This window comes from Petaurus breviceps, unplaced genomic scaffold, assembly GCF_028583685.1.
Source record: "Petaurus breviceps papuanus isolate PSGF00001 unplaced genomic scaffold, PetGlider_PUasm1.0 214, whole genome shotgun sequence".
Classification (NCBI taxonomy): Eukaryota; Metazoa; Chordata; class Mammalia; order Diprotodontia; family Petauridae; genus Petaurus; species Petaurus breviceps.
The window spans coordinates 22026885-22098973 of NW_027185863.1; positions in this window are offsets into that span (position 1 = coordinate 22026885).

The following is a 72089-nucleotide window of genomic DNA, read 5'->3' on the forward strand; positions in this document are numbered from 1 at the left end:
GGGGGTGGCCAGGTAGCACAGCGAGTAAGAGCACCGGCTCCAGTGTTGAGAACACCTGGAGATCGAATCCCGGGCTCAGACACTTAGCACCCACCCAGAAACACCTGGCCGTGTAACCTTGAGCAAGTTACTTAACCCCAATTGCTTAGGGGCGGCCAGGTGGCTCAGCGAGTAAGAGCATCGGCTCCAGTGTCGGGATGACCTGGATCAAATCCGGGCTCAGATACTCAGCACCATACCCAGAAATAATAACTGGCTGTGTAACCTTGAGCAAGTTACTTAACCCCAATTGCTTTAAAAAAAAAAAAAAAAGACTAGCTCTCATTAGCTAGCTCTCATTGAGGTAGATACATAATAATGATCACATAAAATGGTGGATTTCTTTTCTACATAAAGAACTTCCTGACAATTAGAGTTGTCTTTAAAATACAATGGTATGCGTCATGAGATGAATTCTCTATTAGTGAAAGTCTTCTGTTACTGGTTAAATGGACTGTTTGCTGGGTTGTTGTAGATGGAATTCTTGCTTACCAATAGATTGGATTAAATTATATCTGAGGCCTCTTCCTAATCTAAAATTCTGTAATTCTATGAAAAGCTGGGTTATGGAATTAGGATAGCCATTGGAATGGCAAGGGGACTAGAAACCATGCCAGAAAACAATTAATTCAAAAATTCAGATATATTTAACTAATAAAAGAGTCAACTTAGAAAAGACTTGGTAATTTTCTTCAAGTTTTTGAAGGAATGCTAGATCTTTAACTTGTTTTGCCTGGAATGTGAGGATAAAACTATTAACAATACAGTTATATAATCAAAATTATGCATTTTGCATTTTACAACGCTCTCTAATTCTTGTTTGGTCATAAAGTCTCCTCCTCTCCACAGATCTGATAGGTAGACTATTCCTTGCTTTCTGAGATTGCTTAACAGTATCAACCTTTATACCTAGATTATGCACACATCTAGACTTGATTTTGGTATATGGACTTAGATAGTGCTCTATGGCCAGTTTCTGCCATACTGTATTCCACTTTTCCCAGCAGTTTTTGTCAAATAGTGAGTTCTTATCCCCAAAACTGGGGTGTTTGGGTTTATCAAACAATAAATTACTATAGTCATTGACTGCTGAATTTCATGTGCCCAATCTATTCCATTGATCCACTATTCTATTCCTCAACCAGTACCAAGCTGTTTTGATGACTGCTGCTTTATAATACAGATTAAAATCTGGTATAGCTAGTCCACCTTCCCTAGAAATTCTTTTCATTAATTCCCTTGATAGTCTGGACCATTTGTTCTTCCAAATGAAATTTGTTACTATTTTTTCTAACTCTATAAAGTAGTTTTTTGGTAAATTGATTGGTATGGCACTAAATATATAATTTAATTTAGGTAAAATTGTCATTTTATTATATTATCTTGACCTAGCCATAAAAAATGATATTTTTCCAATGAGTTAGATCTAACTTTATTTGTGTTTAACCAAGATTAAGGAAGAAGTGGGAAATTGGGAAAGGAAATTTACAACCTATTGTGATAGTAATGGAATATAAAGATCCCCCTATATTGGCTTGGTTTTTGGTTTGATTGTGTTAAAACCCAGAGTTTGTTAATCCCACTTGTGGGATGGACTTGTTGACTGAAAAGAGAGTCCTAAACTGGGAGGAGCTGGTGATGTAGATTTGGAGAGACACAAGAGAGAGGCAGAAGAACTTTTTGGAAGCAGCACCCTCTTGAAGGCAGAGAGAGACTGAAAGGATTGCTGAGGGCCACTTTGAATTGCCCTGGACTTTTGAGACCTCCCACCCAGAGCTGCCAAGGACTGAGGAGACATGGCTGTTTTGCCAGATTTGTCCACTGGTAAAAGACAGTCCTGTTGTTGAAGAAGTCCTGAAACCTGGCTGTTGGTTAAGAACTCCTGAGACTGTCCTGCAGACAGAGAGTGAATACTGTCCACTGGTGAAGGACAGTGCTGTTGTTGCAGGGGTCTGGGAACCTTTCTGTTGGTTCAGAGCTCCTGAGACTGTCCTGCAGACAGAGAGTGAATACTGTCCACTGGTGAAGGATAGTGCTGTTGTTACAGGGGTATGGGAACCTTTCTGTTGGTTCAGAAGCCCTGAAGAAGGATTTTCTTGTTGTATGTTTACAGAAATCCTGGGAGAGGGTTTTGCTAATGTTTTCAGGGGTCCTAGGACTGTTCTGCAGACAGAGGATGAATTAATGAAGAAACTGGCAATGTATCTTGTGGCCTTGCTAAGCTTTATCTCCCCAGGAACAAAGATTGCTGAGAACTTGCCTCTTGTCAAGATGAAGAAAAGACCTCCATTTGGGTATTAAGTGCTGTGCTTAAACTTGATGTAACTCTGGGGTAGATTCAATTGTGATCCAGGGGTGGGGAACTTTTGACATTTTTGTGTGCTATGGTTGAACAAATGAATGTACTTTACTTATGTTTGGAAACTAATCTCCATTTGAGAAGAGGGGTTTTGTGATGGACTAAATGAAGGTACAGCCTAGGGGTGGAGTAGTATTTAGAACAGGGACTTTGTAATTGATTAAATGAATTTAAGGTCCTGGGGTGGGGTAGTACTTGGAGATTATTTAATCACACTTAGTAAATGCTGTATTTTGAATGATGTCATATTTTGATCTTCTCTGTTCTTAATTTGTCACTGAATAAAATGGAGAGCACCTATGCTGGTATTCTGAACCTTGGGAATTTGCCTTTGCTTGGCATTACATTACACCTATGTCTCTGATAAAGGCCTCATTTCTAAAATATAGAGAGAATTGGGTCAAATCTATAAGAATACAAGTCATTCCCCAATTGATAGATGGTCAAAGGATATAAAAAGGCAGTTTTCAAAGGAAGAAATTATATATGCATATGAAAAAATGCTCTAAACCAGTATTGATTAGAGAAATGCAAATCAAAACTACTCTGAGGTACCAAATCTCACCAGTCATATTGGCTAAGATGACAAAACAGGAAAATGAAAAATGCTGGAGAGGATGTGGGGAAATTGGAATATGAATGCATTGCTGGTGGAGTTGTGAACTGATCCAACCTTTCTGGAGAGCAATCTGAAATTATGCCCAAAGGGTTATAAATAATTTCCTACCCTTTGACCCAGCAATACCACTTCTAGGGTTGTATCCCAAAGAGATCATAAAAGTGGGAGGAAGACTCATATGTACAAAATTATTTATAGCAGCTCTTTTTGTGGTGGCAAAGAATTGGAATTTAAGTGGGTGCCCATCAATTGGGAAATGGCTGAACAACTTGTGGTATATGGATGTAATGAACTATTATTGTGTTATAAGAAACAAGGAGCAGATGGACTTCATATTTACCTGGAGAGGCTTATAGGAACTGATGCTGAGTGAGAAGAGTAGAGCCAGGAGAAATTTGTACACAATTACAGACACAACATATGTTTGACGACCAACTTTGATAGACTGGGCTTTTCTCAGCAATGCAGTGATATAAGTCAGTCTCAAAAGACTCATGATGAAGAGAGATGTTTATATCCAGAAAATGAACTAGAAAGAACTGAGTTTGAATCCAGATTGAAGCAAAGTACCAGATCTTTTTCTTGTTTGGTTTTGTTTCCTCTTTCCCATTATTCATTCCATTTGATACAATTATAACCTGACTAATGTCTAATGTGAAAGTATTTGCAGATTTTATATTTGATTGTATGCTGTCATGAGGGGAGGAAGGGGAGGCAAGGGAGGGAGAGAAAATGTCAAACTCAAGGAATTGTGGAATTGAATCTTGTAAACTAAAATTAAACAAATTAACAAAGACAAGAAAAACCAATACATTTATATAGTTATAATTTTAAAAAGCATAAATGTTTTTCTTAACCTCAGAGCCATCGAATGGTAATTTGGGCTGACTTCTAGTTTCTTTGTTTTTCATTACTGTTTCTCTTAAAATAGAAACTAGATGGTCACTGATCAGGGATAAAGTAGTAGTAATTCTGACTCAAGAACATGTTGTAACAAACAACCTCCATGCCCCCATCTACCTCTGAGTTCTGAGTTCTACTTATGATCCCTAGTCCCACCCTGAAGCCCAAATCCTAACTATTCCATTATCTTGATGGCATCACAAATTTTTCATTGTATCCAAATTTTAAATATTATTTTCATCTCTTACTGATCCCTTTACTTCAACTCAAATTGTCAGTTACCAGATCTTGTCAATTATAACTCTCAAAATGTCTTTTGACCACTATCAGTACTAGAACATTAATTCAAAGAGGAAATGTAATAGCATTTTTCTGTGCTCCAGTCTTTCACACAATCAATCTATTCTATGCATTACTATTTTTCTTAATACTTCGCTTGATTCTGATCATGTCGTTTACCACCTGACACCTTCAGTTGTTCCTTCCAAATAATATAGTGATTGCTAAACAATATTAAAACAGCTAAAATTAAAGGTAGAACAAGTGTAACTTGAAGTGTCTTTGCTGTTTGATCTCCCACTTCTTCATGCTAAATTCTTTAAAAGTTAGAGTATTTGTTAATACTTAAAGAATCCCTGTTTTTGTTCCTTTTTCTCATGATATTCCTTCCATTTGCAGTCACTTCTATCACATTTCTTCTTGTTGGAATCTTAATGTAACTTTCAAGTACCTTGTCAAAATCATCTTTCTCATGAGGCCTTACCTTAGTACTTCATCTTGATGTTTTCATTCATTTATTGAACGTCTGAAGTACTTTGCACCTCTCTTGGGGCCATTAAAATATTTTGCCTTACTTTCCACTAGTTATTAACATACTTGTGTCATTGTTTTGCTATCATAAGCTCATTATGGCTAAGCACTATGACTTTTTCACATTTGTATAAACATGTCTAGGAAAGCTTAGTGTAAATCAATAAACATTTGTTGGCTTCAATTGAACCAAACTAAGTATGCAAAGATTTTTTTTTTATCACTCACATAGAATGATATAATTATTACAGGTAAAGAGGACCTTGGAAGATCATTTAGTATAGTAGTTTCAAAATCATATAGAAATAAAGGCCACTCTAAACAGTACATTAGGATTCCTACAAGGTCACATCTTGACTTAGAAAACTGCGCATTAACATTACCTATGTTCTATTACATTTTTATTAATTTTGCTAAATATTTCCTAATTATATCAATCTGGTTCAACTACTCTTGGGAGCAACCTTGGAAAGGTATTTGACATATTTAATCTAGTTCATCTCTCTTGGTTCTGATAGGTTCAGAACCAAATCTATTTTAATAGAAATTCCTATGTGATGAAATTTCAATTCTCTTACATAGAACACATGCTAGATTTATATTTCATCACATTTATGAATTTCTCCCAGAGAATATTTACATACTCAGTCATTATTGGGTGAACATAGTAATGAAGTATATATGAAGTGAACCTATAGTAATTCTTATTTAATTAAGGAGATGGTGATGACTATAGAAAAAGGTATACGGTACAAATACAAAAACTTAATCTTGGCCTTTGATATTCTTCCTGTCTGTTGTTTTTTCAACGCTGATTTGGTGTCTATGTTGCAAGAGTTATTATCTTGCCCTTATCAGGTTAAGATTTTAACCACTCCACTTTAGCAGGCTGAAACTGAGATAATACTGAAGCTGAGATGGTCTAGAATTAAGGAGATTTCAAGACACATCTATGAGCCCAAGAGAATAACTTGAAATGTAGAGATACTATTCTCTGCAAGAAGTACACTCATTAGAGATCTTGAATGTAATTTTTGAATAATAAATACTGAAATAATATGAACAGTGACATATTATGCTTCCCCCCACCCCAAACGCAATGTATCATTAATTGTAAAATCAAAGTTGAAGGGAAAACTTGAGTGGTTTAGAGGCAAAGTTATATAAGTCCCTATCTCATGGAGGGAAAAGGAGAGCCTAGTATATAGTTAAAAGTTAGTGGAGTTCTTGTTTTAATCAATAAATCATAAAGTGCCTATTTTGACCCAGGAACTGAGTTGCTGCTTAAGACACAAGTACATCGGATGAAACACCCCCTATAAGACTATAGGACTACACTGAATTGTTTCTGAGTCTTATTTATCTAATGTAGATCCACTGGTTTCTTTTTTTTCCCTCCTGTTTCTTTTATTTAATATGAGAGTGGTAGATCCAACCACGTCTTCTCAAATTTTCTTTATTTTCTTATTACTATTGAGATTCTTTACATTTTGTTGCTTCATATTAATGTTATTATTATTAGTTCTGTAAAATACTATCATAATTATTTAATTGGCATAGATTTACATTTGTTAATTAATATTACCATTTATATTAGTGCACTTCAACTATTAACAATGAATACTTTTCAAATTATTTGTCTTCTGTGACTGTAAAAATAATTTTATAGCAGTATTTATAAAATTTAAAATATCATAGAAATAAAAGTATATTTGCAGTCATTAAGGCAAGGCAATGTAATGGAAAGAGTGCTGAATTCAGAGTCACTAAGCCAGAGCTTGAATCATGCTTTAGCCAATTCCTTTATAATGTGACATTTAATGAGGCATATTAGTTAAACTCTTCAGACTTGTTTCATCACCTTTTCAATGAAGAGTCTAAAGAGACATCCTGTAATGTTTCTTCTTACTCTCTATATACAGTCCAGTTGTCCTAAGAACTGGAAGGTTAAATCACAGCTATTTTAGGCATTTTGAAGTATAAAGAATACAACTAAAGAATATAATTCAATTTGTTTTTCTATTTTCTATGGATAAGTTTTTCTATTATATGATTAACAACATATTTTATGGGTTTCATGTACATCTTGCTAATTTACTAAAATGAATAATTTCTATTTTTTCACTAAATCAGGTTTCTTTAACATTTTTGTATCCATTTTGCATATCTGTCTCTCAATTATTTTATGCTATTATTAAAACTAGCATTTCCATAATTATATCATATGGACATTTTTGCTTTAACATTTATCTATTGGGTAGAATTTTAGTGTTTTTTTTCCTTCATAAATAATGATAGTGTTTGCTTTTTAGATATGAACTATTCATCATATCAAGGAAAGCTATGTTTATGTGTATGATTTTAATGGTAGTTGCGGAAAAAGTAAAGCATTTTTTTCTGTCATATTGGAGATTTTTATTATTTTCTTATTCATTTGTTCACTTTTGTTATTCACTTTTTTAACATATTGTCATAGCCTCTTTATTGCTAGTTTAATATCATTAGTGATACTGATAATCATTAGTGATACTAATCTATGTTTTTCTCCTATCCTTTACAATTCTATAGTTTGAATATTAGGATAATAGGTATAGTATCAAATGAAAAGTAGTAGTCTGCCCTTTGTATATTTCTGTAAATAATTTCTGTTATATATTCACATGTATTTCTTTAAATATTAAAGTTAGATTGCAAGTCTATTGAAGCCAAATTACTATTTTACTTTTCCATGTACACTTACAACTTTTCAGTTTTATTTGTGAGAATGGAATATTTAAATTTTCTATTTCCTATATAGCTTATTTGGGGATTTTGTGTTTAAAATGTACATATTTTACTTACTTTGATTTCTATTTAGATATAATGGGGAACAATATTTCCTAATTTTCTTTAGTATTTCCTACTCACTTTATGAATTTACCTTTTTATTCTTTCATTTTGGTAATTGGTAATTAGCTGTCACTTAATCTATTTTATTTGGTTAAAATTCAACTTAACTTCTTTTATTAACTAATTAGGCCTTTTAATAGCTTCTTTAATTCTGAGAATTTCTACTTTTGTGTTCATTTTTAATTTTTTTGTTGATTTTTCTTGTGTTTTTATTTATATGAACTTCATTCATTGCTGTTTCTTTTTTCTCTTTTGTTCTTGAATTTAGAGATGTTAATTTTAGAGACAATTTTTGTTGTAAATAATATATATAGACATATATACAATACATTCCTCCATTATCTCATTGTTACAATTTGCTTTGATAAAATTATGTATTGTTCTTATGATTTATTTTTTTTAACTCACTCATTCTTGACGATAACATCTTTAGTCTTTATTTATGTAAATCCTTTTTTTAATTCACCCTATGAATGATAATTTTGGTTAATGTATAAATGATTTGTTTAATATATTTTTAAATTTTTTAACAATATTTTATACCCTAGTAGATGGTCAGTTTTTCTAAAGATTACATGCAAAATGAAAAAAAAATAGGTACATTTATTTAGTAATAATCAGACTTTATTATATCAAGTTTTCTAAAATTGTATACTGATTATTAATTTTCTCTTAACTAAAAAATATCTTTTCTAACTCAGAATAGGAACATTGACATCACCAAGAATTTTTTTTTATTTTTGTTGTTTTACTGTCTTCTTCTCACTAGACTTTGATGAACTGTTGAAGATGAGGAAAGTTATTAACAACTGTGATTGTCAAGTAGGACTTCGTATAGAAGTTTGTTGAGTTGGGCTTTAAAATACGGGCAGGGTTATAGTTGGGGTTGGTGGGAGTAGGACATCAAAAGCATGAATAATGGAATAACTAATGGAACTGAGGTGGAAAAGTGAGTAGTTCAGTTTGTCTAGAACATAAAAGGTGAGGACTGTGGTACAAACATGAAAAGATAAGTTATAACTATATTGCAAAATGTCCTTAACACAAGAATCAGAATATTAAATTTTATTTGATAGTTAATTGGGAACATCTGAGGAATATTGAGCAGAAGCGTGTATACACAAGTCTATCTATATTTATCTATACATACATATATACATACATACCTATATCTCTATCTCTGTATCTCTCTCTCTATCATCTATCTATCTATCTATCTATCTATCTATCTATCTATCTATCTATCTATCTATCTATCTATCTATCTATCTATCTACCTATCTCTGTCTTTCTGTACCTATAGATACAGACATCTTGTTAGCAACCAAGGCCTTAGGGCCAAGTACCCTTCCCCCTGTAGGAAGGCCACACCCCCGAGTACCATGCCACGTGAATCTGCTGACCACAGAGTGTTTCGGCAGCAGGTGTTCTAACCACAAAATGTTTCTTCATCAGTTGTTTACAAGAATCCCTCTCCCCACCCACTTCTTCAAAGAGTATATAAGCCTTGTTTACCAGCAATAAAGAGCTTTTTCTCTCTCATCATCAGACCTTAAAACAAACTGCTTGGTCTTGCTCTTTTTTTTCCCACCCATTCCTTTGCAGGCTGGGTCCTCCTCGGCCCCACGAATAACTTGGTCCCGCAGGACGGGAAAAGTGGCGCACAACATGGGGCCCGAGGCACAGACACTTGCCAGATGGACCAGTGCCTAGCACAACCCCTTCTTTTTCGGTGAGAAGCCCCCCCCCCGCCTGTGAGAAGCCCCCCCCCCCGTCTGTGAGAAGCGTTCCCCCCAGCTGTGAGAAGCCTCCATCCTCGGTAAGTTGAATTCGTCCGTCTCATACTCATGGGTCAGAAATTATCTAAGGAACAGGTCTTTATAAAGGACCTTAAATCATTACTCAGGGAAAGGGGAGTTAAAGTTAAGAAAAAAGATTTAGTTAAGTTTTTTTTATTTGTGGATGATGTTTGCCCTTGGTTCATTATAAATGGGCCAGAGATTCACCCTGGCAAGTGTCAGAAAGTTGGCAGGGATCTAAATAGAAAATTGCAAACAGAAGGTCCGGAGGCGGTCCCTGTGACTGTCTTCTCTTATTGGGGGCCTCATTAGAGATATCATAGAAGCAGCCCACAAGGACCCAAATAACCAACAATTACTATCAGTCGCGGAGTTCTGCCTCCGCCCCCTGTCCCGAGCAGCCTCCTCGGCCTCCTAGCCCCCCCGCCGGCAAAGAGCCCTTTCGGCCCCCCTCGGTGAGACATGCCTGTAGCCCCAAGACAACCCCTCTATCCCCCCCTTCCCAAGGAGGAGCCACCTACGGCTGACTCCCTTAACTTTCCAATATTTACAAAAAAATCCAGCAGTGATATTTTAGACCCTGGGGATGCGGCAACCTTGGAGGATGAGGCAGCTCGTTATAATGACCCTGATGGGCCCCTTGGACCTCTCCTCAACACAAGCCCCCACCAAATTTCTCCTCCTTATGTGGTTCAGACTTGTGCACCTGCCCTTCTTTCGCCTGGCTTATCCCCTGCCACCCTCATAGAAGCTAGAAATCAGCTTTCCACCCAGGTTAATGAACTTCGGGAGGTCCTTGACCTCCAGAAGCAGTTTGCTCAGCTCTCTACTGAGCTCTCCTCCTTACAGAAAATGCTGCATACTTCTGTTCTCCTCCCAGCTTCAGGCCCCTCAGTTGGTTCTCCCCCGCCTCCCCCACAATATTGAATCCGGAAGATGGGGTGCAGACCATTCCTACGGGTGTCTTTGGCCCTCCCCCACCGAATTCTTATTTCTTTATTATGGGCCGTGCATCCTCCACCCTTGCTGGCCTGATGATTCACCCCTCCCTGGTTGATAATGACTATACCGGGGAGATTCAGCTGCTTGCTACCGCCCCCTATGGCCCTGTCTCAATTGATAAGGGACAACGCTTGGCTCAGGCCTTGCCGCTCCCCCTGGATACTGCTTACCCTGCCCTTGTCAAAAGGCGCGGAGTATCCCGGCCCGGATCATCCAACCTGTACTGGGTCCAGGCCATCTCTCAGGAACGCCCTACTCTTAAACTCACAATACAGGGTAGGATTTTTGAAGGTATTCTAGATTCTGGGGCCGACTCTACCATTTTGTCATAAGAAGCCTGGCCCGCTGCTTGGCCCTTGCAGGCCTCCATAACCCACTTACAAGGCATTGGTCAGTCCAGGAACACCCTCCAAAGCTCCCAATGGTTACCCTGGAAGGATAATGAAGGAAATGCTGGTACTGTCCGGCCGTTTGTGGTCCCTGGACTGCCTGTTAATCTCTGGGGTAGGGACATCCTTTCTCAGATGGGAGTCATTATGTGCAGCCCCAATGCGATTGTGGCCCAGCAGATGCTCTCCCAGGGATTCCTTCCAGGACAAGGCCTTGGAAAAAACAAACAGGGACGTTTGACCCCCATATCGACTGCCCCTAAGATGGGTCGTGCAGGCTTGGGTTTCCACAACCATTTTTCATAAGGGCCACTGGTCTGTAATCCAAATGGTGCTTCAACAGGTGGCTGTATAGCACCTCTGGCTGGGAATAGTCACTCCCTTTTTGTCTCTGGTCCTTACTTCCCCATAGAAATCTAGAGCCTCTTGTGCCTTTAAAAACTTTCCTCGATGTAATAAATACGTACAGATCATTACACCAGTTCGTCCCTTTCCCGCTTTACAGTGAATTGCTGCAACATGATTGTCATCTTCACTTAGCCACTGGTCAAGGTCCTCACAAAAGGGTTTGATGAGCTCTAGCTGGGGTGGGTTGTGGTCTTCAAAAGGATACTGTGCAACTCTATAGTTAAATTTGGTGGCATCATAATGTCTTTCAGCACATAGATTGTATATCTTGTAATGATTTTTATGCTTTGAGTCCAAAAACCTGACTACATCATCGATGTTGTTCCTGTAAACGCCTTCAAGTCTTTCTGCAGGAAACCCCATAGCAATGATGTTTGGATAAATATAGGTCAGGTTCAAGTCGAATCCATCCTCCTGGTATCTCCTTTTGTTTCTGCTCACGATCTCCTTGATGATGGCTGTCATGTCTGGGGGCCGCGGGGGGCAGGAGGGGGCGAGCGGGGCGGACAGAGGCAGCTCGGGCGGTGGGGCCTGCTTACTACATGATCTTAGGGCAGTTAATAAAACCATGATCCCTATGGGAGCACTTCAACCGGGGCTCCTCTCCCCTGTAGCTATTCCGAAAGGATTTTCTAAGATCATTATTGATTTAAAGGATTGTTTCTTTTTTATAGCAAAGAGAAGCACAGGATTCAGTTTCTAGCTAAGTATGAAAGAGCAGGTCATGGAAAACAAATGTTTGTACCCTCCTAAATCTTTTCCATCCCCTTACATCCTGATGACTGCAAACGTTTTGCTTTTAGCTTCCCTATAGTTAATTGTGTGGGCCCTTCTCCCCGTTTCCAATGGAGGGTCCTCCCCCAAGTCATGGCCAACAGCCCTACTCTTGCCAGAAATTTGTGGCCCAGTCTATAGATCCATTCCGGTTGCGCCACCCAGAGATTTATATCATCCACTATATGGATGACATCCTCCTAGCAGGACCTGATGAGCCGCACCTGTCCATCCCATTTCTGAGATCTGAAGGGTTACACATGTATTCATCAATTTTCGGGGGGCCAGTTCTGATTCCACTCTTAACATTTTCCACTGGAGGTTCAGGAGCAGATCCGGGTTTTTCTGCTGCCCTAAAATCTTCATTATTAGTGGTGTGTTCTGATAAGTGTGTTGAGCGGTGATTTGCCACTCGAGATCCAGCATGACCATCATAAACAGCAGAGGATGACCAGTTTTCCAAGCCATGGGGAGTTCCTACAGCTGCTGTGTGGGCATCTTCCATTTCTGCTCTCCATCCTTGCATGCTGCTGAGGCCGTGACGCGGGCCATTCCCAGCACCGTGGGCATTGTGTTTCTCAGTTTTGGGCTTGTCCGGGGATGCACCCATGTTTGGCACTGGATCTGTGGCGGGAGGACGGAGAGGTCCCTCGGGTCTCGTTCCGGCCCCGCGCTGTCAATCACTTGTTGCGGCTCTACAGTCCCGCGGGTTCTTCATTTCCCCTGAAAAGATCCAAACCCAGCCTCCCCAGTTGTTTTTGGGTTTTGAGCTCCTAACTAATCATGTCTTCTCACAAAAACTCCAATTAAGGGTAGACTGCCTTCACACACTTAATGACTTCCAGAGGCTCCTTGGAGATATCAACTGGCTGAGACCTTATTTGAAACTCACTACAGGGGAGTTAAGGCCCCTGTTTGACATTTTGAAAGGGGATTCTGACCCATCCTCCCCCCGCCACCTTACTCCTGAGGCTTGCAAAGCTCTAATTACAGTTGAGCATGCCATTTGTGATCAGCACATAGGGTATTATGCACCCCTTCAACCCCTTTGTCTCCTCATATTTCCCACCCCCTTTGCACCCACGGGATTGCTTTGGCAACGAGAACCGCTTTTTTGGATCCATTTGCCCGCATCCCCCTCTAAGATTTTACCCACCTATCCCCATTTGGTTGCTACCCTCTTGCGCCTTGGCAGGGGGGCTGCCTTAAAACTTTTTGGTAAGGACCCCGATCATATTGTATCCCCCTATACTGCTGCACAAGTACAGTGGCTCGTTCAGAATGATGATGATTGGGCTATTAGTTCTATTTCCTTTCATGGCACTATTGATAATCATTTTCCTTTAGATAGACTGATTCATTTTCTGCAAAGGACGCCTGTGGTTTTCCCCAAAGGAACAAAAACAACACCAATTCAAGGAGCCCGCTTGGTTTTCACTGACGGCTCCTCCATGGGTGTTTCTGCATTTAGCATTGATGGTCAGGTATCCCGCTTTAATACCCATTTTTTATCTGCACAATTAGTTCAGCTTGTAGCCATTATTAAGGTCTTTGAGCTCTTGCAAGAGCCTTCTAATTTGTATACTGATAGTGCTTATATAGCACACTCTGTCCCCCTTCTGGAAACAGTTCCTTTCATTCACCCTTCGACTAATGCCTCTCCCTTATTTGCAGAACTTCAATGCCTTATTCTTGCCCGAATTGCCCCTTTTTTCATTGGTCATGTCCGGGCCCATTCAGGCCTGCCTGGTCCATTGGCAGAAGGAAATGATGAAGTCGATCAAGCCACTCAACTGGTGGCCGTTGCTCTCACTGACTCCCCTCTTTCCGCTGCACCAAAAGCCCATGCCTTGCACCACCTTAATGCACAAACCCTTAGGTTGCGATACTCCATCACTTGCGAACAAGCAGGACAAATAGTGCGTCAGTGCAAGTGCTGCCTGACCCTCCTACCTGAACCTCATTTGGGAGTAAATCCCCGGGGTTTAATGCCCGGGGGAATATGGCAAATGGATGTTACCCATTATCCACCTTTTGGTAAATTGAAATATGTTCATGTCTCCATTGACACCTTTAGCGGCTTCCTCTTTGCGTCCCTCCAAATGGGCGAAGCTTCTAAACATGTGATTTATCACATTCTTGCCTCCCTAGCGGTACTCCCACAACCCCAAACTATCAAAACTGATAATGGGCCTGGTTACACTAGCATTGCTTTCCGACAGTTCTGTGCCCAAATGGGGATTAAGCACATCACAGGCATCCCATATAACCCTCAAGGCCAAGGCATAGTTGAAAGAGCTCATCAAACATTAAAAAATATGATCTTAAAACTACAATCAGGGGGGGATATGTTATACCCCAGAGCAGGGAATTTTAAGACCCTCCTAAACCATGCAATGTTTGTTTTGAATTTCCTCACTTATGATGCTAATGGCAAAGCCGCTGCCGACCGCCTCTGGCATTCATCCACGGCAAACACTTATGCACAGGCCATGTGGAAAGATCCACTGTCCAATAAATGGCAGGGCCCCGACCCGGTCCTTATCTGGGGCAAAGGACATGCCTGCGTCTATGATACACAAGCACAAAACGCCAGGTGGCTCCCAGAGCACCTGATAAAACTTCATAACTCACCCAGGGATGTCCCTGAGAAGTCTTCTAACTGTGCTTTGTTTCAGGAGACGTCATGAACCAGACGAGCCTGCCAGACATCACAATGATCCTTTGCCTGTTTGTCATCTTCGGGGCCATCCGTGACACTTCGTACCAGCTTCTCAACCATACCCGGCTGGTAGTAAATGGAGTAGGTGATACAGTGTGGAGTGAGTTAAAAATAACATCTAAAGACTGGTGGCCTACCCTATACCCTGATCTTTGCAAATTAGCTTTAAGGGCACCAGCCAACTGGGATTTGGAAGGGTATAGCAACCAACAGCAAGCCCCCTTGTCTCCCTCCCCTCCTGGGAGATGTGGCCTTGACCCATGGGGGGGCTGTGGCTCAGTTAGCCAAAGGAGTATGTTAAGAGCACTTCCCTTTTATGTCTGTCCCGGTTATCATAGAAATCGCGCCCTGAACTACAAGTGCGGAGGCTTGGCAGATTACTATTGCCACAGTTGGGGCTGCGAAACCACTGGGGACACCTACTGGCATCCCTCCTCCTCCTGGGATTTTATTACGGTCAAAGCCAATTATACACATCAGGGCACCGGGACTCCGGGTTGGACAAACATACAGGAGTGCTCAGGGTGGTACCATCCCCTGCGCATCCAATAACAGAACCCGGTAAAAAATATACTAACTGGGACCGGGGTGTGTCTTGGGGACTTCGGCTTTACGAAGAACAATATGATGATGGTTTGACTTTTACCATCAAGCTCCGTAAGAGCATCCCTAACCAAAATAAGCCTGTGGTTGTTGGTCCCAATACTGAGCTTCACTCAGGAATTTCTCAGGGGCGCAGAATTAAGCCTAATCCCCTGCCCATTTCCCCTACACCTAGAGCACCAGTAAGTGAACCCTTTCGGCCCACACTTCCCAATGGACCCCCTTCCTCCGCTGAACTTATTCTTTCTTTGGTTAATGCCTCTGTATATGCAATTAGTAAGATGACTAACCATTCCTTAGAAGATTGTTGGGTTTGTTATTCCTCAGCTCCCCCCTTTTATGAAGGAGTTGCCCATTTTGGGCACCTTACCTTTACTAATGACACCTCTTCCCTGCGCTGGGGAACAAAGGATAAACATGGCCTTACCCTCAGTCGCATTTCTGGCCTCGGCCTGTGTCTCTTGGGACCGCTTATGCTCCCTCCCAGGCAACTTGAACAGGTTTGCAATCATTCCATTATAGTTAATGCCTCATTTCAATATATTGCAGCACCAAATAATTCCTCTCTTGCCTGTTCCTCTGGACTTACCACCTTTGTGATTATGACCTCCTTTTTGAAAAATAAAGATTACTGTGTGGAGGTTTCCCTTCTTCCTCACCTCACTGTCCACTACCCAGACGAATTCCTCCGGTTCTGGGAACAAGGCTCCAATTCACATAGTAGAACTAAAAGAGAATCCCTGACCACACTTACTTTGGCTGTCCTCATAGGTCTTGGGTCCATTCGTTCTGGAACTGGGATTGCCTCTTTGGTCAATGCAAATATGCAATATGCTCAGCTTAGTGCAACTATTGATAGGGACCTCCAGGAACTCCAAGCAGGCCTTGAAAATCTTAAAGACTCTGTGGCCTCCTTGGCCGAGGTGGTCTTACAAAATAGGCGAGGCCTAGATCTCCTTTTTCTACAGCAAGGTGGCCTTTGCGCTGCTTTAAAAGAAGAATGCTGTTTCTATACTAACAAGCTTGGCCTTGTAGAAAATAGTTTAAAATGGGTTAAAGAAAGTTTAGAAAAAAGGAAGAAGGAAAGAGATCAGAAAGAATCCTGGTATCAAAACTGGTTCTCTACATCCCCCTGGCTGACTACCTTGCTCCACACTCTTTTGGGACCCCTCGTGGGGATTCTGTTGCTCCTCTCCTTTGGGCCATGGGCCTTCAACAAACTAACCACTTTTGTTAAATCACAGATTGACTCGGCTCTTAGGAAACCCACTGCTGTTCACTATCATCGGCTTAACTCCGGTGGGTCTTGTGACGACCTTCCTTCTACGACCATCCTCAAAGGCCTTCAATTTTCTACTCTTGCTGGTGCAGATTCTGACCCGTGGTACTCGAGGGTGTGGAAATGTTTTCGTAGATCATAAGGTTTTGACCAACGCCGTGAAAGAGCCCATGACGGGAATACAGGGGCCCACGAGCCAGCAACATCAGACCTTGCTGCAGATGTACCCAAAGACGGGATTATTGTGGGTCCGTCTCTAGAATGTTCTGCTGCAGATGCACCCAATGACAGGATTATTGTGGGTCCGTCTCTGGAATGTTCTTTTAAGATGCCAGGGGCGGGGGCAACCTGCATAGCCTAAGACAGGGGGTCTGCCACTTAGATGCTAGAGACGGGGGCAACCCGCATAGCCTAAGACAGGGGATCTGCCATTATAGATCTTGGCCGTGGACATCAGCCCCATAGCCTAAGATGGGCCTTTCACTGGTCTTTTGTTTAAGTGTTTCCTACCTTTTTAAAAGAAAAAAGGGGGACATGTTAGCAACCAAGGCCTTAGGGCCAAGTACCCTTCCCCCTGTAGGAAGGCCACACCCCCGAGTACCATGCCACGTGAATCTGCTGACCACAGAGTGTTTCGGCAGCAGGTGTTCTAACCACAAAATGTTTCAACAGTTGTTTACAAGAATCCCTCTCCCCGCCCACTTCTTCAAAGAGTATATAAGCCTTGTTTACCAGCAATAAAGAGCTTTATCTCTCTCATCATCAGACCTTAAAACAAACTGCTTGGTCTTGCTCCTTTTTTTCCCACCCATTCCTTTGCAGGCTAGGTCCTCCTCGGCCCCACGAATAACTTGGTCCCGCAGAACGGGACATATCTCTATAGATCTACCGTGTTTCCCCGATAATAAGACACTGTCTTATTATTTTTTTTGGACAGAAAAACACCAGAGGGCTTATTTTCAGGGGAGGGCTTATTTTAATGAACATTGACAGCAATTTTAATAAACAGGTAAATGTGAACAAAAAAAATGTACCTTTATTCAATAATGATCATGTCATCTTCTTCAACAACATCGTCATAAGTGTCCATACCCTGAATTCCGTCCTGGATGTCTTGCGCCTCTATTTCCTTCAGAAGAAGTGGACCCAATCTGTCATGTCCAGCAATATAGCTCTCTTTAAATGAATATGTCTTGTCCAGGTAACCTGCTCGTAGTGCAGCTTGGAGCACGGCGTGCGTTTCACCCGTGTGGGGGGGACAGTGCATACAGAGGGTACCGTAATGTAGCATGTAGCGCAGGGGATCACCTTCACTACGGTAGCAATCTCAATAGGGCTTATTTTTGGGGAGGGCTTATTTTAGAGGAATCTTACACAGTAAGGGGAGGGCTTATTTTCGGGATAGGTCTTATTATCGGGGAAACAGGGTATATCCATCTATCCATTGATCCATCTATGCATCAGTGCATCCATCCATCCATCTATCTATCTATCTATCTATCTATCTATCTATCTATCTATCTCTGTCTTTCTACATCTATAGATATAGATATCTCTATAGATTCTATATCCATCCATCCATCCATCTCTCTCTCTCTCTTTTGCTCTCTCTCTCTCTATCCATCCATCCATACATATATGTACATATACTCCTCTTCTTTCTTTCCTTAAATTGAGGTAATTGCACTGCACTTATTCTCCTCCAAACTTTCCCGTTACAACTCTTTTGTCCCTTTGGTCAATACTTTACTTTATCCTATTATGTTTTTGTCACTCAATGGTTGGCTACTGATCCTTTATATACTCTTTTTTTTAGTTCTATTCACTCTCATGTCTTCAATGTTCATTCTCTATTTAGAAAAGTCTCATATCTGTATCTTTAACCCTTAGTTCTCTACTAAGTCTCCTACCTTTTTTTTGTCCGACTAACTACAAGACTAACTACAAGTATCCCTTGGCATTTTAGAATAAAGATTTTCAAAAAAATGTAATTGTCTTTAGCCAAAAAGCCAATCCTCATTCATACTCCATTATTTTGTCATGTGGTGCCTTCATTCACTCAATCCCACATGTTTATTTGTAACTAATTCTTATTCATCCCTACTCAAATTCAATTACCAAGCCATGTGAACTGTATAAATGATTTCTCTAATTTCTCCCATTATTTACTCTTATTCATTTTCACTTCTATCAATTTTCATAAACACTTGCCTTTCGGTGTGTGTGTGTATGTGTGTGTGTGTACAGAACTATTTCTATGATACAAACATAATTTTAATACCTAAAATGGGGAAAGTCAAAACAAAAATAAAAGCTATTGATCACTATCCTTAGTATGAAAGTATAAAGATTTTAAGTAAAATACTAACAAAAACTATACTAACAATTCACAATGGGACCATTCTGGGTTCATGATGACTCCTGAGGTAATCCGTTGTGAGAAAAATTACTAGAACAATAAAATCCTTATTCAAATTAATAGTGGAAGAAAAGCATTTGACAAGATACACATTCATTTTTAAACAAAATTATCATCATCCTGAATGTAGGAATAAAGGTGTTTTTCTTCATATTAATAGGTAAGATCCCTCCAAATTCCAAGCAATTTTTCTGGAGGAATAGACAGTAAAAAATTAAGGTGGATATAATTTTTCAGATTAAGGAAGTAGGGCTCCTAGCAATAACAGATTACAAGCTGCTCTACAAAGTAGCTGTCATCAAAATTATATTGTATTTTTTTAAGACATAGAGAAGTTCATCTTTTGACCTAATTTGATATTTAATCTACTGAATCAAATGGGCATTGTAGTTTGGTGTTTGATATATTCAAAGACCCCATCTATTAGATTAAGAACTCATTCTTAGAAAAAAAAAATTCTGTTAGGAAAACTTTCTAGCAGAAATAATATATAAAGAAACATATCACACCATGTTTAAAGATAAGGTCCATATGATACATAACCTAGAAAAAATGGGTGACATTATAAACAAAACTAAAGGAGCAAGAAAGAGACTTCTATTTATCTATGAATGTGGAAGAATTTATGACCAAATAAAAGATCTCCTGAAGAGATAAAATGAACAAGTTTGATTATATAAAATTTAAAAGATCTACATAAATAAAACTAATGCTGCTAAAATTAGAAAAGAAGGCAGGTAACATGGGACAGAGCCATCTTTGAATCATGATAAAGGAAATTGACTTAAATTTATTACAGCAAGACCTACTTTTTTCTAATTAATAAATGGCCAAAAGATATGAATGAGTAGTTTACAAAACAAGAAATAAAAGCTATCAATAATTATATGAAAAACTACTCCAAGTAACTAATATGAAAAGCAAATAAAATTAAAGCAAGAAAGGTTCCAATTTATACCCATTTTATTGGCAAACTTGATGAAAAAGGAAAAGGACAAATGTTGCAGAGGCTACAGAAAAACAGGTGCCTTCATATATGTTTGATGGATCTATGAATTGGTCTAGGCATTCTGGAAAATAATTTGTAATTTTCCCTTTAAAAATCACTAAGTTACATACATCTTTTGATCCAGTGATAACACTACTATGTCTATATACCAGACATATCAAAGAGAGCAAAATGACTTTTGTGTATAAAATATGTCAACGGAGTCTTATTATTCTTCATGTGGTGCCTTCTTTCGCCCAATCCCACATGTTTATTTGTAACTAATTCATATACTCCATTTTTCAAATTCAGTGACAAAGAACTGTACACTTAGGGGGTGCCCATAAACTGGAGTAAGGCTGAACAAATTGTGGTGTATGAATGCTATATAATAGTATCATGATGTAAGAAATGATGAAGGGGTTTCAGAGAAACCAGAGAAGACTTTTGTAAACTGATGTAGAATAAAGGGAACAGAAGTTGAAGAAGAACTTATACAAATCGATCAACATTGTAAAGACAAATAACTCTGAAAGACTTAAGGACTTCAATCAAGACAATGACCAACATTCATTCCAGAAGACTTTGGCTGAAACATGCTAACCATATCTGGATAGAGTAGTAACTCATGTAAGGTAAAGATATGCATGTGTGTGTGTTTATTTGTATATTGTCAAATACATATTTGTTTTCCTTGACTCCATATTTGTTACAAATGTTTTTTTTTAATAGGGGAGAGGGAAGAGAAGAAAGGAAGAGAAAACTAGATTTTTCTATAAAAAAATTATACATTGTAGTGCTTAAAGAGCAGTTTGGCATTACAAAAACATTATAAGGGTGTGGCAGTAGGTTTTTTAAATTTAGAATTATGGAGATTCAAGAATATCTGTTCAAAAATGGGAACAAGTACATAGAGATAATGCCATTGAACACGCATTTAATAGGTTCATATGTCAGCTTTTAAAAAAAACATTGCTTTTTCCTATTAGTCAGAGATATGTAGAATGAAATTGCAACTCATATTCTGCACTCATTACTAGCACTATTTTACTTAAAGAATGGCATTAAACATTACCTTTCATTTAAAATGTCCTTTCTTTATCCTTATGAGAGTTCTGCTTTAAAAAAAAAGTCTGTAATGACAATGAAAACATTGTTCTAACCCTCTACCAATTATACTATGATGTTGTAATGTGAAAGGGTTTATATTATTTTATCACATTGTTTTATCTTTATTATTATAAGCATTTGAACACATTAATGGAAATTAGTTTTTTAATTAAAAAAGACAATCTTATTCTGAAATTACTTTTACTTAGAAATGAAGAGAACTTTGTAAGGAGAAGTAATTTCCACATTTATAACTTCTCTTGCTTTTCAAATTAAACTTCAAATATTTCATCTAAAATATCTTTGGCAAGGATCTGAATGCTGTCAATCTAATTCACAGTGAAACATCTTCTTTATTATGATTCATATATATATATATATGCAATAAATGTTTCCCAAGATATTACTATATTGTATTTTGTTGATCTTCAGAGTTGGAAGACACTTAAAGTCAAATAAAGTACGTAAGCATTTAGTAAGCACTTAACTATGTGTCAGCCATCATGTTTAATTCTAAGAATACAAATAGAAGTAAAGAAAGACAAGCCTTGACTGCCATAAGCTTACATTTAAATGAGGGAAAGACAATATTTTAAAGGAAACTGGAAATCTCAGTGTGTGTGTGTTGCGGGGGGATGTTGTGTGTATGGGGGAGTGTTGTGTTTCTGTTGGAGATGGTATTTAAGAGCATGTATGGTAGACAAAGAAGTCTAGAGTGTCAAGAATAATGCTAGAGAGGAAGAAAGGAGTAAAAACATAGTAAAACAAGTTTCCAGTAGGAACAGACCAGTTAGAGAAAGGGGCAAATGGATAGAGGAGTCATCCATCATGTGAAGTCTACATTGACTGAAAAATCTTCCAGAGTGAGATGGCTACTGGGGCATGGTAGAGAAAGAAGCTTAAAGAATCAGGAGCAGGGCCCAGAAAGAAATGAGCTTTCGAGGCTATCCAGTTTAAACCAAGATTCATTCTGAGGACTTCCCAGTAAATAGTCATCAGGACTCTTTCTGAAGAACTCATGTAAATGTAAGTTCAACACTTGGAGGGTCTTTCTGTATCAATTATACCTTATCTCTAATTGTTAAGAATGATTTTCTTTGTTTTTGTTTCCTGACAAAAAATGGAGTTTCTTCTGTAATTTTTGTCCTCCAGAGGCCAAGCCAAACAAGTCTGGTCCTTCTTCCACATGACAACTTTTTAGATACTTAATCATCAAACCTCCACTTAGTCTTCTCCATTATAAACATTTTAAATTCCTCCAACTAACCTTTATGTGACATGATATTCAATCCTATCATTATCTTGATTACCCTCCTTCAGATACTTTCCAGAATACCCTGTTCTTGAACTTTATTGTCAAGATGCCATCTTCATGATGGAGTAGGAAAAAAACACTCATTCAGAATTCTGGCTGATACTTATTAGCTATGTGACTATATGACCATAGGCAGATCGTATAATCTCACTGAACTTTGGTTTCCACACATGTACATTGAGGGAATATTAGGCCAGAGGTGGGGAACATGTGCTCTCAAGGTCACATGTTGTCTTCTAGGTCCTTAGGTGTGGCCTTTTGACCAAGTCCAAGTTTCACAGAACAAATTCTTTTATTAAAGGGGTTTGTTCTGTCAGTTTGTATTCAGTTAAAGGGCTGCACTTGAGAACCTAAAGGGTCCCATGTGGCTTTGAGGCCACAGTTTCCCTACCCCTGTATATGGCCACTTCTCCAGGATACTTCAGTTCTCCACTACAATATTATTTCTACAAGAACCTTTTCCATGTCTACTTTGATGCTTTCCTTCTCTCAGTATTAATTCTAATTTACCCTGTATTTATCTCATATGTACATAGTACATTAGAATGTGAGCTATTTGAAAGAAGAGTATGATTTTGCCTTCCTTTGTTTCCACAGTGCTTAAGAAAATGCCTTCCCTGTGGAAAAGCTAAATAAATGCTGTTGACTAAGGCCTTTTCTAAGAGGTAGAATTCTATAATGTCTAGAGAGTGTGCCTTAGAATCATGGAAATGTGGTGGATTCAATCCTGCCTGTGATACATACTTCCATGTGATATTGGACAAGTCATTTAATTTCACAGTGTCTCAGACAACTCTTTAAAACTACAAATTATAGAGCAAGTAATAATCTACATTAATAGAGGGAATATAACCATGAGAAATGTTTAACAAAATTAATAAAAATATAATACAACCAAAATGATATTAATTTGTGGTTTTCTAACTCAATATAAGAGCAACTAGTTAGAATATTGTTAGATAATAATGTTCAACATATAGGCTTAGACTATTTGCAAAATCATACATAAATATATATATACATATATATATATTTGCATGTATATATATATAAATCTTTAGGATTGCTGGGAGGCTTAAATAAAATTATATAATTGTAGATATAAAGAAGATTGTATCTATCTATCTATCTGTCTGTCTGTCTATCTATCTGTCTATCTATAGAAATTTTTCTATTCTTATAAAACCACATTTAATCCTCCCAGCAATGCTAAAAGACTATTTTTATGATCATTTTAATTTTCAGTTTGTTGTTTAGAAGACAGGCTAAGAAAGCTTACATGGCTTGTCCATGTTTACATTGTCAGAATTAAGATACAAATCCAGGTCTTCCCGTATTCAAATGTGAAATGTAGAGTTCTCTCTTTCATCTAGGGTAGCAGTTAATCCATTATCATCATTTTACAATATTTCTCTTGTGTGGTTTGATCATCATTACTGGTTACAGATATTTGCCTATATTTAAAAGGCATCTTTTGGTCTGCTTAAAATTTTCTTTAATACACTGATAATCAGTTAGTATCATGGCTTTCAAATCAAATCTATTCAAGTTTCAAAGCAACAACAAAAGTACTCAACTACATTAACTCTCGCATAAAACTTTTAGGTTCATAGCTACTAGTTTACTTCCTTGTCAATATTCACTGAATTGATTCCTTCTTATATGAGATGATTACTAGACTCTTCCAAAAATTTTAACTCTGCATTTCAAACCCCATAACTGTGAATACATTTTTTCATATGGAAACTAACCTTTTTTGGCAAGTGTATTATTTCCAGAGTTCAATTTTTGTGAGATTGAGAATGAAGTACTGAGTTGCACTTTTCATCACTTAATTCAGGTTATTCTAAAGCTCCAAAAAAATCACTAATCAAAATGCATAAATGCTTAATAGTACAATCTGTCTCTATCATTTGTTTTCACACACATATAATATATATGCATATGTGTACATATATAATTTATTAAATGATCTCATTATATTCCTTTTAATGATAGATTAAAGATGGAAATTATTTGATATAACCTAATACAGTTGGAATGAAGATGATAGAAAACACAAAGGGCTAATTAAAAAAAAAAACTTTTTTTTAAAGCAATCGGGTTTAAGTAACTTGCTCAAGGTTACACGACCAGTTATTTCTGGGTGTGGTGCTATGTATCTGAGCCCAGATTTGATCCCCAGATCATCCCAACACTGGAGCCAGTGCTCTTACTCGCTGTGCTACCTGGCCACCCCCCAGGAAAAAAAAAAATTTATTTATTTATTTTCAATTTTCAACATTCATGTCCATAAATTTTAAAATTTTTCCCCCTACCTTCGAATCCCTCCCAAACATGGCATGCAATGTAATATGGACTCTACACATATATTTGTATTAAACGCATTTGCATATCCGTCATGTTGCATAGAAGAATTATAATGAATGGGAGAAACCATGAGAAGCAAAACAAAATAAAAGAGAAAAGAATCTGCTTCACTCTGCATTCTGACTCCATAGCTCTTTCCCTGGGAGTGGATGGCATTTTCCATCATGAGTCCTTTGGAACTGTTTTAGGTCCTTGCATTGCTGAGATGGCTAAGTTTATCAAAATCAATCCTCATTCACTGTGGCTGTTACTGAGTTCAATATTCTCCTGATTTTGCTCCCCTCACTCAGCATTGGTTCATTTAAGTCTCTCCAGGTTTTTCCAAAGTTCACCTGCTCATCATTTCTTATAGCACAATAATATTCCATTGCATTTATATATCACAATTTGTTTAGCTATTCCCCAATTGATGGGCATCCCCTTGATTTCCAGTTCTTGGCAACCACACAAAGAGGTGCTATAAATATTTTTGTAGATGTGGGTCCTTTTCCCATTTTTGTAATCTATTTGGGATACAGCCCTGGAAGGGTCAAAGGGTATGCACATTTTTGTAACCCTTTGGGCATAGTTCCAAATTGCTTTCTGAGATGATTGAATCAATTTTTATCATGTTAGCCAATCTGATAGGTATGATTTGCTACCTCAGAGTTGTTTAGAAATTTCATGTATGTATAAGAGACAATGGTGGTATGGTGAAAAAAATTTCCAAACTTGGGTAAAAATACATCTGAGTTTGAATCCTGACTGACATTTATCAATGACTTTTGTGACTTTTTTAAAGTCACTTAAGCTCTGTTATTTCCCTTTTTCTTTCTAAAAAATGAGTACAATATTTGTAGTAGTCATCTTACCTTAGAGGGTAGTTGTTAGGTTCAAATATGATAATTATATAAATTGCTTTGCAAACCTTAAGTTGCCATAGAAATGTTCACTACTATCATTTCAAGTGCTACTGTGGAATAGTTTCTAGAGAGTCATACTCAGAGTAGGAAAGACCTTGAATTCACATCCTGCCATTGCCACATATTTCTCTATGGCCTTGAAAAATCTACCATTTTTTTCAGAATCCCAGGAAACTTTTTGAGGATGTAACTTATACAGCAAGTGTGTATCACTATTAGTAGAGGCAATTTCCTCATCAGAAATGTTTTACATTAATGAAATATCTGATCTGAGCCCCTGTAACAAAAAAAAACAGTTTTCATGTTATTTCCCCTTATCTTATCAATTCTTTCAAAGCACTGTCCAAATATTTGCAGGTATTATCATGGAGTGTATTGCACAGAGTAGGCAATATGTGACTAATTGCTGTATTTTATTAAATTGGAAGGAGACAAGTATAACCACATCAACAATAATGTTAAAAGAAAAAAAAACAACCCCATGATTAATAGTGTCAGATTAATGGGATACCTACCTCTCATCAGGCATTAAAGCCTAAGGCACATAGAAAAGTCAGTAACATTTACCAGGTGGGGTTCATGGAGGTGGTGCCTTCTGGCTTCCTGCCCTCTCTGAGCTATCTGGAGATAGCTATGACAGTAATCCTGTCACCACCAATAGCAGCCTTTGACGGCAAGCCAACTTTGCAGCTCCAAAGTATATGATTGGTTTGCTAAATACTTTCTAGCCATCAGGGTCTTGAACCAGATTCTGACATGAACATACTAGGGAGGATGGATTTTAAAACAATTTATTTGCATATACACAAATGGTGTTTTCCCTAATTTTCTAATAATGGTAATATAATACAATTTTAGTGAATCTTGCAAGAATTCTTATGATGAAGTTTTATACTCATCTACATACTGGAAATCCAATATAACAATAATCATAGCTAGCATTTCTATAGTGCTTTTAGGTTTACAAAGCACTTTACAAAGATTATTTTATCCTCAGAACACTGGGAGGTAGGTGCTATGATTACGTCTACTTTAAAGGTGAGAAAATTAAGTTTTAAAAAAGTTGACCGGCTTGCCCAGAATCATACAGTAAGTGTTTTAATAAGGCTGATTTGAGTAGATGTCTTCCTTACTCCAAATCCATTCCTCTATACACCATTCCATTAACTACCAATAACCTTGAATGATTTAATTAGAGGATAGTTACCCAGCAAGAACAAATAAAGATCCTAAGGCACCATAGACAACACAGGTCCTTCACAATGTGACAGGAGAATGAAAACTTTCTATCAAGAAAAAAATTGTTTTGGTGGGAATGCAGTGTTCAAGGGGAGAAAGAGACAAATTGTTTTCTCACTTCTTATTTTTGAAGAAGTCAAATACTGATTATTCTATTTGGGATTAAATTATATCCTTAGATTTCTGCTTAGTGAAATGCAGTTAAAAGTGCAGGCAGATTCATAGACCACTCATGATTCCATTGAGACATTCTTGATGAAAATGTCTCCATAAAGTAAAATGTTAGGGACCACATGGCACCCTTCCCAAGAGTCATTCTGAACTGGAACACAATTTGGCAAAGCAGTAGCTGGATGAGTCACAGTGGTTAAGGTTCTTTTATGGAAGAATTTATATGGAGTTGGATGGAGGATTTTAGCAAGATCAGAGAATAAAATACTTTTAATATAGATTACATATTGGATAGTCTTATATTTATGTAAACAATGGATTCCTGAGACAACATTTTCAGTAATCTACATAGGCCTGAAGCTGCTTCTATATGATTCAACAATCAACACACTTCCACAAACATTTATTAATCAGTCAAAAAGAATTTATTATTAACCACTTTGTATGTGTCTCCCATCATCAAGTTCTGGGTTATAGAGATGTAGCATATGACTTTTACCCTCAGAAATATTACAGTGTAATAGAAGGGAGTGACAAAAACATAACTTCCATGATTTGGTCAATCTACTTGCATCCACAAATTAGTATGATACAAGGGAGAATGAAGGAAGTACAAGGGAAAGATCTTGGTATTGTGATATCTTAAATGTAAAGAGTATAAAGTCAGATTTAGTAGAAAGGAGGGTGTTATCCCCCATTCTATCCATCTCACTTAGAACACTTTCCTCTAGAATATATGGAAGTTTAATTTTATCCACATTTCATGGCCCAGAATCTGGTCCAGCTTCCCAATGGAACCATACCTAATATTTCTGATCCTTCTAAACCACGCTTTCTTTTTATTTTCCCTTATTTCTAAACTAGTATAATACTTAGTTTGGTTTTAAATTTAGAGCATAGTAGATGGATTTCAAGACTTGGAGTCAGGAAGAGCTGGGTTCAAATGCCATCTCAGATATTTGATAGTCACGGGGCAGGTAATTTAAGTATGCTGAACCTCCATTTCCTATCTGTAATATTAGGATTATGCTTATCTCATACTACCAAAATTATTGTGAGGATCAAATAATGAAATATATGTTAAGAACTTTGCAGCTATTAAAGTACAAATTATAATCATTAATTAATATTAATGCTTGATCGGGGCGGCCAGGTGGCTCAGCGAGTAAGAGCACCGGCTCCAGTGTCGTGATGACCTGGATCAAATCCGGGCTCAGAGGCTCAGCACCACACCCAGAAATAATAACTGGCCGTGTAACCTTGAGCAAGTTACTTAACCCCAATTGCTTTAAAAAAAAAATATTAATGCTTGATAGCTTAATTGTACTTTCCTGTTAGTTTATCTTGTATCTCTCATTGAAGTTAACACTTTTCGAAGGTAGGAAAAATCATTTTTCCTTCTGTTTTCCATCAAGTTCATGTCATAATGTTGAGTATATAGTAAATCAGTACATATTCCTATTTATTTTTATCTTTAAAACAAACCAAAATGAAATGAGTTAGCGATTTTTCCTACATTGAATTAAATTATTTGCTCTCCTTTATTTTAAGAAGTTTTAAACTTTGCCAAGCACAGATATCTGGAGCATTACACTGGTCATGATGGTCCCCAAGATAGTCAAATTGTTTCTTATCTGAAAGTGGTTCCATTGACTTATTGGCTCTTAAGAGCAACTACACATAAAGACAGCATAGAGACTACATTCTATTCAGTGTATCCAGTGATCGAGTATTTTTTCCCTCTTTGCTGGTTTAAGAGTCCTGGAGAGTGGGAAGATGACTACTCCCCTCACAGGAGAAAAAGCAAAATTTTCTGTGTAATCTGTCTCACTGAAAAATTCTCATAAAGAGATTTGGTTCTAGAGTCATGAGAAATGGGTTTGAGCCTTTGTAGAAGAAGATAATAGAAACTAGAATATTTTTTAGGCAAATGTGAATTAAATAGGAAATCTTAACATCAAGCTATTTGAAATATATATATATATATATATGTATATGTATATATACTTATAAAGCATATTTATACAAGCACACATATACACACATTCATGCATACAAATAAATATACATATGTATACGTTTGTGTGTGTGTGTGTGTATATATATACATATGAATTGAAAGGCAAATAGTTATAGTCATTAACCAATAATGTACCAGTTAGCGATAGTATGATGTGTATATGTTCTCTATTATGAAATCAGAACTGGAAGAAAGATTACGATGATATTAATCATTTGATTTGCCTCATTCATTTTTTGAGTTATCTTTCCATAAAATTAGATATTGTATTCTCAGCTTCTGGGAAGTAGAAAGAACTGTGTATGTATGAAGATTTTCCTTATTAATCGATGTTGGCAAGACCATTATAATTTTTAAAAAGAAGAAAAGCAAAGGGGGGGTGCAGAAATGGTAAAAAAAAAAAAAAGTACCTGATTGCAGTTATTAGTTGCTGGAAAAATTACCTATTGACTTTTTCTGTTTTCAAAAGTAGCTCTATTTGCTTCCAAAAATACAGCTGTTTACTGTGATTGATAAGTTCACTAGCTTTTAAGCTCATTCACATCCATTAGTTCTGCCTTTTTCCTCCGTTAAAAATCTGAAGCTGTCAGATTGAAGTAGCAAGATCAGCTAATGTTCTTGCCAGATACAAATAGTGTCCCCTGGGGTTGAGGGGCAAAAAGTATTCCAAATCGGAAAGAAATGGCTTTTAAAATATTGCTTGTTGACATTGGTCACTCCATTTTTTCATAGGAAATGTTGAAATTGATACTAAGCTATTACACAAATAGTGTTTAACATGGCTTTGAGGAATAATTTCCTCTAAATAGTTCATTTTCTAGGCAAAACAAAAACATATTTGAAAATCACTATTTTACAAACAATGTGTCCTCCCAAAACAGCTATATTTTCAATGTAGACCATTATATTTCTTTAATTAAAGGTGAAATCAATTTCTCACTTTCATTTTAAGCTTTTTGAAAATAATGTAGAATTCTCTTTTTTGCCTTGAGTAACTGTTCTATTCTGATTATTTATTTTCACTCTTTAAAAACTACTGTCTTCTTTTTCCATATTAAAAATTTCATAGTTTAGGATTCTTCTTATTTAGAAATGTTTAGTATGAGATGACAGTTGAGAAGTTAGGGGAAATAGGTAACTCCTATAATGTGAACAGGTGCAAAAGTCTAAGTTCTAAAACTGAAAAAAAAAATATAAGCAAGATATATAGGGCAAATTGTACTGTATGCTCCCATAATCCTTTGCAGATTTGTACAGTGCTGAGAGGTTACAGGACAGTAACAGAAGTAAAAAGAGCTCATAGAACACCATAAATGCAGTGTCCTCTCCTGCATCTCATCTCCCAATGACCTCCCTCCCTTAGTATTAATATAATACTAGTTATGCTAGGAGCACTAAAATAAGTGTAGATTGGTGGTAGGTAAAGGAAGGGTTAAAGCACCCGACTATATTAATGGGATGTTTGGGTAGGTTGATGCTTATTTTTGAGAGGGAAAAAAAAAGAATGATGGGGGTCTGTGAAGTTTGACACAACAGGAGTGGGGAAAAAATCCCTCTCTCAGAGTACATGATATATGATGAAAATAGAAGTTAATATTCATTAGTATTCTCCATCTTTTTGCCCTAATCTACATCCCCTGCTTACTGCTTGCCACAAATGAGACTAACCTTTATGGGCCAGTATTCTTGATATCATCTTGCATACATGCATGCACATGCACACATGCACACACATGAAGAGAGAGAAAGAGAGAGAGAGACAGAGACAGAGACAGAGAGAGAGAGACAGAGACAGAGAGAGACAGAGAGACAGAGACAGAGAAAGAGAGACAGAGAGACAGAGACACAGAGAGAGAGACAGACAGACAGAGAGAGACAGAGAGAGAGAGAGAGAGTGCAGATTGAAGCATGATTTTTCATTCTCTTTTTCTTGCTTTGATATATAGTTTGCATTCTGAATGGGGGGGAGGGGTTTGCAGGGAGGGAGAGAGTTTAGAAATACAATTTTTAAGTGAATATTACACCTAAATAGTTAAAGAAGAAAATGGCTATTCACAAAGAGATAGCATAGTTTAAGAATCAATGAAGAATCAATCATTCAATGAACACACTCATCCCCCAAAATTTCTCAAGTAATTTTGATGTGCTACAGGAAGTTTGCTAATAAAGAACTACAGTGGAAAGTCCTGGTTCTCATTCCATATATGTCACTAAGTTGTCATGTAACTCTGAGGAAATCTCTTTCTCTGGGTTGTTGTGTTGAACTAGTTTATTATGAACTTCTGGGGCTAAATTATTCTGTCCTCTACACATTAAGTTCACACTATCAGCTCAAATTAATCAGCTTTTTATATAATTAGAGAGTCTTAGACCTCAGAAGTCATCTAGCAAAACCACCTAATGTTATATTTGAAGAAACTGAGGCCCCAAATTGTTTATCACTTGAAAGGTTATACAGGTAGTTTGTGACAAAGGGAGAAATTGAATCTAGGTCCCTTGATTCTAAAACAAGCATTTCTTTCTGCTCTAACAAGCAGACTTCATAGACATAAAGTGATGGAGGGTTGAATAGACAAAGAGAACAGAAAATTAGGTTACTGAAGAATTATATAGATTCTTTCTTTTCAAGGCTTAGTACTTCTTTTGACAACTGGGTAGTCTGGACTTGTACTGACAGGATTTGTCAGTGTAGTCTTCCAAACTAATTAGAGATGATATCTTAGGGTAAAATCATTAGGAAAGCTATATTATCACTCTGAGTTTGCAAAAAAAGCATCAATAATATTTTCTTGGTCAGTAAAGGAGGAAATTGCCTCTGTGATTTTTATATCAACAACTTAAATATATGTAATAGGCTATGTGACATCACCAAAGCAGTGGGATTGAACTCAGCAAACTTGAATTAAAATACCACCTCTGATTATTATTCTCATCTGTGTTACATCATTTGACTTTCAATTAGCCTCAATTTCTTTGTATTTAAATGGGGTAGTTGGACTAGATTGTCTCTGAAGTCCCTATCAGCTCTAAGAACTATAAATCTTTAATCATATAATTCTTTCCATTGCTTAGATACTTCTATTGACTTAGCTAACTATCTAATCAGTTTGACCCATCCATCCACTGATGCATACTCTCATTCTGATTGATTTTTGTTCCTCTCTTTCTGAACAATTCTCTACAGAGGATCCATCTGATTTCTGTAACTATGTCTTTGGTTTCATTATTATTTAATGAGGATCAGTGCAGGACCCTAGTTCTCCATTTGTTATCCCTTGGTCATATTACATGAGGCAGACTGCCTCTACTTTACCTGCCTTTGGTGATTTTACATCCCATTTTCCATTCACAAATTAACATTGCCATTCATATCAATAAGAAGACAAACCCAGGCTGGATAATCTTTGGTCTATTGAGGACTAGAATACAGTATCTTGAAATGACAATTGATTGGTGGATGAACTCTTATTTAGGTTAAACTCCATTAGATATGGGAATATACTACATTCCCATTAGTCAGAACTTATGAAAGTTTTCTATTAGAAATAATAAATTGTGGTCATTCTAATAAATCTCAATGAAAGAATATTTTTATAAAATCTTTAGCATAGCATATTTCCACAAAGTAACCATCTTTAACATCAACATGACAATGCACTGTTCCGTGTTATGATACTTGTGAAAAAGAGCCCATTTAAAGTTAGTTTTTTTTTTCTCTTCAGTCTTTCCTGGCTTATTGTAAATGCTTAATGGGATGGTCAGAAGTTAGCCAAGATATTAAATCTGCTATACATCATTAAACATCTTTATAGAATAATTAAATAATATTGAACAGGAGAATCCTTTTAAAATATCATTGCTCATGATTGAATCACTTTAGAAGCACAGGACACAGTAGTGGCTCAATAGGTTTGAAACTTTATAGCCAATTTTGTCATGAAGGAATGGAACCATTAATATCAGACATCTTTTTTCTATTTCTCTACCCTTTCAAAAAAGTGTATTTTTTGTAGAAATTTTAGTTTTTCTTTGAGGTCAAGGGGTCTTTCCTGGAGCTACAAGCTAATCAATCTAAACCAAATTAGATTTCTGGAGGTATATTTAAACTATTTCTAAAATATTGTTGTTTTTTCCTCTTTGTTGACTAAGATTAGTCTTCAGTAGAACTTTAAAGACCTGATTTTCAAGATATTATTATATGCGCAATTCAGAGTTATTTACAAAATTATTTATTTTGGGATTTATTCTATAAATAATAAGTGACTTTGGGCTTCTGTAAAAATAGAGTCATTCAATTTTAACTCAGGAATATATATATATATATATATGTATATGGAACATTTATTATATAAACATTATAAATGTTTCATATGTACTTACATATATATAAATATATAACATTTATATTTATGTAATATCTATCTTTATATGTTAAATGTGTTAGGGACTGATCATGTATTTCTTTATTTTTAGTTTTATTGCCTTGCGCATGATTTTATTAAGTATTGTGCCAGTTTTTTATACACAGTACATTGTAATAATAATAATATTTGATATACACTATTTAGCTCAAAGGTAACTTTTTAAGGAACAGATCAATTCTATAAAATTAGCACACAGCTCTGCATTCTGATCTGATCAAGAGCAGAATTATTCCATTTAAACTAGCTTTTGATCTTTATAGTTCTTTATACTTGATTCAAATTTGTTAAGCACATGTTGATAGACCTCCATGAGCTCATTAAGGCCTTGCTGAAAGGGTTCAACAGCTGGAAGTCCCCCTTTAATCTGCATGTGAAAATTAATTTTGCTTTCTGAAGGGTGAGTGATACTATGCCCATAGAACTCCACTTCTGGGTTCTTCATTATCTTGTAACATAGAGAGTTTCCAAGTGTATGGTCCTCATCATACAACACAAATGAGACACAGTTTCCATCTGTTCTAGTTTCATGGATCATTTTCAACACAGATTTCCTCTTCCCTTCTGGAGCAGCAAGCACCCCAGCATCCCCAGGGTGGCTGCCAACACAGGTTCTTAGATCTGCTTTTCTAAAGCAAAGCAACTCAAAATGGGATAACAATCTTGCTTTAATCAATCAAATATATCATTTACCTGGTTCAGGGGGAAAAGTCAGCACCCCAAACTTCAGAGTATACAGAGGTTACAAGCAGAAATTACAAGACAGAGAAACAAACAGATCAAGCAGACAGGCCTCCAACTGTCCAACCATTACATCCATACTTAGTCAGTTACCAGAGGGGGAAGCATCAACATCTGTGTTTTTCAAAGTCAGGGCCTCTCAATGACTGCCCAGAGTCTCATCTGGACAATTCACACAACACTTCTCAAAGTGAGCCCCCCCAAAAAATCTCACATCAGGGTTTTTATAGCCCTCTCCTGGCTCAGATTGACCCACCGACCAATCACAAAGTATCTCCTGAAAAACAAGCCTCCCACCATGAGCTCCAGGTGTACTTAGGGCTATTGAAGGACCTAGGGGCAGAAAAGGTCTTAAAAATTTACATTCCTATAACACTTTCTTTTACCCTCTTGACCTTCTTTAATCTACACTTCAATTTATTTTTCAATTCATTTAAAAGATAATGGTTTGGCATGCTGGTCTACCTCCAACTCCCAGCACAATATTATCACATCAGGAGAATACTTCTTAACTACAAAAATCCAAAATCATGATGAAATGAAATGCATGGATCATAACACAGAAGAAATTTTCTCATTAGCTAATCTTATGTCCTGTAGATCCAACTGATTGGCATAAATGCTCTAAGAGACTGGAAAAAGGAGAGTATTCTAATTCAAAGACCAGGACCTGGGTACTTCTGCTTTGCTGTGATGAAAGCCCAAGGAAAGGGTGAAGATTTCTTCAGGGATGGAGGTCAAACCAAGCCACTTGGATAGAGGGAAGTCAACTTCTAGTTGAGAGGGGTCAGATGAAGAGAAGTCAGCAACAAATTATTCCTCTGTGACCTGATCATTTATTTTTAAAAAATTGAGACCATATTAGTGATTTGTGAACTTTGACTTTAGTGCCATTTCCAACTTGCTCTGGGGAGACTGGCAAATCAATTATTTGATTCTAGATATTTCTACAAAACCACAAGGGTGTTCAGTTTGAGAGACCAGTATCTATTTGTAAATATTTGAGGGACCAATATCTATTTGTAATAGTATTTACTCTATTGCATTTAAAATATGAGGAGGGAAAAATGAGAAAGCACAAGAAGAAAAAATAACCTGTCACCATAGTCCTGTTCTAATTTCTAAAACCCAATTATATGTAAGTTTAAGTTTCCAATAAGAATTTGAATTATTATGTTGATTTATCAAGATAATGAAAAAATGATTCCCTGAAAGGGAAAAAAAGACAGCAAATGAACAAAAACAGTCCAAAAGTAAGAGATAGTTAAACTGTAGTTTACAAAAGAAAAGTAGTCCCAATCCTTCTAATCCTTCTATTCCTTAGATTGTGAAACTGGTCTACTAATAACATTGCTTGTAGTTACTCTTTATAAATTTTCTATCTTATGTCTTAGCTGCATCTGGGTTAGTGTAGAAATGATATTCAAGTGTCTGCGTTTCTTATGTACACTGACAATAAAGACGACAATTGTTTTTCAGTCATTTGAGGGAGAAACTCACTTTTCCCTATCCCAACCAATTTTCAATTTAAGCATATTTTGGTAGACACTATACAGTACATTGGGTAGAGTTGGTCTCAGAGGGAAGAAGTCTTGAGTTCAAGTCCTAACTCTAACATATAAAAGCTATATTAACTTGCACAAGGCATTTAACTTTTCATTGCTCTAGGCAGTTCTCTGAGAAGGTAAATTGCAGAACATATGTGATAAGATAAAAATGGGGTTTCTCTTTAAGAAGTACCCAATATAAAAGAAATCACCTATTCATTCCCATCTAAGCATTTCAGGTCTTTTTTTTTTAACTTAATTATCTGTATAATTACATAACCTTCAATCTATTTTGCCTTTATACACATCTTGAAAACACAATGTAAAGATCACATTAAAATAGTAAAAGACACACAATTTTGGACCTTTGGGTCTCCTTTAGGGTACATTCTTTTGAACAGTCACATAGTTACATGAGAGTTCAGTTCCCAACTGTATCAACAATAGATTATACAACCAATTTCCTGCCTTCTATCTAAATTTGTTTAGAACGCCTCATAGGACCTAAATAGCACATCTAAACTTTGTGAGGGAGACCATTTTAGCATCAATATTACAAAAGCTTTTGTGTTCATGGGAGAAATATCCTCCTTTTTAATTCAATGTAGCCTCTTTAGTACTCCAGATAAATCAACTATCTTTTGGAGAGAGAATGGTCTAGGGAAACAATAACACTTCCTTTCTGAAGAGTTTAATAAAGCTTTTTGCTACTTCAAGATGAAAGATAATGATCCATGCTAATAGGACTTCCCCAAGTCTTGCATTCATGGATCCCATTACTTTTTTTTTGTCATGGTAAAAGCTACAATGGATACATTAAATAGAAGGGAGTGTGGCTTAAGAATTAAGGCTGGGGCATCTGGAGATTTAGTTTCTGATGATTGAATATACTACTATTTTCTTATCTACCCATAAGTATGTAGTTCAACTTTTCTGCCTCTGAATCTTTTTTTCTAGGGGAAAAAAAGGCTAATGAATGTCTAAGAATTTTTTAAGAGTACAAATTGCTACTTTAAAATAATATTAGAATTGTTATATAGTGATTGGTAACATATGAGAAAGCACTTTGCAAACTATAACATGATATACAGATTTTTTTAAATCAGAAATCTATAGAGGGAAAATGTTATTTAATAAACTCTAGATTTGTTTTTTTATGTATTACATTTTTTTGGAAGCAGGATTTTTTTTAAGACCTGAAAGAAACAGAAAATTAATAATTTTTTAGGCATTCAATTTCAATAGACAGATACTGTACAATATATTATATATAATAAATAACATAATCTATATGTAATAAAGCACTATATATTATCATATGAAAAAAATATATAGTTTGACACAGACTATTTTTTCTAGGCTTATAAACTAGATAGCTATTTTTGTTCTAAATTTCTGACCATATTTAAATATATATGTGTGTATACAGTCATTTTTGGAACAGAGGAAACAGCAGTGATTTCAGATTCATGAGAAGAATGAATCCCACCTCAAGAAAGTAGTACAGGTGTGACCATGGAAAATCCATTTCATCTTCTAAGGCTCAGTTTCCAATTGTGTAAAACTGGGATAACAATGCCTAGAGTATCAACCTCACAAATATTAAAGGGATAAAATTGGATGATTTAAATAGTGGCATAACAATGTCAGGTATTTTTGCAGTTAATTCTCATGTATCTCACACACATTTCGATTATATTTATAGATGTCCATCTTTGCTTTACTGCACCCACACACACACACACACACACACACACATACACATGCACACACACACACACACACACACACACACACTTTAGAGATATAGAGGATAGAAAGCTAGATTATTTTAAAGTCTTAGCTTTGACATACAATGACTGTGGCCCTAAGGAAATCACTTAACTTCTCAGAAACCTAGGAGTTTCTCTGAGATTTTAAATAGTAAAAGAACAAGGTTCCAGTAGCATTGATGGTGGAAATTTCTCATCAGTAGTTCCCTAGTAAAATTAGAAGGTTACCTGTCCCTCCACTCTCTGAAAAAAAAAAGAAAGTATATACATGTGGATATGAATATGTATATTTGTAAGTTTGCATATGTGGACATGTGTATATGTACACATATGATTCATCAATATTTTTATAAGATACTATATTTAAAATTATATCTCTAATCTTTTCCATATTATATATCAACCTATAACTAATCTCATAAGGTCTAATGCCTGGGGTTATTTCCCAAGTGATAATTTTGGTTTAACTGCCATATAAGCACTGTTGATATTTTTGGACCAATGGCATTTTTTTAAAGAAAGCTAAGCATACGCACACCCAGGGGAGGTCAAAAGTAAAGCCCAATCCCCTAGTACTAGCTAGAAGGGAAGCTTACCCTCCATAGAAAGCAAGTAGCTAAGCCTTGAAGCCCAGTGAAAGCCATCAAAACCCAGAGCAGACCCTGCACAAAAAGCTTCACACAATGGAGAACCAGATCCAACTGTCACATAAAGATGACAAATCACAAAAAAGCAAGAAAAAAAGAGAAAAAATGAGTATAGGAAGTTACTATGGTAATAGGGAGGATAAAGACATGAACTTAGAAGAGGGTAATAGTGTCAAAAATGACTATATATGACACCTTAAAGAAAAATGTAATTTGGTCTCAGGCTTTAAAATAATTCCTGTAATAACTTAAACAGGATTTTAAAATGCAAGTTAGAGAAGTAGAAGAAAAATTGGGAAAATAAATGAGAATAATGCAAGAGAATCATGAAAAAAGAGTGAATAGCATGTAAAAGAATATACAAAAATTTACCAAGGGAAATAACTTCCTAAAAAATAGAATTGACCAAATGGAAAAGGAAGTACAAAAGCTTACTGAAGAAAATCATTCCTTTAAAATTAAAATTGAAGTAGTGGAAACTCATGACTTTATGAGACATCAACCTACATTAAAATGAAAATAAAATAAAATATGAAATTTCTCACTGGAAAAACAAATGACTTAGAAAATAGACCCAGGAGAGATATTATAAGAATTATTGTACTACATGAAAGTCATGATTTAAAAAAAAAAAGCCTGGGCAGTATCTTTCAAGAAATCATCAAAGAAAACTGTTCTGCTATATTAGAACTGGAAAGAATTCATCAATCACCCCCTGGATGGGATCCCAAAATGAAAACTTCCAGGAAAATCATGGCCAAATTCCTGAGCTCACAGATCAAAGACAAAGTATTTCAAGCAGCCAAAAAGAAACGATTCAAATATCATGGAGTTATCATCAAGATTACACAAGGTTTGTAGCTTCCACATTAAAAAATCAGAGAGCATGGAATATAATATACCAGAAGACAAAGGAGTTATAATTAAAACCAAGAATCACCTACTCAGAAAAAGCGAATGCAATCTTTCAGGGGGAAAAATGGACATTTAACAAAATAGAGCATTTTCAATTGTTCCTAATTAAAAGACCAGAGCTGAATAAAAACTTGACCTCCAAATACAGAACTCAAGGGAAACATAAAAAGATTTTTTTTAAATGGGGGGAGAGAGAGAGAGAGAGAGAGAGAGAGAGAGAGAGAGAGAGAGAGAGAGAGAGAGAGAGAGAGAGAAAACCAAAGAAACCCAGTAAGCTTAAACTGATTAAATTTCCATATAGCAAGATATTTGTAGCTCTTAACTGTATTACTATAAAAGGGATTATAAGAAAAATATGTAGACAGGGAGTGTCACTATAAGGTGATTTTGAAGGGATGGTACCCAGAAAAAAATATAAAGGACTGAAAAAAAAAAACTGGAATAAAGAGGGGGGATCAAATAGGGTAAATTATCCCAGGTAAATGAGGCAGGAAAGAACTCTTATAATGAAAGGAATGATGGGGGATGTGGGAGGGCAAGCAAAGCTTAAACCTTTCTTTCATCAAAATTACTCAAAGAAGAAATAACATATAAACTCAGTTGGATATATAAATCTGTCTAACCCTATAAGGAAATTAAAAAGGACAGAGATAACAGAAGGTGGAGAAGGGGACTGATAACAGGGAGGGTATATGAGGAAAGTCAGATATCAGAAGCAAAACACTTGTGAGGAAGGAAAGAGTCGAGGTAAGGGAGAGGAGAAAATGAATAAGCCAAAATAATTGTGTGGAGGGTAATACACAGTTAGTTATCATTGTTACAGATGTGAATGAGATAAACTCACCCATAAAACAGAAGCAGAGAGCAGAATGGACAAAAAAAAAACCCTAAAATCCTACAATATGTTATTTACAAGAAACATATCTGAAGCAGAGAAATACACATAGGGTAAAGGCAAGGGGCTTCAGCTGAAGCAAGGAAAGCAGTGGTGGGAATCACGGTATTATACAAAGCAAAAGGAAAATATCTCTAATTAAAAGAGAAAAAGAAGGGAATTGTATGTTCTGGAAAGGTACCATAGATATTGAAATCATGTCATGCCAGACGTATATGGACCAAATATTATAGCATGTACATTTTGGGAGAAGTTGAATGAGTTATAGGAAGATATAGATAATAAAGCTCTACTAGTGGGGCACCTCCATTTTCCCTTATCAGGACTAGATAAACTTAACCAAAAAATCAACAAGAAAGAAGTTAAGGAGGTGAATAAAATTCTGGAAATGTTATATATGATAGATCTCTGGAGAAAATTAAATGGAAATAAGAAGGAATATACCTTTTTCTCAGTTGTGTATGACACCTACACAAAAACTGACAATATATTAGAACACAAGGACCTCACAACAAAACAGAAAAGCAGAAAGAGTACATGCATTATTTTCAGATTATAATATATTCAAATTGCTTTTAATAATGGTGACAAAAAAAGAATATTAAAATTAATTGGAAAATAAATGATCTAATCTTAAAAAAGTGAGTCAAAGTACAAATAATAGAAGCAATTGATTATTTATTTTTTATTAATGCTTTATTAACTTCAGATTTACATCATTCATTTCCACCAGATTTTGAGTTACAAGTATTCTCCCCGTTTTTCCCCTACCCACTGCCCCAAAATAGCAGTCCTACAGGATATCCCCTCCTCCAATCTGCTCTCTCCCATATTTTCTCCCATACCCCATTTGATTTTTCCAGTGCATCTCTATGCCTCAGTGCTTGTATATCATGTTTCCCAACTACATGTAAGATAGTAATAGTATAGTATAATATAATAATAAGATAGTAATAATAGTGTGTGTGTATATATATGTATATATATACACACATATATTTGAATATTTTATTTTAAAACATTCAATTTCAGATTCATTCCCTTCCTTCCTTGTCACCCACCTTTACTGGGAAGATAAGCAGTTCAGTCTAGGTTGTACATGTGCGGCTAATGCAAAAGAATAACATAGTAGATATATTGTAAAAGACTGACTATATTTCCCTCCTCCTATCCTACCTCCCACTTGTTCTATTTGCTACTTTGGTCCTGTCTTTTTTCAAAAGTGGGTGCTTCCAACTTCCCTCTCCCCCAGGCTGCCCTCCCTTTCATCATCCCCCCTCTCATCCCCTTTCCCCCCTATTCTCCTGGAGGGTGAGATACCCTATTTAGTGTGGATTTCACGCCTTCCTCAAGCCAGATTAAATGGAAATAAGTATGACCCATTCCCTTTTGCCTTCCTATTCTTCCCCTCCATTGTAACCATTTTCCCTTGGCTCTTCAGTATGAGATAGTTTACCCCAATCTGTCTCTCCCCAACTCCTCTCATTATATTCCTCTCACCGCTTAATTTCACTTTTTTAAGTATCATCCCTTCCTGTTAAATTGGTCCTGTGCCCTCTATCTATGTATATGTGTAAACATATATACACACATTCAAATATGTATTCATATGCCCATATACCCTCATATATAGACACATATATGTATATGTATATGTGTGTGTGTGTGTGTGTGTGTGTGTGTGTGTGTAGTTCTAATCCCCTCAACTACTGAGAAAAGTTTCATAAGTTACAATTATTGTTTTTCCATGTAGGGATGTTAATAGTTCAACTTTTATAAGTTCCTTATGATTTCTTTTCCCTGTTTACCTTTTCATGCTTCTCTTGCTTCTTGTATATGAATGTCAAATTTTCTATTCAACTCTGATTTTTTCAGCAAGAATGCTTGAAAGTCCTCTATTCCACTGAATGACCATATTTTCCCCTGAAACATGATATTCAGTTTTGCAGGGTAGGTGACTCTTGGTTTTAATCCCAGCTCCTTTGACCTCCAAAATATCATATTCCAAGCCCTTCAATCCCTCAGTGTAGAAGCTGCCAGATCCTGGGTTATCCTGATTGTGTTTTGACAATATTCAAATTGTTTCTTCCTGGCTGCTTGTAATATTCTCTCCTAAATCTGGGAATTCCAGAACCTGGCTATAGTAATCCTAGGAGTTTTCTTTTTTCAGATCTTTTTCAGGAGGTGATCAGTGGATTCTTTCAACCTCTATTTTGCCATCTGGTTTTAAATTATGAGGGCAGTTTTCTTTGAGAACTTCCTGGAGGATGATTTCTACGTTCTTACTTTGGTCATGGCTTTCAGGTAGTCCTATAATTTTAAATTATCTCTCCTGGATCTATTTTCCAAGTCAGTGGTTTTTCCCATGAGATATTTCACATTGCCTTCTATTCTTTCATTTGTTTGGATTTGTTTAACAGCATCTTGATTTCTCATAAAGTCATTAGCTTCCATTTGCTCCAAGCTAATTCTGAAGCAATGATTCTCCTCATTGAGCTTTTGAGATTATTTTTTCATCTGGCAAATTTGGCTTTTTAAGGCATTCTTCTCCTCATTGCCTTTTTGAGCCTCCTTTGTCATTTGAGTCAGTCTGTTTTTTAAGATATTATTTTCCTCAGTCAGGCTGTTGACTCTCATTTCATAATTTTCTTGCATTGTTCTCATTTCTCTTCCCAATTTTTCCTCCACTTCTCTTATCTGCTTCTTAAGGTCCTCTATGGCCTGTAATCAGCTTGTATTTTCCTTTGAAGCTTTTGGTGCAGGAGTTGTGACTTCACTATTTTCCTCCTGTTCCGTGCTTTGCTCCTTTTTGTTCCCAAAATTGGAGTCCAATGTTGGAATCTTCTGTCTGCTTTGTTTCCTTTGCCTGCTCATTTTGCCACTCTATTATTTGAATTTTGGGCTTTTGGCCACAGTAGGACTCTGCCACCAGACAGGGGAGCTTTTGTCCCAAGTGCTGGGGTTTTCTCAGCTGCCAGATGTATTTGATGGGTGCCCTCTCTGAGTTCTCCACAAATTCTGCCAAGCTGGACACACACCCCAGAACCTTCACCCTACACTGCAATCCAGATCCAAGCAGGTTAAAGCAAGAGTGATTACACCTCAGACTGGTACTTGGTCCCCCTGCAGGCCAGGAGCTGAAGCTGCCAAGTGGCATTGGCTGGCTGTGCTGGTGTCTCAGCGACTTTTCACCCTGGGGTTAAAAGCCATGCACTCCCACTTACTGGTCCCAAAGTCCATACTTCACTGACCTCTCACTTTGTCCTTCATATCTATGTGTGGATAAATCTGGAAATTGCCACTGCTGCTGCTGATCTGGAGTCCCTCTGGCTGGTGGCTGGTCAGGCCTGCTCTGGGGCTAAAGCCTCAGTGTGGGGCTGGGCTGGGCTACCAGAGTGCTGAGCTGGATACCTGCCGGCCTGCTGGGCTGTCCTCAGCGGGAGGTTAGCTTCTCTTTGTCATTTTGTGGGTGCTGCAGCTCCAAAGTTTGTTTAGAGTCCCCTTTTTACATGGACTAGGGAAAGTGAAAGCTGGAGCTGTGGGAAGGTCATGCTTCTACTCTGCCATATTGGCTCCACCCCCAATTGATGATTTCTTTAAAGAAAATGACAACAATGAGACAACATACCAAAATTTAAGTGATGCCCCCAAAACAGTACTTAGAGGAAATTTGTGTCTCTAATTGCTTACATCAACAAAGTATGTAAGCATCATGCAACAACAACAATAACAAAAAACCCCAATAAATGATCCAATTAAAGATCCCCCATTAAACACGAAATTGGAAATCCTGAAAATCAAGTGAGGGATTAATAAAATTGAATGTAAGGAAACCATTAAGCTAATGAATAAAATTAGAAGGTTGTTTTATGAAGAAGCCAATAAAATAGATAAACTGTTGATTATATTGATTTTAGAAAAGGAAAGAAGAAAATCAAATTACTGGTATTAAAAATGAAAGTGGTGAATTCAACATGAATGATGGGAAAGTTAAGAAAGGTGTTAAGAGATATTTTGCCCAATTACATGCAATAAATTCAACAATCTAAATGGAATAGATGAATATCTACAAAAAATATTTTCTAAATAGGTCAACAGAAGAGCAAACAAAATACTTAAATAACTCAATCTTAGAAAAAAAATGAAAAAGTCACCACAGAAATTTATAAGGAAAAATCTCCAGGATTAAATAGATTCACAAGTGAGTTCTGCCAAACAATTAGAGAACAATCAGTCCCATTAATATATAAAGTATTTGGAAAAATAGGCAAAGAAGGTATCCTACTAAATTTCTTTTATGATGTTGATACCCAAATCAAGAAGATGCAAAATAGAGAATATATATGTATATATTAAAATAAATAATCTAATCCTAAAAAAGTGAATCAAAGTACAAATCATAGAAGCAATTGATTTCTTTAAAGAAAATGACAACAATGAGACAACATACCAAAATTTAAGAGATGCCACAAAATAGTGCTTAGCAGAAATTTTGCATATGTGTATATGTGTGTGTATAGTTCCCCTAGTGAATATTGATGCAAAATTTAAATAAAATACTAACAAAGCGATTACAAGAGTATATCACAATGTTCACACACTATGACCAGGTGGAATTTATACAAAGAATGCGGGGTGATTTCAATATTAGGAAAACTATCAGCATAATCGACCATATGAAACAGAAATCATAAGAAAATCTCAACAGTTGCAAACAAAAGCCTTTGACAAAATGCAATAGTAATTCCTATTCATAACACTAGAGAGCATAAGAATAAATGTAGTTTGCCTTAAAATGATAAGTAATATTTATCTAAAACCTTCAGCAAACACTATCTGTAATGGGGATAAGCTAGAAGTCTTCCCCATAAGATAAGGAGTAAAAGAAAGGATGCCCATTATCACTTCTATTATTTAATATTGTACTAGAAATGCTAGCTATACAATAAGAGAAGAAAAATAAGATGAATTAGAATAGGTGAAGATGAAAGAAAACTATTGGTCTTTGAACATGATATGATACTATAACTAGAAAATCTGAGAGAATTAATAAAAACTACTTAAAATTATGAACATTTAGCAAAGTTGCAATGAACAAAATAAACACATGCAAATCATCTACATTTCTATATATTACCAACAAAGTCTAGAAACGAGAATTAAAAGAGAAATTCCATTTAAAATAACTCTAGACAATATAAAAACAAACACACTTGAAAGTCTACCTGCCACAACAAACGCTGGAACTATTTTCACACAAAAAAGTCAGATCTGCACAATAAGAAAAATATTAATTTCTCATGGGTAGACTGAGCCAATATGATCAAATATCAATACTACCTAATTTAATCTATTTATTCAGTTCCTTACCAATCAGAATATTAAACACTATTTCACAGAAGTAGAAAACATAATAACAAAATTCATCTGGAAGAACAAATGCTCAAGAATATTAGGGGAATAAATGAAAAAAATGCAGAAGTCTAGCAAAAGAAGGCGGATGCACACTAGCCATGCCTGATATCAAACTTTATTATAAATCAGCAATTATTGAAATATTCTGGTACTGGCTAAGAAATAGAATGGTGAATCAGTAGTACAAATTAGGCACAATTTATTGTAAATGATCATAAAAATCTTGTATATGGTAAAACCAAAGATCAAAGATTTTGGAACAAAAACCCATGATTTGACAAAAACTCCTGGGAAAACTAGAAAACAGTATGCTAGAAACTTGATATAAGCCAACATTTCACACCATGTACTAAGATAAAGTCAAAACAATTACATGATTTACACACGAAGGGTGATACCATACACAAATTAGGAGAACATGCAATAATTTATCTGTCAGATTTATAGATAAGAGAAAAATTTAAGACCAAAGAAGATATAGAGAGCATTAAAAATGGAAAATAGACAACTTTGATTATATAAAATTAAAATGTTTTAGCACAAACATAACCAATGCAACCAAAATTACAAGGAAAGTAGAAAACTAGGGTGGGGGTAATTTGCAACAAATATATCTGATAAAGAATTTATTTCTAAATTACGTGGAGAACTGAGTCAAATACATAAAAATACAAGTCATTCTGCATCTGATAAATGGTCGAAGGATGTGAACAGACAGTGTTCCAACAAAGAAATCAAAGCCATCTATAGCAACTAGGGAAAAAAATGCTCTAACACACTCACTCATACGAAATGACAAAAAAGACGATTTCAGAAAAACCAGGAATTACAATGATCAAAGACAATCCCAAAGTCCTAATGATGAAACATACTATTTGCTTCCAGAGAAAGAACTGAAATATATTGGATATAGACTGAAACATGCTATTTTTCACTTTCATTTTTTCTTTTATTCAAATCTTCTTGTACAGAATAACTAATATGGAAAATTTTTCATAATTGCAAATGAATTACCTCTATCTGATTGCTTATCACCTCAGGCAAGGGAGAGGGAAGGGAAGGGTAGAATTTGGAAATCAAAATTTTAAATAAAATGTTTAAAAATTCAGGAAAAAAAAGAAAGCTAATCATGATACATGTACTTTTAGCAATGAAAAGAAAAAAAATATCTTCAGAACTCTCAATAATATTTTATAACAATATAGAAAGTTTAAATTAACATTATTAGTTCCATTATGTGGTAGAGGAAATGATAAGAGTACTTTACATATGCATTATATCAGTTGTGAGGATATATTTAAACCCTTGGTAACTTTAAAATGAGAAACTAGATGGTGCAATGGATAGAGTGCTGGGCCTGGAGTCAGGAAGACTCTTCTTTGTGAAATCGAATCTGACCTGTGATAGTTAACTAACTGTCTGACCTTGGGCAAGTCACTTAACCCTCTTTACCTCAGTTTCTCATCTGTAAAATGAGCTGGAGAAGGAAATGGTAAACCATTCCAGTATCTTTGCCAAGAAAAACCCAAATGGGGTCATAGAGAGTTAGGTATGAAGTGAAGTGAATGAACAAAAACTTTGAAGTGCTATGTAAAAATTAGCATCAGTTATTGTTATTTAAATTTTCCAAAGTATTTTTCTTAAAATAATTCTGTGAAATATGGAATATAATATTATTAGCTTAATTTTTAAAATTAGAAAACTGACACCCAGAAGGTGATGTGGTTTGTCCAAGATTACACAATAGGGAACTTTGAAAGAGATATTCTAGTGCCCAGTGTTTTTTTTTCTTTTTTTCTCCCATATTATGCCATGTTCATGGTTGTTACCCAGAGTTGTACAGAATAACCCTGGCTATGCTGTGATTATAACTCAAAATTCTGCTAAAGTATATAGAAACCAACTGTTATGTGCTGGTTCTAACCTTAAATTGTAGATTGAATTGATCCATTTTGACCCGTCAAAAAGGGAGCAGACCACCATTACCTGTGCCTCTATTCCAGTCACAGTGTTCTGTGAATGGGCTGTGCATGATTGGTTTGACTGAAAGTCATGAGCAAAATGGTCTTTTAAAATTCTGTTGCTGTGGATGGGGGTATTGCATTCTGTGAGTGACTTTTCAGCTTATTCATCTACTTGATTATTTCTCCTCCCCCTTCCTTTATTTTTTTGAAAGTCACAGTTCTAGAAGAATAAGAAATAGAGTTTCTTTGCAATGTAGTGGGAAATTATGATTCTCAGAAAACTTTAAATGGTCAATTAAAATAATAAAGGGAAAGAAAAACTAATAACTGTACTAAATCATGTTTATATATCGATGTAAAATATGCTAAACAATTTCCTTACAAAACACTATCAATTAGGTGGCATGTTTAATTTTATACACATTTCAAAAATGAGTTACACAAAACTATTAGAAGTTAATGCCGTGATCAATTAACTGTCCAATGCCTTTTTCCGTTTTGAGCTCAGATCACTTGAGCATCTTTCAACTCTTTCTATTATGCCATGATGCATAAGAATAGGATGGATAATTGAAATGAAAGGGCAATTAAAGAAAATTCCTTATAGTCATTAATTTAACCAAACACCTTATGCAAGTTGCTAATTAACAGAAAATGCATTTATTGGAATTTTATTTCCTCTTTCCTCCTTTTGCTGTGGAGCTACTAATTTGTCTGCTATATCCAAAATTGATTAACTAGAAGGAAAAATATAATTAAAACGCTTTCATAATGCCATGACTCTGGCTTTGTGTATAAGATGCCCAAACTGTTCATTCACTTTAAAGAAAACAATATAACTTGTTTTTATATATAAAGATCAGTTAGTTTACTGAATTTGGGATATTTCACTTGATTATATAAACATCACATTAATACAACTTGTGTATCTACAATTATATGAGCATAATACTTTATAAGATAGAAAAACACTTGACCATTACACTAAAATACTTTCATAGTAACAAAATTGGTAATTTTTGAAAACTGAAACAAAACAAAAATAAAACCAATCACCTTGCATGTATTCATTTGCCAAAATTTAGGATTTGGAAAGCAAGAAGGTTTTTTTTTAAGAATCTGAATATTTTCCATATACATTTCGATGACTAGCTCACCTTAAGTGTATCTGTTAACTCAGGCTGAATGAATAAATGTCCACAGAAACAATATTCAGGGTACTGGACATGGCGGAACATTCCTACTGGATCAATCAACATTACAAATATTCACCTAATTTAATGCTAGATATATAAAACTATCATTGCTATCATTCAATTAAAAAGCATCTATGTAGACAGACTGGCAGGATAGATATTTTTGTTTTGCTATGGATTTTCAAAACTACTAATACCTTTATCATCCATACAAATTCATAATTGCTCCAACTGTCTGAGCACTGTCTGAAACCCATACCCTTGCGACTCTTTTACACAGTTACTTCTGTTACGTGTATTATATATATATATATATATATATATATATATATATATATATGTATGTATGTATGTATGTATATAATGATGTAACTTAAGTAAAGTCTCTTGGAATCAGTGAGAATTCCCACTGAAATGAGTGATCCCAATCACATATTTGAACATATTTACTTTTAGTGACTAACCAAAAAGTATGTAGACTGCCGATTACACTAAATATTTTAAGTGAGTTGTTTGGAAGAATTTTTATGCTATGATGATGAAGGTAGCATATTCATTCCTATAGGGTAAAATTAAGATTCCTAAATCTGAATTTGGTTATATCTCAGGTTGAGACTTTCTCTGAACCCAGGCCCATTTACATAGCTTAGTGAGATATTGAAATTGTCATTCTGCTGGGGTAAATAGTGCAACAAGAACCAAACCAAAAAGAAAAAAACAAATTAAGAGAAAGGAACCACCCAAAAGATGTCATAAGGCCATGAGTGGTTAATGGAAAATGAACAGTATAGATCAATCTACAAATGCTATGAGTTCAGAGGAATAATCCTAGGCAGATTGTTAGCCTCTCTATATCCCAGGCAACTTTCCCACATTATAAAGTTGTTGAGCAGGTACAATCTGCATGGGTAGATGGGATTTCCTACAGCAATAAAATGCAGGTCAGTTCCCTTTATCCTGCTTGCTTCATCCCCAGCAATGGAAGCACAAAATGTATCTCTATGCACCAACTCAGGATTGACTGACTACAAAGGCACCAAGGGGCAAATTATAGGGGCAAAAAAGCCATTCTCAACATTGATTAATTTTAGTGTTTTGCAAAACTTTGTTTCCTTCAAACGCATCAAAAAACATGCCAACTTTCCCATTCTTTGTTAGCATTCTTATTTTCCTAGTTCCGCTTCTGCTCCATTTTTACCTTTCCTTGTCTCCCATGTCTTCTGAACAGCTACTCTAAAGGTATAACCTGAGAATACTATTTGATATTGAGTTAAAACCTCTAAGAAACAGACTTTCCAATGAAAGGAATTCAGAATGCATTGAAATGTACATCCAAATCAATTATTCTATCTTAAGCAGTATGACTTTTTACTTCTTTAACTCATATACGAAAGATTGTGAGGTATAATTGGTAGAAACATGGCTCTGCAATCACGAAGATCATGACTTGGGGTCTGGCTCTAAGATATACTGACCGTGTAACCATGGATTAGTCATACCAAGTGTAATATAAGTAGTAGATATCAAAATTGACCTTTGAATCCATGTTTTTCTGTCATCAGGGTCAGGTCTTTTCCACTAGGCTACACTGCTTTTAATTCTCTTCCAGAACAGGACAATTCCACCCTCCTATCTCATTTTTGGCCCAAATCTTTCCTTCTGATCCCCAAATATCTTAGTCAATTTACTTGATATAAATCTCTTCAATTTCTCAAAGGGACTTCAAATACAAAAATTTGGCATTCTTTTTGGTTTCTATTCCTCTAACATAACAGGAATAATTCATAAACCCAGTAATATTACTTTATTCACATCAAGAACTACAATACTAGCCAATGTTCAATAACTTAACACACTTCTGTACTTATAGCATTAATCATTCTCAGAATCCAATGAACTTTATAAGAATAGAGTATACAGTGAATTTAGCTATCTGCACAAGTGGAGGGAGTTTCCATAGCAGAGATTACTCATAAAGATAAAAATCATAGCCCCAGACCAAAAAAAAAAAAAAACTCTTTCAAAGCTGGTAAATAACAGATGGATAGCAATGGATGTTTCCTTTGACATTTTACTGATAGACTTTGTTTTAAACTGGCAAAGAAGAAAACTGTGAGACAAAAAGCATTTTGTATTTGTCATGGTTGTAAAGGAAGGAAGGAAACTATGAAAAAGCTGCCAGAGTTGCTAGCAACAGAAATTGAGAAGCTTTGCAACATCCTTTCCAACAGAAAAGTTAAAAGAGCATACTTCAACATAAACATTAAGATGATAACAAATATACTTATTTAATATGAGAAAACTTCTCTAGTTCTAAAGGAATGCTTTTCTTCTTTAGTTCCTTCTTTTTGGTAACTTCACATGAGTATGTTTTTCGACTGAAACAAAGTGAAAATCAAGGATACTTCACAAAAAATATTTTAGATGTTAATTAGAAATGGTCTATCTGGATGACAAGAAAATAGATATTTTATGTATAAACTCATTAGTAAACTTTAAAAAAAACATAATAAGGAATTACTATAAAACAAAGTAAATTGAGGGCTATAGAACCTAAAATAGTACTCATAGTATAGGTAAAAGAAAATAGGAAGAATACACACACACACACACACACACACACACACACACACACACATGGGTTCTAGTCCCGCCTCTGATAGATGCTAACTAAACTATGCATATCACTTAATGTTTCTTTGTCTCAGGCAGCTCTTAAAGGTTATAAGTTGTAGAACAATTACAATCTATTTTGATAGATGCAGTCTGTACCCTATTTCACCCTCCATGCCCCATGAGAATTCCAAGTTCCAGTAAAATCATGGGTAAAAAACAAAACATTAAAAAAAACTTTGTTAATTAATGCAATCTATATAAACATTTACAAGTATATACATATACCTTTGTTATTTATAAGATAATTAACTTCATACATGTTAAATTTTAAAAAGAAAAAAATAATGAAATACTTTCCTGGACATTTTCCAACTAGTCATATCTTACAGATGCAACTTTGACAATACCACTCCCATCTTTCCAATACTTTCTTCTTCTGCTGCAACCTCACTATTCCAAGTCATCATTGCTTCTCGCCTAGAAGTTTCAAAGAACCACCTAAATGCTGTCCCTGTATCAGTATATTCTTTCTTTCAATATCCTTCCTTCGCACTGCTCCCTGAGGAAAATTTCCAGGGTACCACTATGAGAATAACTGATCCATTCCTGTATTGAAAAAAGCTATAGTAGCTACTAACTTGCCTACCAATAAGATGTAAATAGGTAAAACTTTATTAAGATCTCATTAATCTCTATTAACAATTTGTAATCAAGACTCCCTATAATCAATCTGTGAATGACTTTTGTAGAGTGAGTTGAATACAATAGAAAGAATGTTGGGTTCAAAGTCAGAGAACTTATATGCAAAATAACTCTTTGCTACATAATATGAGCATGACATGAATAGACAAGTCTTTTAACGTATCTGTTATCTCAATTTTCACATCTTGGACTAACTTATGTCCTTCTTTAAAGTTATGATATGATTTTAAGGTCTTTTTTTTACTACTCCACCTCATAGATTCCTAACCTGGTGTCTATGAACTTATTATTATTATTATTAATATTATCCCTATCTTTATCTCTCTCCCTATAAATATATCAAATATATTAGTACATATTTAGAAACATAGAGATAAAAGTAGATAACTGTATTTTGAAATAATTGGTTTCCTTTGTAATACTCTGAATTTTATTTTATGCATTTAACAATGTTATTCTTAGAATTTAATAAGTTTCAGCAGACTACTCTCATATACAAAAAAAAATCATTAAGAACTACTGCTTTAAATCTGACTTTTCTTGATCACAAATGTAAAATTTATTTGATTTGCTCTATGAAAGATTGAGAAAAGATTGTTAATGAATGGTCCAATTAAATTCATGTTGATGCCCTTTGAATAATAAAATAGCAAAATGGGAAAATATTTTACAATTACACAACAAAAATAAATCTATCATTTTTTGGTTTTGACATTCTTTTTTTTCTAGTGTAGATGGTTACTTCTCTATAACTAAGAAGATGTACTTTATGAATAGCTAGAGTTGGAAACAATTAACACCCTATAACCAAGCTCATTTTGAGTCTATCCAGATATACCGGTTCTCAGGGAAGACTCACATGGTACCTTACTGGGTCCATAATCAGAATTTTCTGGTTTGAAGAAATCTACCAGAGATTTTTTTCCTATTTGTGAACACAGGGCCACCTACTCCTTATGTTGAAATACTGGTGTATGATCACATATTCAGAATTTATTCAGACATAATTGGAATATCAGAGTAGGAAGGATTTTTTACTCTAGGGGTATATAAAATTATTAGACTACAAATTTGTAAAAACCCCTGCAAGATAAGCCTTAGACAAAGCCAAAGTAATCAGCTGTTATAAAATAAGATTGAGAACATTTAAAGACATATCAGACCTCAAACATGTTACCCATTAGACTGTCTTGCTATGTGAAATGTCCACTCTTAGGATCTTCAAAGACCCCCCAAAGGAGAAGTGAATAAATGGTAAGGTCATTATGTTAACTAATTAGAGTAACGGAATGCCAGATATTTGATTATCAGAATTTCGTTATCTCTCATTCTCACCATCAGAAGGAAAAATATAACATAGAATAAAACAGATTTGAAGAGGAAGCAGCTGGTGGCAGAAGTAAGAACTTATTAATCCAATGGGCAGAAAACAATTATGGATTTCTTGTGTTTAAAGATTGCTGAAGTGTAGAAAAGAAGTTCTAAAGAAAAACTCCAATTATTTCACAATTCTCTATCTAGCCAGTATCATACTTCCATTAAGTAAAATAATTTTGGTCTGAAATAGGAGAAACAAGGAAAAATGTAAAATTTAACAGAATTCAAGATATTAACCATGATCTTAAGTATCTACAAATTTGGGGATATGAATCTCTCTCTCTCTCTCTCTCTCTCTCTCTCTCTCTCTCTCTCTCTCTGTGTGTGTGTGTGTGTGTCTCAATAATATACATATTAGACATAGCTATTGCTATATATATATATATATATATGTATTCCCACAGACATATGAATGGGAGTTTATATATAGATATATATATAATACACACATATATATACATATATACACATACATACATATGGAGAGAATGATACATAGAAATGTTTACATATGTATTTGAATGAAAATTCATGTACATTTATAAAGAGATCTAAATATTTAGAAGAATTATCATCTAAAAATATGAATGAGTATATGAAAAAACTATAACTAAGTGATCATATAAATATGTATGTTCTTTTTCATTTATATTTAGATGAATTATTTTCTATATAGCCATCTATCTTTTATAACAGCTTCTGCTGATAGAAGTGAAGAATATTCTTTTGAGGAAAATTTTTAATACATTTCTTTTTCATTCATTCACATTCTCAACATAAAATCAAATTCTTTGCCATTAAGATTACTCTGATTTCTAGCTTTTCTCTGTTTAATCATAAGTATTTCTAAAACAAGCAATTAAGATTTCATAAACTGAGGACTAGACTTTGTTGTAAGGAGGTACAGACATAGAGTCATGAATAATGATAATTTTAAAAATTCTTCAAACAATTTAAATAATGAAGTGTAAGTGAAATATACTAATATGTTTCAAGCCTTACAATAAGAACTCTAAGTTGCTTCTCAAAGTTTTCTATAAAGCACTGATCAGAAAAAAAACATTCAAGTAATATAAAAAACAGTTCATATTGCATTTGTATTTTCTTTCCTTTTAAGAACTTAATCTAAGCAAAGAAGAGTATCCAAATTAAAATACAGGTTAAAAATAGAAGAAAATAAAAAATTGCAATAAAGTTCAAATAACTAGTTTTCCTCTCACACCAAAAGACAGACAATAATATTAAATGAATATTAGTCTATTTTAATACCTGAAAGGTAGGATGGAGGGACATAGTAAGTAACCTTGAAAGAGCTCAAGTGTGTTAATTATGAGTCATAAAGAATACAATTTATCATGTTGCAGATCTATGTTTGTATAAATTTGGTGAGGCTTATATATGACTTATTTATTATTTTTTAAAATGACACATTCTATTTAAAATTCCTACCCATTGTGTTGTCACCACTGGCATTTAGTTGATTATTTAAAAATTACTTATTTCCTTTTTTATATCTTTACTTCTTTTTCTCCACAATATATCCTTATCTTTCAATCTTTTACACAAAAATTAATAAATTGATGAAAAATAGGGGTATAGGGTGAGAGAGAGGGAGACAGAAAGACAGAGAGGGGGGGGAGACTGAGGGGCAGAGAGAGACAAGACAAGATGGTGAAAGAGAGAAGCAATTCAGAACAACTACCTAATAGAACAAATGAAACTAGTATGCAATTTTCTGTGCCTATATCCTTTTATCTTCTTTAAGAAATGAGGGAGATTAATTTTCTCATCTTTTCTTCTGAACCAAACACAATGCTTATATTTATACATCCTGCAGTTTCCTTTTATTTTTCTGCTTGTTTATGTTTTCGTAGTTTTGTCAAATCTAATTCTGCTTACTTTCCTTTTCTTCAGTTAATATAAATCTCCTAATGATTCTCTGTAGTTTTTATATGAATCATATTTCTTTAATTTCAGTAATATAATGCCATACTCATTTGTCTCTATCTGTTTAGCTTACATCTTATTGTAAGTTTTATAAATAATTTTGTATATAAGGAGACTTTTCTATGTTTCATCTCCTTGGTGTAAATGACTAACAGAAGAATTTATCAAAAGCGATGGACATTTTAGCCACTTTTCTAGAGAGAAAGGAACAAATATTAATTAATTTCCTACTATGTGTCAAATACTATTGACTATGTTTACAAATATTAAGTCATTTTTCCTTCCCAAGAAACTTATCTGACAGGTTCTATTATTGTTCCCATTTTATAATTGAGAAAATTGATGCATAGAGGGCTTAAGTGACTTGTTTATAGCCACATAGTGCATGAGGCCAACTTTGAACTCAGTTCTTTCTGACTCTAGGCTCTCACTCAATCCACTTCACCAACTAAGTGCTTTTTTTAATGCCACATTTATAGAATAATTGCAACTTGCTTTCAAAATTGTTGTCCCAAGTACAACTCAAACAACAGATCACTGTCCCTAAAATGGATTATTCTCATCTCTCCTTATCTTTGCCAACTTGCAGGGTGTGAGGTTAAGTCTTAGAGTTCTTTTCATTTTCATTTATATTCATATTAATATATTTTTATGATGAGTGAATTATAATATGGTGATTAATAATGTATTTTACTTAGTTATAATTGTATAACCATTTATATAATTATATAATATATGATAATTATAATTATATAATGTAATATTTTCCTTAGTTATAATTATTCATGAATTATTATCATTAGTGCATTGGTGCCAATTAATTTTCTTAAGAGTATGCAAGAAAAACCTTTTATTAAATTGATACTATATATCAGGTATTGTGCTAGATGCTGAGGATACAAATGAAAAAGTGAGACATTTGCCTTTAAGAAACTGAGATTTTAATGTGGGAGAAAACACATATAAGGTATGGTGGCCAGGGAAAGAAGCATGAGTTTGGGGGTTCACAGGCAGGGCTAATGGAGCTCTGAATAGTCAAGTATTAAGCATGTTTAAAAGCAAGAACATTACTGATTTACATTTTGCTCCCAGAGAAGGGGGTAAAAAACTAAGAGATAGAAATCAGCTTGTTGTTGCTTATAATTCCATTGATGGCAAAATGTCTGGAGCAGATGGAATGAAAAATGGCCTAGAGCTGGCTACACTTAGTAGATTGGATGAGATTGAAATCAATCTCTCATCAATCAGGAATTGTTATTTCCAGGCTAGAATTGAGAGACTCATAGGATCATAGATTAAGTGCTGGAAGGCACCTCAGGAACCATCTAGTCTGACTTCTTTATTTAAAGGTGAAAAATCTAAGATTAAGCAATCTGCCTTGAATCACACATGTAGTAAGAAGCATTTAGAGGGGAATTTTAACCCAGGTACTCTAACAGTAGCAGGCAACTAGATGACTTAGTGGATAGAGCTCTGGGCCTGGAATTCCAAAGACCTAAGTACAAATTACTCAACAGACACTCATTAACTTTGTGACCTTCAGAATGTCATTAAACTACTATTTGCCTAGGAGCCAACTAGGTTTCTCAGTGGATAGAACATTAGTCTTAGAGTCAGCAAGACCAGACACTCACTAGTTCTCAGACCCTGGGCAAGTCAGATAATCTCTGTTTGCCTTAACCCACTGAGATGAAAATGTATTTTTACCAAGAAAACTCCATGAACAATATGGTCCACAGGTTGACAGAACTGAATATGATTGAACAACAACCCCTCTAATGACTTCATTTTTATAATACTATTAATTAATTTATTTTTAGTTTTCAACATTCACTTTCATAAAATGTTGAGTTCTTTCATTTCTCCTATACCTTCTCCTCCCCTCTCTCCAAGATGATAAGAAATTTGATGGAGATTCTTCTTATACATTCATATTAAACATATTGTAAAATGAGTCATGGTGTAAAGAAGAATTAGAATGGGAGGAACCACAAGAAAGAAAAAACAAAACAACAAAAGAGGGTGGCAGAGTCAAGATGACAGAGTAGAAAGAAGACTTCTGTGCAGCTCTGGTTTCCACCTCCTCCAATGCATTTAAAAAGTGACTCTAGACAAACTTTGGAGCTACCAAACCCACAAAAAGGCAGAGAGAAGCTAAACTCACCCCAAAGACAGCCCAGCAGGCTGGCTGGAATTGTCCAGTGCAGCACTCTGTGAGCCAAACCCAGCCCCATGAAAGCCAGAGGTTTTAGCTTCATGATGGGCTGACCAGCCACTGGCTGGAGGGATGGCAGATGACAAGAAGCTGTGGTGTTTTCTAGAATTATCAACACATAGACGCTAAGGACAAAGTGAGAGGTAAGTGCAGTGTGGACTTAGGGATCCGGTATTTTGAGAGTGTGGTCCAGCCTTTACCCCTGGAGGGAGAAACCACTGAGATGCTGCAGCCATATAGCTGCCATCATGTGGCAGCCTCAGCTCCTGGCTTGCAGATTATAGGGGGAACAAGCCACCAGTCTGAGGAGTAATCACTCTTGCTTCAACCTGCTTGGATCTGCATTTTGGTCTAAGGTAGACATCCTGGGGTGCATGACCAGCTTGCCAGAGCATGTGGAGTGTCAGAGAGGGCACCTAACAAACAGGTCCAGCAGCTGCAAAAACCCCACCAATTGGGACAAAGATGCTCTCTCTCTAGTAGCAATGTCCTACTGTGGCAAAAAGCTCAAAAGTCATGTAATTGAGTGGCAACATGAACAAGCAAAGGAAGCAAAGAAAGCAGAGCAATCCAAGTATAAACACTTATTTGGGGGACAAAAAGGATCAAAGCATGCAATAGAGAGAAGACAGCAAAATCACAACTCCTGCATGCACTAAAGGCTTCCAAGAAAAATATGAGCTGGTTACAGGCCATAGAGGACCTTAAGAAGGATTTTGAAAAGTAAATAAGAGAAATGGAGGAAAAATTGGGAAGAGAAATGAGAGTGATGCAAGAAAATTATGAAATGAGAGTCAACAACCTGACTGAAGAAAATAATACCTTAAAAATGGACTAACTCAGATGGCAAAAGAGGCTTAAAAAGGTAATGAGGAGAAGAATCCCTTAAAAAGCCTAATTTGCCAGATGGAAAAGGAATCTAAAAAGCTGACTGAAGAGAATCATTCCTTCAGAATTAGATTGGGGCAAATGGAAGGTAGTGACTTTATGAGAAATCAAGACACTATCAAACATATACAAACAAATGAAAGAATAAAAGGCAATGTGAAATATATCATTGGAAAAACCACTGACCTAGAAAAGAGATCTAGGAGAGTTAATTAAAAATTATTGGACAACCTGAAAGCCATGATGAAAAAAATAATCTAGAAATCATCTTTTAACAAATTCTCAAGTAAAATTGCCCTAATGTTTTAGAACCAGACAGCAAAATAAAGTTTGAAAAATCCACCAATCACCTCCTGAAATAATCCCCAAAAGAAAACTCCTGGGAATATTATAGCTAGGCTCTGGAATTCCCAGATCAAGGAGAAAATATTACAAGCAGCCAGGAACTCACAATTTGAATATTGTGGAAACACAATCAAGCAAACACAGGATCTGGTAGCTTGTACACTGAGGGATTGAAGGGCTTGGCATATGATATTCTGGAGGTCAAAGGAGCTGGGATTAAAACCAAGAATCATCTACCCAGCAAAATTGAGTATCATGTTTCAGGGGAAAATTGGGTCATTCAATGAAATAGAGTACTTTCAAGCATTCTTGATGAAAAAAAAGTCTAATAAAAAATTTTACATTCAGATACAAGGAACAAGAGAAACATGAGGAGGTAAACACAGAAAAGAAATCATAAGGAACTTATCAAAGTTGAACTATTTACATTCCTTCATGGAAAAATGATAATTGTAACTTATGAAACTTTTTTCAATATGGGAATAGTTGAAGGAAATAGAAATGTATACACACACATACATATCTATGTTTATATAGAAGGGTATCTGGCCGTATGAATACATATGTTTACAGGTATACATAGATGGAGGGCACAGGACTAATGTAATAGGAAGGCATGATACATAAAAGGTAAAATTAAGAGGTGAGAGAGGAATATAATGAGAGGAGATGGGGAGAGACAGAATGGGGTAAACTATCTCATATAAAAGAGGCAAGGGGAAATGGTCACAAAAAAAAACAAAAGAAAAGGAGAGAAAATATTATTCTTCCATTTGCATTTGGACTCCAAATTTCTTTCTCTGCATGTGTATAGCATTTTCTGTCTTGAGTCTTTTGGAACTTTCTTGCATTACTGAGAAGAGCTAAGTCTAATAAAGTCAGTCATTACACAATTGTTCTTCTTCTTCTCCTTTTCCTCCTCCTCCTTCTCCTCTTTGCAGGGGAGAAGGTAGGTCAATTGGTGTTAAGTGACTTGTCCAATGTCTCATGGCTAGTCTTGTGCTGTGTCTGAGGCCAGATTTGAACTCAGGTCCTCCTGACTTCAGGGCTGGGGCTCTATTTATTGTGCTACCTAGCCACCCCTGCTCTTCATTTATTATAGCACAATAACATTCCATTATATTCAAATACTACAATTTATAAAGTCCTTCTGTGATTGATGGACATCCCCTCAATTTTCAATTCTTTGCCACCATGGAAAAAGCTGCTATAAATACTTTTGTACATGTGGGTCCTTTTCCTGTTTTTTTTTTTAATGATTTCTTTGGGATAAAGGCCTAGAAGTGCCATTGCTGGGTCAAAGGGTATGCACAATTTTATTAGCCCTTTTAGTGTGATTCTAAATTGCTCTGCAGAATGGTTGGATCAGTTCACAACTCCACCAACAATTCATTAGCATTCTAATTTCCCCAGCTCTTCTCTGGCATTTACAGTTTCCTATGTTTTCATGTTATTCAATCTGATAGGTATCATGTGGTACCTCAGAGTCATTTTGATTAGCATTTCTCTAATTAATAGTGATTTAGAACATTTTTCTATATGTAAATTCTCTATATATTTTATAAATGAACTGAGATCAGGATTGCTACCATGGCTTTTTTTTTTTACTTCAGCTGAAGCATAATATATTCTGTTCCAGCCTTTTACCTTTACTCTGTAGGTATCCTTCTGCTTCAAATATGTTTCTTATAAACAGCATATTGTAGGATTATGGTTTTTAAATCCATCCTGCTATCCACTTCCATTTTATCAAAGAGTTCATCCTATTCACGTTCACAGTTATGATTATTGTCTGTGTCTCTCTCCATCCTATTCCCCCCCTTTTGTACTTCTCTCTCTCTTTTTTCCCTTCCTCCTCACTAGAGTGTTGCTTTCAACCACCACCTCCTTCAGTTTACCCTATCCTCTATCAATCCCCTAACTCTATTTTCCCTTTGCCCTTACTTCTTCCCTTCTATTCACCTCCTCCATTTTCTTTTCCTTTTCTACTCCTACTTCCTATAGGGGTAAATTAGATTTATATACCTAATAGATTATGTTATTTCCTCTTTGAGCTAAATCTGATGAAAGTAAGGTTCAAATAATTCTCATTTCCTTCTTTCCCTCTGGTATAATAGATTTTTGTGCCTTTTCATATGATACAGTTTACCTTTGTCTGCCTCCTCCTTTCTTCTCCCAGTACAATCCCTTATCAACACTTAATTAGAAATTTTTTCATCACATCAAAGTCAACTCATACCCACACCCTTTGACTGTGTACATCCCTTATAAATGGCATAACAACAAAGTTCTCAAGGGTGATAGGTGCCATATTCCCTTGTAGTGATATAAACAATTTGCTTTTATTAATAACATGTTGTTGTTTTCCTTTCCTATTTGCCTTTTTATGCCTCTCTTGAGTTTTGTATTAGGTCAGATTTTTTTCTGTTGACTTCTGGTATTTTCATCAGGAAGGTTTGGAAGTCCTCTCTTTTGTTGAATATTCATCTACTCCTCTGGAAAAAAATATATTCATCTTACTGGTTTACTGATCCTTGGTTATAATCCAAACTCCTTTGCCTTATAGAATATCATATTACAAGTACTCCAAACTTTTAATATAGAAGCTGAAAGATCTTTTGTAATCCTGTCTCTTTTCCCAGGATATTTAAATTGTTCTTCAGTTGTTGTTGTTTTTTCTGGCTACTTGCAGTATTTTCTGCTTTCCCTGGTAATTTTGGAATTTGGCTACAATATTCCTCAGAATTTTAAACTTCATATCTTTTTCAAGAGGTGATCAGTGGATTCCTTTGATGACTATTTTACCTTCTGGTTCTAGGACCTCAGAGAAGTTTTCCTTGATGAATTCTTGAAATATGGTCTCAAAGGTCATTTTTTCATTGTGGTTTTCAGGTAGATCAATAATTTTCTAAATTGTTTATCCTGTGTCTATTTTCCAGGTCAATTTTACCAATGAGGTGTTTTACAGTTTCATTCTTTTGCTTCTGTTTGACTTATTCTTCATATCTCATAGATCCATTAGCTTCCTCTTGCCTGATTCTAGTTTTTAACAAATTGTTTGCTTCTATTAGATTTTTATACCTCCTTTTCCAATTGGCTAATTCTACTTTTTTAAGGACTTGTCTTCTACAGTCAACTTTTGTCCTTCCTTTTCAAAATTATTGACTCTCTCTTGCATACCTCTCATATCTTTTCCCAATTTTTCTTCTACTTCTCTTATTTGACTTTTAAAATCCTTCTTGAGCTCTTCCAAAAAAGCTTTTGAGGCTCAAGACAAGGTCACATTTCCTTTTGCGATTTTGGGTGTGGTACATTGACAATGTTGTCCTCTTCTGAATCTGTGCCTTTATCTTCTTTTTCTGCATAATAAGAATCTATGGTCATTGTCCATTTCTGCTTTTCAACAATGGTCTTTGTCTAATCCTTGAGTTCTCCTGCTGGAGTGCAGGGGACACTGAACCAACCTTCTTGTTTTATGAGCCAGGTAACTGGTCACTGACATTGTTAGCTGGGGTCTCAGGTAGAAGATGCAAAGGTCTGACAGCTTACTTGGTTCTGAGTTGAAGTCAGCAACACTGGAGCTCTTAGGGTGGGGAATCTAGTCCCTATGGGATGCTTGCTCACCAGGACCTTGCACTTGAATGTTTGACTGCTGGAGAATGTCTTTGAGGCTAGAGTTGTGCCTTCTGGACTTGTGTTTCTTAGAGATGTGATGAAACATAAGGAGATTTGGTCATGGGAGAATGCCAGCGCACATGGTGATATTCTGAGTCAGTGTCTACTGGTTCCCCTGCCTGTGTTGAGGTACTCAAGGGTCCTGGTCATGGTGCTTTCCTGTTCCACCAACTTGGGACTCAGAATCTTCTCCTGGTTTGCTAATATGGAGTTTGATGCAATGCCTCCTATCTTGTACCACTCCACCTCTACCAGAGTAAGAAGGGTCTTTCCTGTTAATCTCCCAAGCTTCCTGGGATACAAAATGTCCTGCAGGTTTATCTATTCCAGAGATTTTTCCTGGGATATATTTTCTGGACTTTCAGAGGTCAACAAGGTAATGTGAGGGTGGCTTACTTCATACTCCACAATCTTGCCTCCACTAATTCTTGTCTTTAGACTAACTCTGATATATTACAATACTTTTCATTAGATGATTCCCCATTGAAAGGTAATGTGTTCTAAAGGGTTGTGTTTTATTTGAAAGAAAGGGTAAACATCACTATAAGTCATATTAATTCATATCTGAGTTCAATAGAGTCAAGAGTCATCTGCCTCAAGTGAACTCTTATTGCCATTTAAAATATTGAGCTCTTTCCATTTGTTTAGAGAACTGTTAATTCATACATATCCTTTGGCCATTTGGCCATTTGGGAGTGTCATGTATTTATGGAAGTTACCTATATTTTTTGAAAATATTCTTTGTCAGGGACGTGGAGCCAAGATGGCTGAACAGAAGCAGTAACTTTTCTAAGGTCCTCTGTGAATCCTGTCACTAAACTTTAAAAAGCAAATCTGAATAAATTTTGGAGTGTCAGAATCCACTGGGAGAGGGAGCATGGCAGAATCTAGCCCAAGAAAGTGCCCATGTGGTTCAGGGTAAGGGGAGTGCAGAGCATGTGGGGGCTGCAGCAGCTTGGACTAGAGAGCAGACTACAGCAGAAAGAGAAGGAACACCAGCCAGCAGACTCACCCACCCCAAGGGTGATTCGCAGCCATCTCACCACAGGACAGGAGGATTCCTCAGAGCAGGGTAAGGGAAAGCTCAGGGCCCACAGTAGAGACAGCAGCTTCTCCTGGAGCTATCAGCCCACAGCCTGGAAGTTTAAAAATCACCTGCCTGATTTTCTAGGGGTCAGGATGGCAAATTAAACTCTGGCTACTCTGATTTCCCCTCCCTGACCAAGAAAAGCCAGAGATAAATGTCCCACCAAGAGTGAAATCTTGAATTAGGGAAAATAGACTCAGGCATAGGAGTCAATGAGAAAGGGTGTAACTGAGGCAGTTAGGAATCTGAAAAGAAGAGCTGGAGGGGTCACAACAAGCCACACCTCACCTGACAGGCAAAAGTCTTTGTGAGCTGTACCCCAGTGGCATAGAGGTAGAAATCTGAAGCTGCCAGACCACCCCTCCCCCACAGATTACTCTTTGAGCCTCAGGGTAACAGGGGAAACACTTAGAAATCTGGCCTTTGCCTCAATCTAGACACCCAGAGGCTGCAGCACACAAAGCCAACAAACAGGCACCTAATTCTCAGTTTCAGAAGCTTGGGTCAGAGCCCTCTGTACTCCAGGAGCAGAAATACACTTTAAAGGACTGCAAATAGGCAATTACAAAGGGTTGGAAGCAACTTGCAAAGGCAAGATCAAAGACAATAGAATCCTATTATTCTGAATTAGAAGAATCACTTTTAAGAAACACCATGGACTCTGTGTCCACACCTGAGACCACAGATGGAAATATGAACCGGTTTAAAGCCCAAAAAGCATTCTTGGAGGAGCTCATGAAAGATTTTAAAACCCAAATTAGGGAGGTAGAAGATAAATTTAAATCTACAATCACCAAATTGGAAAAAAAAGTCTCACTGAAGAAAACAAATTCTTAAAAAGTAAAATTAGTGAACTAATTGGAGAAAATACCTCCCTAAAAAGGACCTTCAAAAACTGACTGAAGTGAATAATTCACTAAAAATTAGAATCAGTGAAATCGAAGCTCAGAACTCTGTGATGCACCAAGAGTCAATCAAACAAAACATGAAGATTGAAGAATTGGAAGAAAGTGTAAAATATCTAACTGGAAAAACAACTGACTTGGAGAACAAATCCAGAATAGATAACTTAAGAATGATTCGTCTACTGGAAAGCCATGATAAAAAAAAGCAGCCTGGACAACATCCTCCAAGAGATTATCAAAGAAAACTGTCCTGAAGTCCTAGAATCATAAGGTAAAATAGATATGAAAAGAATTTTCCAGTCTCCTCCTGAAAGGGATCCCAAATTGAAAACTCCAAGAAATATAGAAGCCAAATTCCAGAATTACAAGATTAAGGAGAAAGTATTGCAAGCAGCCAAAAGAAAACAATTCAAATATCATGAAAATACAGTCTGGATTACACAGGACCTAGCAGCTTCTACATTAAAAGATCAGAGAGATTGGAATTTGATATTTCATAAGGCAAAAGAGCTAGGACTGCAACCAAGGATGAACTACCGAGAAAAACTGAGCATAATCTTTCAGGCAAGGAGATGGTCATTTAATGAAATAAGGGATTTCCAGACTTTCCTGATGAAAAAACCAGAGCTCAATAGAAAATTTTATCTCCAATTACAAGAGTCAAGAAATACTTAAAAAGGTAAACAAGGGAAACACTCACTCACACATACACACATGCACACATGCACATAACTTGGGATGCAATAAGAGCAAAATGTTTACATTCCTATATGAGAAGCTGATAACTGTCAGTATCAAAATTTATATGATTACCATCACCTTTAAAAGGGTTACACATAGATAGATAGTGGGTATAAATGAACTAATCTGATGATAAAAAAAAAACCTTATTAATTGGGTCAAAGGGACTGTAATGGGATAAAAGGAAAGGAGGAGACAGAAAAAGGTAAATTATTCCATAAGAAGAGGCATAAAAACACACTATAGTAGAAGGGAAGGAAACAGAGATAGGAACATCATTTGAACATTATTCTCCCTGGTTATGGTTCAAAGAGGTACCAACATAATTAGTTAAATTTAAGATTCTAATGGGGAAAGATGCAAAAACTCATTAAATAGAGGGAAAGGAGGGAGGGAGAGGAGCACTGCAGGAAATTTACTCTTATTGGTTTGGAGTCAAAGTGGGAATAATATACTCTGATAAGTATAAAAATGTATTGTGTCCTATAGGCAGTAAAAGTGTAAGGGTGGGGCTGATAAGAAGGGGGGATTATAAGGGAGGGCAAGAGTAGCAAGGGGAGAGGGTAGGTAAAGATGGGGGGAGGATTACAGGGTGGGAACACTGAGGGAGGTGGTGGTCAAAAGGAAAACACTTAAGGAGGGGAAGGGAGAAAGAAGAAACAAAAATATAAGCAGGGGAGGGAAGAGGATGGAGGGAAAAAGACAGATAATCATCACTATTGTGAATGTGAATGAGATGAACTCTCCCATAAAACAGAGGCAGATAGCAGAATGGATTAAAAACCATAATCCTACAATATGCTGTCTACAAGAAACACATTTGAAACAAAGGGATTCCCATAGGATAAAGGTAAAAGGCTGGAGTAGAATATATTATGCTTCAGCTAAAGTAAAAAAAAAAATCAGGGGTAGCAATCCTTAACTCAGATAAAGCAAAAGCAAAAATAAAAATATTTAAAAGAGATAAGGAAGGAAACTCTTTCCTGTTAAAAGGCATCAAGAATGAAGCAATAGGGGCAGCCAGGTAGCACAGCGAGTAAGAGCTCCGGCCCCAGTGTTGGAATGAACTGGAGATCAAATCTGGGCTCAGACACTTAGCACCCACCCAGAAACACCTGGCCTTGTAACCTTGAGCAAGTTACTTAACCCCGATTGCTTAGGGGTGGCCAGGTGGCTCAGCAAGTAAAAGCACAGGCTCCAGTGTCGGGATGACCTGGATCAAATCCGGGCGCAGATACTCAGCACCACACCCAGAAATAATAACTGGCCGTGTAACCTTGAGCAAGTTACTTAACCCCAATTGCTTAAAAAAAAAAAAAACAATACTTAACATTAACAGCACCAAGTGGTATAGCATCCAAATGACTAGAGGAGAGTTTAAGGGAATTAGAGGAAGAAGTAGATAGCAAAACTATACTAGTGGGGTCCTTAATCTCCCCCTCTCTGAACTTGATAAATCTAACCTCAAAATAAACAAGCAAGAAGTTAAGGAGGCAAATAGAATTTTAGAAAACCTAGATATGACAGATCTCTGGAGAAAACTGAATGGGGATAAAAAGGAATATACCTTCTTCTCAGTGGTTCATGACACATACTCAAAACTCAACCACGTATTAGGGCATAAAAACCTCACAATTCAGTGCACAAAGGCAGAAATATTAAATGCATCCTTCTCAGATCATGATACAATAAAAATCATATGCAGTAAAGGGCCATGGAAATATAGACTGAAAACTAATTGGAAATTAAACAATTTACTCATAAAGAATGAGTGGATACAACAAGAAATTATGGAAATAATCAGTAACTTCATTCAAGAAAATGAAAATAATGAGACAACATACCAAATTTTGTGGGATGCAGGAAAGGCAGTTGTTAGAGGAAATTTTATATCCCTGAGTGCATACATGAATAAATTATATAAAAGGGAGGTCAATGAATTGGGCATGCAATTGAAAAAGCTAGAAAAAGTAAAAATTGAAAACCCCCAATTAAAAACTAAATTAGAAATACTGAAAACCAAAGGAGAGATTAATAAGATTTAAATTAAGAAAACTATTGAATTAATAAATAAAACTAAGCTGGCTTTCTAAAAAAAAAACAATAAAATTGATAGACTCTTAATCAATATGATTAAAAAAAGAAAGAAGAAAACCAAATTATGCATATCAAAAATGAAAAGGGTGAATCTACCTCCAACAAAGAGGAAATCAAAACAGTAATTAGGAATTATTTTGCCCAATCGTGTGCACATAAATTTGACAATCTTAGTGTAATATTTGAATATTTACAAAAATACAAGCTGCCCAGATTAATTGAAGAGGAAGTAAATTACTTAAATAACCCATTCTCAGAAAAAAGAAATCGAAGAAGTCATCAGTGAACTCCATAGCAAAAAATGTCCAGGGCCAAAAAGATTTACTAGTGTATTCTACCAAACATTTAAAGAACAATTGATTCCAATACTCTACAAACTATTTGGGAAAATTAGTGAAGAAGGAATCCTAACAAATATGTTTTATGATGCAAATATGGCACTGATACCTAAATCAGGAAGAGATAAAAGAGAGAAACTAATTTATAGAACAATTTCCCTCATGAATGTAGATACAAAAATTTTAAATAAAATATTAGCAAAAAGACTACAGCAACTTATCATAAGAATAATAGACTTTGATCTGGTAGGATTTATTTCAGGAATGCAAGGATAATTTAATATTAGGAAAACCATCAGTATAATCAATCATATCAACAATAAAACTAGAAGAGACCACATGATTATCTCAAAAGATGCAGAAAAGACAACATCCATTCCTATTAAAAACACTAGAAAGTAAAGGAATAAATGGACCCTTCCTTAAAATAATAGGTAGCATCTATTTAAAGCCAGCAGCAAGTATTATATATAAATGGGATAAGCTAGAAGCATTTCCAATAAGATCAGGGGTGAAACAAGGGTGTCCACCATCACCCTTTTCATTCAATCTGGTATTAGAAATGTTAGAAGTAGCAATTAGAGAAGAAGAAGAAATGAAAGGGATCAAATTAAGCAAAGAAGAGACCAAGCTTTCACTCTTTGCAGATGATATGATGATATACTTAGAGAATCAAGTAAAAAACTACTTGAAATAATAAATAAATTTGGCAAAGTTTCAGGATATAAAATAAACCCAAATAAATCCTAGGCATTCCTGTATATTTCTAATGAAATTCAACAGCAAGAGATAGAAAGAGAAATCCCTTTTAAAGTGACTGTTTACATTATACAATATTTGGTAATCTACCTGCAAAAATAAACACAGGACCTATATGATCACAACTGCAAAACCCTTTTCACACAAATAAAGTCATATCTAACTAATTGGAAAAACATTAATTGCTCATGCCTGGGTGGAGCTAATATAATAAAAATCACAATGTTACCTAAATCCAATTATATATTTAGTTCCATACCAATCAATTTACCAGAAACCTACTTTATAGAGCTAGAAAACATGATAACAAATTACATTTGGAAGAACAAATGCTCCAGAATATCAAGTTAATTAATGAAAAGAAATGCCAGGGAAGGTGGCCTAGCTATACCAGATTTCAGTCATTATTATGAAGCAGCAGTCATCAAAACTACTTGTTACTGGCTGAGGAATAGAGTAGTGGATCAATGGAATAGATTGGGCACATAAGACTTAGCAGTCAATGACTATAGTAATCTATTGTTTGATAAACCCAAAGACCCCAGTTTTGGGGATAAGAATTCCTTATTTGAAAAAAAAAAACTGCTGGGAAAACTGAAATATAGCATGGCAGAAACTGGTCATAGACCATTATCTAACACCATATACCAAAATCAAGTCTAAATGGGTGCATGATCTAGGTATAAAAGTTGATTCTGTAAGCAATCTTAGAATTCAAAGAATAGTTTATCTGTTAGATTTGTGGCAAGGGGAAGACTTTATGACCAAACAAGAAATAGAGAGAATTATAAAATACAAAATTAAGAATTTTGCTTACCGTAAATTGAAAAGTTTCTGTAAAAACAAAGCCAATGTAACCAAAATTAATAGGGAAGTGGGAAGTTGGGAAATAATTTTTACAACCTATGTCTCTGATAAAGGACTCATTTCTAAAATATACAGAGAATTGAGTCAAATCTATGAGAATACAAGTCATTCCCTAATTGATAATTGGTCAAAGTATGTGAACAATTAGTTTTCAGAGGAAGAAATTAAAGATATCTATAAGCATATGAAAAAATACTCTAAGTCACGATTGATTAGAGAAATGCAAATTGAAACAACTCTGAGGTACCACTTCTCACCTGTCTTATTGGCTAAGATGACAAACAGGAAAATGACAAATGCTGGAGAGGATGTAAACAAATTGGAACAATAATGCATTGCTGGTTCAGTTGTGAACTAATCCAAACATTCTGGCAAGCCATCTGGAATTATGCTCAAAATGATATAAATAATTTCATAACCTTTAACCCAACAATACCACTTCTAGTGTTGTATCCAAAAGAGATCATAGAAGTGGGAGGCAGACCCATATGTACAAACACATTCACAGCAGCTCTTTTTGTGGTGGCAAAGAATTGGAAATTAAGGGGATGCCCATCAACTGGGGAATGGTTGAACAATTTGTGGTATATGAATGTAATGGAATACTATTGTGCTATTAGAAATGAGGAGTAGATGGACTTCATATTTGCCTGGAGAAGCTTATGCAAACGGATGCTGAGTGAGTGTAATGCCATGCATAGAAGCTTTCCAGAACTGCTACTGTGGACAGCTTTTTTTTTGAGGTTCTGATTACACAGTATAGTGATCATTCTATTCCATAACAAAAGCAAAACATCCATGGAAAATCAAGGTACAACATAACTAAAAATACAGCATTCACTATATTTCAACTTATTACAGAAAATCACAATATAATATTCACTACATAGTCTCAAAATAAAATAGTCACTCTTAAGTTAATTCAGTCCGTCACTTATCAGTATTATCAAAGTACACAGTCAAAGTCTTCCACTCTTAGGGCAAAGTCTTTTTTTTAAAGCAATTGGGTGTAAGTAACTTGCTCAAGGTTATATGGCCAGTTATATCCGGGGGTGTTGCTAAGTAACTGAGCCTGGATTTGATCCCCAGGTCATCCCAACACTGGGGCCAGTGCTCTTAATCGCTGAGCCACCTGGCCGCCCCAAATTCATCTACTTAACTTCTTTTTTTTTAAACAGTTGGGGTTGAGTAACTTGCTCAAGGTTACTTTGCCAGTTATTTCTGGGTGTGGTGCTAAGTATCTGAGCCCAGATTCGATCCCAGGTCTCCCAACTCTGGGGCCTGTGCTCTTACTCATTGTGCCACCTGGCCGCCCCTTAGGGAAAAGTCTTGATTAACTAAATCAGTCATTAATAGGTAACAATAGTCAAAGTACTCAAAGTACAATCAGACACTTATTCAGTAAAGTCTTCCTAAGTGTCATATACAAAATCCTCCACCCCTTAGGTCTCTAGTAAACTATAATTCCATAATTAGTACACAAGGAGAGGTCTTTTATTCATCTTGATTTTGGGCCTGTTCTCAAATTCCCTGGATCCCTTTCCATGGTCCCAGACTCTACCTAGTTTCAACAGACTGTCACCTGGGTTTAATGGCGGACAGCTCCCAGTTCCTTTACTGGATCTCTGTAGAGGTCCTGCTTCACAATGGCATTCACAGGGTCTGGTCCATGTCAGCTCCTTCACCATTTCTGCTCCAAGGAATTCAAGTCTCAACCAAGTCACAAACAAACAAAGTCTCAGCATCCTGGTCATGCTTCAGTCACCTGGGCTCCTGGCTCCTGCCTCCTAGCTCCTGGGCTCCTGGCTACTGGCTCCTGGGCTCCTGGCCTCCTGGCTCTGGGCTCCTGAGATCCTATTCAGAAGAAGCTCCACCACCACAAGTTCTCTGGACTCAGTTCTTCATTCTTCTGTAGCTGTCCTGCTATTAGATCTTGGTCTCAAAGAAATTCTGACTGTACCTCTCTGGGGCTTTTCTTATATACACAGTAGTACCTATTTCACTTCCTTCAGCCAACTTCCTGTTATGTCAGTAACAAGGAACAGGAGTTCATACCTTCAGTTCCTCCAATCAGAGGCTTGATCAGTTACTAAGTGTTAAGTACCTGCTACTTTTTCCAACACAAAAGGGGTCTTCAAGTTCAAAATTACATTAACATTATAGTGATAAGAGTAGACCCAGGAGAAATTTGTATACAATTACAGACACAACGTATGTGCAATGCAGGGTTATAAGTCAACCCCGAAAGACTCATGATTGAGATAGATGTCTACATCCAGAGAAAGAACTAGAAAGAACTGAGTATGAATCCAGATTGAAGCAAAGTACCTGATCTTTTTCTTTTTCTTGTTTGATTTTGTTTTCTCTTTACCATTGTTCATTCCATCTGATTCAATCCTTCTTTATAACCTGACTAATGTCTAATGTGAAAGTATTTGCAGATCCTATACTTGATTGTATGCTGTCATGGGGGAGGAGGGAAGGAAAGGAGAGAAAATTTGAAACTCAAGAAATTGTGGAACTGAGTCTTGTAAACTAATATAAACAAACACATTAATAAAGAACAAAAAAATAACAAAAAGAAAGTATTCTTTACCAGACATAATTGATGCAAATATTTTTCTCTCCATTTAAATGCTTCTCTTTTTTAGTTGCATTGACTTTCTTTTCAAAAACTTTTTTTGAATTTCATATAGCCAAATTTACCTATTTTATCTTTTTTAATCACCTGTATAGCTAGTTAAGTATTCTCTGCCTAGACATAGCTGTGAAATATATCTCATCTAGTTCTCTTCCATTTACTTCAATGGTATAATAAAATGGTAATATAACTATTTTGCCTTGGTGCTATATGGCATATTATTTGCACAAATTTAAGTTCTACAAAG